The sequence below is a fragment of the Ascidiella aspersa genome, chromosome 4, assembly GCF_963924565.1.
Source record: "Ascidiella aspersa chromosome 4, kaAscAspe10.2, whole genome shotgun sequence".
Classification (NCBI taxonomy): domain Eukaryota; kingdom Metazoa; phylum Chordata; class Ascidiacea; order Phlebobranchia; family Ascidiidae; genus Ascidiella; species Ascidiella aspersa.
In genome coordinates this window covers 26617297-26689385 of record NC_139450.1, presented here as the reverse complement: position 1 = coordinate 26689385, position 72089 = coordinate 26617297, and the positions used below count along the sequence as shown (strand labels likewise).

The following is a 72089-nucleotide window of genomic DNA, read 5'->3' as shown; positions in this document are numbered from 1 at the left end:
AGGCGAATATTTTTTGACCTTTCAAAAAATGTCATTATTTACATGTTAGGTCAAAATTTTTTTTAATTATTTCAAAATTGTTGTTTAGTTCAAGTTTTATTAAAATTTATGTTTGATTTGCATCCAACAGCATTTTATCTGCATTATATGTAATTTTATGTTTGTGATACGGTCAGCCGGTATAATTTACCATGCAGGCCAGTTTACATCGCATAAGGTTCATCTCAAACTTTGTTTTTGCTTCAGTTTGTTGTGTATCTCTGATTTGATCAAATGTATTAAACAGTATTTGCTGTGTTTTATTTCTGCGGTGGTTAGCAATTATTCCAAATTTCCTATTTAGATTATATGGGAGCTCTTTGTTGTATTTGGCAAATATTTGCCTTGTATTTTAAGTTTTTACTTAACTGTAGTCAACAATTTTCTAAAATAACCTATGTTTTGGTCTTTATTAAATGCAGTACTTCTTACAACAATATGTTGTTTAAATTAATGTATTTCTAAAAGGTAAAAATTTTGTCAAAAAAAAATATTTATTTAACATTTTTTAGGTTAAAAAATAACCGCTTTACTACTGACGTATTTCACCAAAAGTTCTAACTATTTCGATTATAATTGCAGGGTGAAAGTGCCAACAGCTCACTCGATGTATCACACACGCATTCAGATTCGGATTAAACTGCTGGATTTTCGTTTTACACCGCTGGATTTGTATTGTTCTTATTTTTTCAATACGTTGTTGTTGTTAACGTTACTTTCCTATTTTAATGTGCATCTCAGTTTTCTTTTTTTACAGTTTTTTACTGTCAACATTTTTATACTGCCGTGTTTGTTTAACTTCAATACTATATTATTTCTATATTTTCCTGGATGGTAATTGTTTAGAAGATTTAGTAAGAATTTGCAAGTGTCAATAATTACAGTCAGATATGTCACAAGTATAATAGTGTAGTTGCGAACGTAATTTGTAACGTCATTGCAAGCGTAATTTGTAGGGCATGGAGTCCAAACTATTACGCAAACATAACATTGTGATTTGCTTTCAATAACCTAGTTATACAACGTAGTTTCCAACGTCGCATGAACTTTGTCCGGATCACACATTTTTACGTAAAAATAACATCTATGATAAACGTATAAATAACGTCGCTGAACATGGTAATTTGCAACGTCTAATCTACGTCGTCTGGAGTAGACACTTCTACGTTTAAATAACGTAGTTGCACGTAGTCGCATCTACGTCGTAAAATGTCGACGCTTTTACGTGAAAATAACGTTCATGATAAACGTAGAAATAACGTAGTTGCACAACGTCGCATCTACATCGTTTAGTGTCGACGCTTTTACGTGAAAATAACGTTCATGATAAACGTATAAATAACGTCGCTGAACATCGTAATTTACAACGTTTAATCTACGTCGTCTGGAATAGACACTTCTACGTAAAAATAACGTTTATGATCAACGTATAAATTACGTAGTTGCATAACGTCGCATCTAGGTCGTAAAGTGTCGACGTTTTTACGTAGAAATAACGTTAGGTGCAACGTCTTATCGACCAAACTTAAACCAAAAATCTACGTCGCTGCGACGTCAAATTGTTAGCTGGGTATAGCTCAGCCGGTAGAGCGACGGAACTGGTTTGGTCGAAGGTCGCGAGTTCGTACCTCACCACAGGTTAATTGTTTTTCTAGCCTGCTTGCACAAAAATCCTAAATTAGGCCGACTAAAGTTTTTTTTGTATAAACATTTTGCAATTAGACGGGGTAGCGGTTGTTATATATTTTGTCAGTTTTTTTTCAGGGACTTATTTTCATGGGTGATTCAATAATTATAAGTCATTATAAATAATGCTATTTACCTAGTTAATTCTTGTAACATTGTATATTACACTTTGGTTTGTTGGTTTTACGGTATATATTAACTTGTACTTTTCCTTGACTTGTTTCTGTAAGCCAAAACAGATACGGGCCGAAAATTTTCCTCCTTTACTTTGACGTATGTGATAGGGAGTAGTTTGCCAAGGATTGTATTTACAGTGTAGATCTTATTGTAAAGAAAATGTAGTTTTGGTAATTTTTTGGTATTTTTTTAAAGAAAACATTTTATTTAAACCCGTAATGTTGCTTTGAAGTGTGTATTTTGGGTAAAGTTAAAAAGTTTTTGCTTTATAATTAAATTTATACAACATTTAGTGTACATTCCAACTTTTAAGATGGCGGCAAACTCGTTTAGTTCTTTTAAAACGAATTAATTAAATTTTCTCACTTAAAATTCAAAATTTTATTTCTTCCTTATCCTTGCAAAAAATTTCGCGTTTAATGATATAGTGTAGCAATAAATAAACGTTGTTGTGTAAAGCGCGTAAAAGCTTCCGGTTCGCATTAAACATATAGCCTGTAACTCCTTTCGTTTAGTATGTTTCAGTATTCTTTACCTATTTTTGTTGTCCTGCCAGTCGTTTTGTTTACAAAAAAAATCCCGAAGCCTATTCATTGTTACGTCACTATGCCTGTTGTGTCGTATCATTAAGATCTTCAAAATAGAGGTATGTCAATTGTCAACAAAGAGCATAGTTGCTTTAAAAAGCCGTACAACTTTGTGGGACAGTTGGCGTTAATTGCAAATGATTGCTCTTGATAGATATCATCTACAGTTTAATAGCTTAATCTACTACATATAGCGTTGAATAATGCTCGTTGTAAGCTAAAAATAGTTCAAGTGGTACGAGATTCTAAAAAGGTTGGGAACCTCTGTCCTAAACTCCCATGCTGATAAGCAGTCGCACATCTTCGACTTTCCATATTACGGCGATGTTATATTTATCTTAAAAAATCCATTCTCACTTATTGCCTTAGTTAAACATTTAAACCAGAATGGGAAAGTTTGTTACAGAGGGTCGCATGAGTAATTGATTGACATAATACTTGCGTCTGGCGTTTTAAAGCAGAATGCCCCCCTTTGGCGGAATTTGTTTTGTTACTTTTACAGTGCCCGTTTGTCACTTTTAACGCAAGATAGTCTTTACTACATGAAATACCCGGCGTTGCCTAGGAATATATGCCAGTTTCCAACTGATGAAGGACTAATGTAAGTAGTTGTACCCGCTATGTAATTAAAGCGCGATAATTTGCAAAATTACACTGAAATTTGCATGGTTGAACAAAATGAAACAATCCATCATGCAATGGGCTCTTCTTCACTATTGCATATAAACCAAGTCCTTTTTCGTTTTAATCAAATTCTTTTTAAGAAATATAGCTCCGTTAGGAAGGAGTAAAGAGCTAAGATCACTTTTACGATGACGTCACATTTTGTTTGCAATTTCTACTCCCAACTAACGACCCTAGTTAAACAAACCCCTAAACTCGCAAAACGACATCTACCTATCAACCTCTTTCGTGTCGGGATATTTAAAGATTTCTACGGTTTATAATTTAATTCTACGATTTATAATTTTCCCTCAAAACCCTTATTTTAAAAAACAATAAACAGAGAAAAAAAGTTTATAAGGTTGAACTGGACAATTAAAAAGCCGACGGGTATTAAAGCAATGGTTCTCATACTCGGCCCCCCTGGGAAGGTTTTTTTAAGGGGTCCGTACAACGTCTCTAATTTCAAAAGGCCGGTAAATAATATTAGTCCGGATACTATTTTATGGGTAAATTTGATAATAATCTGTTGACAACTGGTGTAGACTAAGTATACTGAATATGAGTACCGAACTTAATGTTGGGAATTATTAGTGTAGCGTGACATTTCTATTTTCGCTTCTCTAAACATTAAAGTTGTCGGCAAACATTTTAAAATGTCGTAAGGATTCCACAAGGTGAAAGAGTTTGATAACTACTGCTTTAAAGCATTTAAACGGCGATTCCTCGTCGTCCAATTAGTATCGAAGCAATCGTGAGGACGTTTTTCGGACTTTGTCGGACAAGAAAAATAGTACTTACAAACGCTGCAAGTTGTCCCTGTGTAGCCTGTGGCGCATAGACAGCCTCCATTCTCGTCAAACATTCCGTTTTCGCACTTGCTCTCGGCCTGCTGCCAACTCACCAAAACTGGATGGCCGAACGTTCGTTTAAAGCTCGCTGTATGGATGAAAATGCGTGGAAAAATAATGTCCAACAAAAAGAAATGCAGTGGGCGTCATACATTTTATTTTTAAGTAAAATTTTTGCGAGGAACGTCGTTTGAATTACCATTAGGAGCGTCGATTAACATGTGTTTGTTACAATTAAAACGATACGAAAACCACAAAAGACATCAATGCAAAATGTCTAGAGGAATGCTAATAGGTTTCGCAAGGCCGGAATTTGAATAAGGCTATACAACAGTATTTATTAACCCAGGGTTTCCCAAACTGTGGTCCGACGACTGCACGGGTGGGCCGCGGCGATATGACAAGAAATTGAAAAGTCACACATACTAGTTGTACAGTATAGGCTACGTACCTTTTTAATAATGGCCGCAGTTATTCTTACTTGTTGCGCGAAGATTAGTGAGTAAGGTTTGAGACAGATATGAGAAACGAAGTGCGGTTATAGGATAGTTTAATTGTGTAATTTATACTGCCATTATATTAGTTATTAACTTCAGTAACTTAACTTTAATTGTATTGCGGTTTGCGAAAACACAGATTCACAAATATTGGTCCCTGGTCCAAAAACGTTTGGTAAACCCAGTATTAACCTATGCGCGGCGACCCCAAATTAAATCGCCTTGGTTGGGTCAACACGATAGTTTTATAAAGGGTAATATTTATTAAGGTTGGTTCTGAGTAATATTTATCCATTACTTGAAAAACGAAAATTGCAAAAGCAATTCAAAATATATTTGGCCGATTTTAATTCAACTCGATATTATATTCTGCTATTTTTTATTGTGTTTAAATCACTTTAAGCACACTAAACGTTCAATGGAGAATATTAGATCGCCAAAGCTTTGCTGTTATAATTCCGTTCAGTATTCGGGATTTCGGGTAGCCGCGAAAATAGTTTTACAAAACTGGGTTACAAGGAACGAAAACGGCTTTCATTTGAGCGATGTGATCCCGATTTACCAACTTTTTTATAAAAACAACAAGAAACACCAGCAAACAATCTTACGCATAGATTGAAACATAACTATTTATTACTTCATTTAAGTGAAGGAGTTGTTAATTTAACACAAAAAAAGCAAATTAACAGTATGTTTAGCCGAAAGCATGTATGGTGTATGGTGGTTAAGGAGTAGACAAAAACATTATACATGTCATCAGGTTTTTTTTAAGGTTTGGTTTGGGTGAACGCTAAGTAGTTTTAAGAGACCGCAAGTGTTTCATTTAAATACCAAAAAGTTGCAAGTCCGTTTCGGTCCCCCAAAACACCTTAAAAACACTGCATGTCAACCTTCACAAGATGCCATCGAAAGCTGACTGTTGGTGCAAAACGAAATTTTCGTATGCCCCATAAGTAAATATATTTGGCTGACTTTCACATGTCTTAATTTGGCTGGTTTTGTAAAGTAAAACACGGTGGTAAACTAATGCGAATTAGATCAAACAGCAATCCTAAAACCTGTTTCTAATCCTAATTAAATCATAAAAATTATGTTACAGCAGTAGGCCTACATACTTTTATTTGTCTACACATAACTGGTATGCTTTTTCTTAAATGGCAGACTTACCTGAACATAAAATCGTCAACAGGAACACCAACACTTCCATTCTTAAAGTGCTCTAGTAAAAGTTTATAAAAGCCGTAAAACCCTTAAAACTTCAGTCTTTAAAACTTTTCTGTATAAACTGCAATACGAACATAACACTTTTTAAAATTAATCATTCAAAACCGTACTTGAGACACCAAAAACATTACAGTGCCATTTCGCTACTACATAGATTAAATATTTCCCTTTAAATTAGGCGGTCACAATGTATGGACTGCCTCACACTTGCGTATTAAACCTAACTAGACCTAAACTAACTGGTTTAGATTGAACGGCGCGAACTCTCTCTTCTCATCTTTATCAAGGACAACGCTTTGACGCCCTTGGCACATCTTTGGGTATCCACTATCCATTTGTTGCCAATCAGCCGCGGGCAGCCAGTTACAGTGAGCCCCTCTCCCCCCTGTCAACTGTTTATCTTTGTAGGTGGCAATTAGCAAGGTGTAGCCCTACAAAACTTGCTATTGTATAGATAAATGGGCATCAATAGGGTTAGGGGGGTTAGCACTTCAGGTCTGCCTCCGTTTCAAATGTGGTTTACATCTATTTTTCTGCCTTTTTGGAATTTTACAAAGAAGCCAAGTTATGCTTAGCTACACTATGAACCGATCTGTAATGTAGCTTGATTTTTTTGGCTTCAAGGCTCATTATTATCAAGTCAGCTACGATTTAACTTTTTTGTGTTGTTTTTTACATTTTAACGGCGCTAAGAATTGGTACTTGCGTCTTTTTGATTTTGACTAGGCATTGTGGTCAGTCTTAAAGTAAGCGGGTGTCCACTTATATAGTTTCTTGCAATTTGGTGGATCGATATTACAAAGTCATTTTCGGTTGCTTATTCACACTGCTTTCACTACGTCATTTCTTTACAGGACTTCAATCTAAGAAAATTTCGCCCGACTGATATTTACGGCAATATGTGTTCGGGTTTAAGGCAGTTTTGGCTAGAAAACAGCTACAGACAAACCTATTATTAAGCGTTGCTTCTTCAACGCGATCCTCTAGGGATTCCAAGTGATAAAGTTGTACATCCAGGATCAATAGTTGACCTGGTAATCAATAAGCAGTTCCTTTTACTCGTTTAATAACGTTTTCATGACAATACCGCGCATCGACCAGTCGTGAAATGCAATAACAGCAATTAAGAAAAACCAAGTTTTATATTTTTAGAGACAGGATAACTGTACGCACAAGTTATCAGTTTGGGAAATCCTGAATCGTACTAAATGTTGACGACCTTTTGTAAAAACCAAGTAAACGAAAATACACCAGGCGTGGTTGCAGAAATGTTGTTTATAGGGCATGAAAAAAACACAGAGATGATGTCACAACGCCAAGTCAAAAAATTACATGTAAAAGTGACGTCATGAAGAAGTAGCCTAAAGGACACCACGCCATCTGTTAATTTTGTTACAGTTTTAGGTTGGTTAGGTGCTACTTTCAACACGAAAGCTACATTACAAAGATGTTCGATTCGCGCCATGAGAAAATCAGCCATTTTAGTCCATATACTGTATATTGTGACAAAGCTTGAATTTTCGGGGATTAAATAAGATGCACGGCGCTTTTGGCCTAAATGATTTTATCAAAATGGGATATGACCAGGGCCGGATTTGCCAATTGACTAGGCAGGCTGAAGCCTAGGGCCTCAACGTCCAGGGGCCTCGAAATTCGGTTTCGAAGTTTTTAATTATTTTAAAACTTGACAAATTTAAACCCTACCTTTAAACCCTACCTAAAGTATGTATATATCAAGCTTTTCAGAGTAGAAAATTCTATACACAACTGGTTTCAACCACGTTGTATAAGCAGTCATTATTACGTCTTGCATCATAATAAAGGCAATTATTACGCGGAACATACTGCGCCTAACTAGACGTTTTTTAGCGAGAAAAAAGAAAGGTTTGACTCGTTGTCAATTGTCGAATACACACTTGCTAATCAGTCAACCTAAACGTCCTAAACAAATAAAGAAAGAGAAAAACTATCCAGCGTTTACGGTGACCAAGCAAAAGATAAAAAAACGGCGTTTTGCGCTTGATTTCGGTTTCGCATTAGATTAAGACGCGTGACCCAATTACTTAGAAGCAAGCCGATTCGAACAGCTTGTTAAACCAGCATGACAAAAACGAACAAAAAACGATAATATCACTTACAAAAAGGGGGGTAAGAACTCCCGCCCCTTGGATACGCCACTGGGGGCAATGGGTAATGTATTATATTTTTAACCTTCATAAGTAATACATAATATACACTTACATATAATACTAATAATCGCATTTTGAAAATCAAGCCCACCCCCCGTGGGGGCGCCCATGGACATTGTGTTGCTTACTGTTAATGTGGTAAATTGGACGTTTTAACTGAAATTTACTAATGTTATCGACTTATCTTATTAGTAGACGTCTTGCTGTTGCTAACCTGCGTTTAGTTTAGGGGTCGGTAACCTACGGCCCGCCACTGTATATCATCCGGCCCGCTGCCGATTTGACAAACTAGACACGAGTCAATTTAAAATACATTATTAACTACGCAATTGCGAAAACTTTTCTTTATACATTTGGTTTGTTTTATTATTTCCGGCAAGATGATAAAAACTTGCAAGAAATTGAAAAGAAATGTCGGTATACCAAAAAAAAAAAAAAAAAAAAAAAAAAAATAATACTTTCGAACTAGATTAACCATGAAAGGTATGGCGTTTCTTTAAAGTAGTTTTATTACACTTTTTATTATAGTATGGATGACGAAGTGTTCGAATTTTAAACCAAACAAACGTTTTTTTTTTCGAGCTCTGCACCAACAGTTTACTGCCTAAATCCGAGGCCCGTCTGATCAAGATTTGTTCTAACATTTTAATAACACAATTCTTCATTACCCTTACGTGCGGATGCTCACCGCAGAGACCTTTCTGAGTTTGGTTTTGGCCCGCGACTAAAAAAAGGTTGCCGACCCCTGAGCTCAAAAATAGTGAGGGGCCTCACAAATGGAATAGCCTAGGGCCTCTCATGGTCTAATTTCGACCCTGGATATGACATATTACAAACACAAATGAGGTTCGCGCGTAGCAATAAAATAGGCAAAAATATAGCTGGGGCGTGACATGGCCACGTGCCCCTCTGAATATATCACTGGAAGACGCTTTTTTCACATTCTTTAAGGCTCTTTCCAGTCACAAAACTCTTTGAATAACTTCAACATACATTTTGTCTAGCTGCATAAACACATGCATAACTGATGCTTGTCCGAAAAAAAGCGCAGTATCTTTGCAAAACAAAAAACAACTTCTTCTTTTAAGCTCGAAACAAACTGAAAACCTGCGACTGAAATCCAGCGTATACGACAATCACGTTCGGCCTAAAGTTCTTGCTTTAAAAGAAACTGGCGTGCTGATTAACAAGGGGCTAACTGAATGTGCCTGCTTCGAGGTCTAGGAAACAACCGAAAAGGCAGGTTTCCTCAATAAGTCGTTCGCGCCTCGTTAGTTGTCGAAAGTAAAGGAAAAGGCCTTTCCTTTTAACACGTCGTTGCAGCGCAGCCACGGCATTCGACTCACCGAATGACGTAACAAGGAACATTTTTGGAAAAAAATTTCAAACGATAACGTTCAGCAGGGGCGTATCTAAAATTCTCTTTTGGGGCCATAAAAAATTCGACGATAACGCATGACGCCATAAAACACGTAATCTTGAAAATACTTGCCCTATTCTACTGAACTAATACGCAAACATACAACTGAATTTAAATAAAAATGCTTTTTTGGATTTTCATTTGCAAAAGTTTTAATTGAAAAGGAAGCCTATTGTAGAAATACAATAAGTGCGCGCAAAGCATGAAAAAAAAAATACAATTAAACAGTAAAAGTTCTCTGGGGATACGTGAATAAGTTTCAAGGTTTTGTGACATATTTTTTCCAAGTTGCAAGCACATCCTTTACATTTGATAGCGCGTTGATAGTAAGTAGTTTTCTTATTTTAAAAAAGCATTTTGTCCGCTATTTATACAAACAAACAAAATGGGCCAGTAAGGTGATAAAGTTTTAGACTAAAGGTTTAATGAATGGTCGACAACAAAAATGAGAACATTTCATCTGTTGAAGGTTGCCGTTCCTGGCTTAAAAAAGTAAAAAATATTCTAGAATGTGAGATAACTTCTTGTATGCCTACACAACAAAAAATATGGGTTGCTTCTTGTAGTTCATGTTTCATGGCGAGTTGACCTACAATTGACTTTCGCATTAGTTTTGCATTCTATTTCTGTTACGTCGCCACAGGTGACAACGAAGAACATACAAAAATCAGGTTTCATGCGGATTTACACCATTTACAGGACAAAAAATAAATTATCTGACCACTAGATGACTATAAAGAGCTAAGAAACAAATAGGTCAAAAACATGACATTTTTTTTCTTTTAAGTAGAATTCTTGACACTGATTTAATAAACTGTTTCTTTGCAGCAAATTATGATAAAGAAAAAGCTTCTGACGAAATTATTGTGTTGACTTGGTTAAATTGGCAAAACTATATTTAAAAGGATACGTGACGCGTTTAGGCAAAGAGATTGCCATATTGCGCGAAAGGTGTCGTATAGTTTTTGAGTTTAATTAATAGTCAAACTGCTCAACATGCCATAGTGCGCAGATGCCGTTGGGTTCAATAGATTTCCTTAAAACCTTAGTGGGAGGGATGTGGGCTGGTGCCCCCTGGCCTGACTATAACGAATAATAAATTATTTGTGAATAGAGGTATTTCTCTTTTGTTCTAACTTATAGATGTTAATCAAAGTATTCTTTCGAATAACAAAATCTGCCTGAATCCGTATGGTGAAAACAAGCGATTCTGGTTGCACATCAATGATAAAGATTAAACTAAGTACAAAACTTAGTAAACCGAAAATCAGTTTGTTTGTATGTTACAGAAAGATAAATATAGTTTCTTTCAAATTAAGATAATGATGATAAATATATTTATCTTTCTGTAACATACCACAAATTGATTTTCGGTTTACTAAGTTTTGTACTTAAGTTCAATCTTTATAGATGTTAAAGGGCTTTTTGCGGTAGTTGTTCAATAAAATCAACAGAAACAGATCAAAGTGAAACAAAAGAGTGATTTTACTATTTTCTTATGCTCTGCTGTTTTAAATATCTTACATTTTACTGTTTTAAGTCGTTTACATAAAAAGCTTAAAAGTTATACCCAAACTAAAGACAAAGCATATAGCTGAAAAGGCGTCAATCGTGTTGAATTGCCTGTTTTGGAGTCTAAACTTGCGGCCGAATTATAAAATAAAATCAGTCTAGAGTCATTAAAAGCTTTATTTTTTGACCCGACACCATGAAACAGCTCTCTTGTAAGGTTTCGTTTTTTTTATTCAAACATAAAACAAAGTATTGCAAAACGGAGCGGAAGACGGCCAACCCACTAGAACACAAACAACAGTGTGACAAGAACACACAGAGAGACGTATTAAGAAACGTATACCCGCTTTATGCAAGGGAACTATACAGGAGAGTAATAAACGCACGTTAGCACAAAAATCCACCGAAAAGAAACAGGTGTTGACTTGAAGACGATGTTTGTCACAGCGTAGTACGGCTCACAATTTGCTAACTATAACTCTAACATGACAGGCACCAGGTGTGTTGGTCTTTATTGTGATCGTTGTTTCGGTAGTTTAAAAACGTGTGATGCAAAATGGCGTCCAATTCAGGAAACCAATGAGCGCGGCCACGTAAGAGCCAGCTTTGCAAGAATGAATCGATAGGGCTTGTTTGTGAAAGTTCGTTTGCTCGTTTACAGTTTAAAACATTTAGAAAATCGAAGTGGTGACGACGTACAGAAATCAGCCTTGAAAGAAATTGCAATCAGAGAAAATATGTCAAGGCTAGCGAAATACTGGGAAAGTTTTTTCGCGCTAAAATTGAAGAACGTCTTTATGTTAAGCGATCAAATCGCATTCGGCGTCGGAAAAAAATATTTGCCGCAAAACCAGTAAGAGACAGTTCGTTTTAAACGAGCGTCAGTCGAAGCTGGATAGTACAGTACAAAGTAACCGCAAGTCACACACGTGCATATTAATACACTGTGTGTCGAGGTGGGATTGAAAAAGCGCGGTTCTTGCACTCATCGGGAGTTAATACTCGTCTCTTGCGATTTCCATTGCCCTGCGATCTCTTTAGCACGTTTTGAAGAGGTGAATGCAATTACCGCGAAGCGTAGATTATTGCCTCGTACACACCCATAACGATGGCCATGTTAGGCACCTGCGAAAACAGGAGAAATTCAAGTATATGTGTAACGAACGTAGAGCACAATTTCATTTCGATTTTTTACAATTATGGCCTTAGTTTGTCCTAATAAAAATAGTCCACCCGTGCAAATTCGTGTTACATTATGCTTTCTTAACAGGAACTTGCAAGCATAAACTCTTAAAATGGTGATACAATTAGGATGGACCTAAATTCAAACTATATGAGCATTTCAAAATTAACGATGGCTTTTAGATTGTCAAAACTCAATCTTGTGAAGGCAGTTCATTATTCATGCCGATGTCAACATATAGCAGCGCACATGTGAAACTTGGAAGTAAAAAAATACCTAAAATTACATTTTTGTCACAATTTTATTCGGCAGCTTTTACACCGCTCAGGCAAACTTCCCAGTCCTAAGCAATGAGCTCACAAATTTTTTTTGGAACCCATGTTCGATGCCCAGATGCAGTATCGATACTAGTCTGATACTAAGGTGGCACATGCCAATCCGACAACAAATTAATAGGGAATTTCAGCCTCGATTTGCGACAGGGATTCTACACTTGAAAGTTAAACTTATCGAAAAACAACAAGTTTACAACTGTTGCAACTACACATCATATCACTAAAGTAAATTTTGTCCAAACAACCCGAAAAAATACCACCAACTTAATCTGTTTTAGTTGTTTGCGCAAAGTCCGACCGGGATAATTTTCGTCCGAAGTAGTGAGTATCGGAATAAAAATGCAAAAATCGTACATTTCCTATTAGAAACTATGCACAAGAAAACTTAAAATCAAATTACCTGTCGCACTAGCTGGGCTGGTAGGCCGGCGTAGAGCGCTCTTGTGCCTTCAACGTGCCTTACGTGACGAATGGTCTGCCAGAAGCCGTTGTACTTCTTCTGGACAGCTTCCTCGCGCAAACGAGTGCGTACAACCTCTGCGAAAGGAAAGACAAAAGTTTAGCAACGTTGAAAATTTGGCATATTTTCAAGTGCGGTGTAAATTTGGGTGGGAATAAAGTTAAGCCCACAAAAATTAATATAGATTGTTATGTGCCGGTACCCGTAGAAAAAATTTAATATTTTTTTTGCGACCCATGTCGTGCTTTGTTGAGCGATCAAGTTTCACTGAACCAGGAAGAAAGTATAAATCAATCACGTTGACTATTCGAAAGCCGAGCTTCCGTGTGAAAATCAGCAGCAAAGTGTGATTTCAAAAAGAAAGCGCTTTAATTACGGGAAATGAATCTGTAACTACAAGACAGTCGACTGAAAGACATTTTTTAAAGCGTACGCGTTTATTATGACTTATATTCGTTAATTTTTTTTTTGCGCGCGAATAGCAAATAAAAATTTACTACTTTACTAAAGTGGACCGAGGCTGGGAATTTTTGCATGAAAAAAGTACTGGGCCCGTTTTAATGTGAGCCATCACAGATGACCTAGTATCGCGGTGTGTGGATGTAGTCGTCAACGCCAAAACGAGCGTTCTATTTTAGATCGCATGGTTTAAACGTGTGCACACGCAAGACGCGCGCATGTGTTTGTGTGTGTTCGCGCGCTCTATATTTGGACGGCGTAACGCACTGACCCGGAACCTGTTCGACCTACATCAGTCGATAACGGTTGACGGGACAGAGCAGTTTACTAAACTTGCTAGAGAATTTTACGTGACGTAACCGTTTAAACGTCACAACATAAATTCCAATGGTTTTAAGTGAAAAAACAAGATGATATATAAAGCTTATATATGTAGCACAGTTTATTGCAGAGGTTCTCAAACTTGTTTAGCTTGTGGCACAATGAAAAAATCTTAAATGTTTTGCGGCACATTTTTACTTTTAACAGAACAACAGGGTAACGCAAAATTCAACACACCACAAACTACGCAAATGTCTTAATATAATTTACTTGTAGTGGATAGAGCGTATTTAAGCCTAAAAAGTGTGGCAGCGGCACACAAGTTTGGGAATCGCTGGTTTATTGAAATGGGTTCACTAATTCACAAATTGTGCTCCATAGGACAAGATGTTCACAGACTAAAAAACGCCAGAGTGTCGACTAAAGAAGTAGGTCTCTATCAATCAGGTGGTCGCGTAAATTGAGAGTCGTGACGTGTTCGAAGGGGGTGGATTTGGCAACAAAGGGCGAGTGTGTTGGGGAGGGGGGGGAGGAGGAATGCCATTGTTCTGGGCGCCTGAGTGGGGATTTAAAGTGTGGCGTATGAATGGAAGCGAAAACGGTTTCGAATTTTCCTGCGGGGTAGCGCAAGGTGTTATTTCATCTAAAACAAAGCTTTCTTTAAAAAGAACGGTGGTTTGTAAAACTAGGATCCAAAATGTTCGGGCAAAGTCGTTTAATGTTTGATTTGAACCATCAGCCTACATTCTTAAGCACGCAAGGGACTAAGTAAAAAAATACGTTTGGTTTAACTTTGCTTTGCAAACAAATACGTAACATCTCAAAGGCAATCTCGCTTTAACGTTTGTTTGCTGCCTATGTTTTTCAAAATAATTACAATAAAAAAAAACAATATCAGACTTATTTTGAATTTGTATGTCTGACCAGGCCCTCCTCAACACAATATGCTTCTCATGCCTATAAAATATAGTTATCAACTGCTTTAAATTGTTAGGCTTTTTTTAGTGGCTTTCAAAAACTGTTTGTGCTAGTCAGCTGGCGCATTGCTGAACCAGTCTGAGCAATTCTCAATCAAAAACGCAACTGTTACTGGTTAGCGAAACACGTCAGTGTGTGACGCAACGGCAGCGCTTTAATCTGATTGGCCAGCGCCGGACTATGGTCAAATCGGTAGGTGTAAATAAGTGCGGAAGTGCTAAATGCTAACGCGGCGGACTGCGACGTCCTTTGAGATTAGACGAACGTTTAACGATGACGTTTTGGCAGGGGATGTAGAGTCGACAGTAATTCTGCGAGCAGAACGCAGATTGCCAACAGTCCCGGCACCTTTGAAGAGTCCATACAGTACGGAATATGTCGATTGTTGTTTATTGAAATCTTTTCAAACTGTGAATTTCAATGATGGGCACATGGTAGTTTTTTTGCGTTTAGGAAAGTTAAAAAAAAAAAAAAACTTCCAAGCATTTAATCGCGGCACAGTCTGGCGAATTCTGGCGACCAGGTTTAGGAACAGGCCAGTGATTTAAAAAGATATACTAGTGCATTTTTATTTTTTTATTTTTAAGTTCGTCTATGGTTTTGTTTTAATAAGTTTTTCTTTGGTAAACCAAAACAAATTCAAAGCTACGGCCATTTCTTTACCAAAAAAAAGAAACATCAGCATTATGGTTTTAACAGGCCATCACTTAAGATACTAAAAACAAAACGAACAGCTATTTCACGTACCGTGGGGGTAAGCGACTGCCGTTGCTGTGACTTTGGAAGCAGAAGATAGCACCATAAGTCCAGGTAGCTCCCAAAAGCTGGCCATAGTGGGTGGGCAGTGGCCATTTATTTGTTCTTCACGGAGGTAGGCCGCCTTAAGGCGCTCGTAGATGGCGAAATAAATCACAGTCTCGAACATTCCAGCGTACGAAGCGCTCAAGCCGCGGTAGAAGCCGCGCCAGCCCTCGGTGCGCCATATCCGCTTGAGGCAGTCGAGCGCGCTCAGCGAGACCTTGTTGCGTCTGCGAGAGAAAAAAAAAAGGGGATAAATTTTGTTTACTTTCGAATTTTGAGAGAATTAGATGTTTTGTTAGTCGTCCAAACATGGAATGCGTTGGTTCGCATGAAAACTAAATAGGTATAACAAATCAATAAATCTAAGACTGCGTTATCGCATATTTTTGTGATTTGCATGCTTTGTTTTTTTAAATGTTATGCGGAAAATTGCCGATCCCTTTATAACTAAACAGCGGAGGCGCCGAACCATAGAATGTGCAATAATCAAAATAATTTAATTCGGGGACACTCAATAAAAACAAGCAGAAAACATTCAAAATCACCTTCTGTGAAGCTGTTGTTGAGTTTTGATGACCCAGAGTGGGCAGGTGGCAGACGTGCACACAAAACCACCGCTGATGGCTGCCAGTACATGGGTGACAGTAGAGTCGCCCTTCATACTGAAGTCGCGCTGCAGACAATCCTTCATCCAGCTATATGCGTAGAAGTAAATCGCCCTGCGAGAAATATAAAAAAGTAACGGATTAGTATTGTATTTTGAAGTTTAATCGTGTACCGGAAGTCGTTATAAAAGAAAGCATTTTAGGGGGTCGATTTGAGTTTGGGTTAATCAAGATTCACAAGTTTTAGGATGGTTTGATAATAGCTTTAGTCTCACTAAGCCTAACAAAATATTATACTGGAACATTGTTCGTTTTTTCTAATATTGATGAAGTATTTTTAGTAGATAAAAAAGTTATTTCGATATTTTGAATGGATATACAGCAAAATTCATTTAAACGCGATATCACAGCTAATAAATTTAACAGAAAAACGAAAGCTTTTTTAAATTGGAAGCAATATCTTCTTTAAAACAGGCAATTACCTCGAAGGCACGACTCCCATAAGGCTAGGCGCCAGTCCTTTGTAGAAGGAACGTGGGCCCTCGACCTTCCAAATTGACCTGCAAAACAAAAAAAAGGTTTATTTGGGTCGGTTAGTTTACTTGAACAGCAAATAATTAGGCTGTCCCTGGCCCTACGAGTCGACTAAATATTTGACATTCCGTTACTTGACGTAATATTGAAACACTCGGACACGTAGGCGTCAATATAAAAATGCGTCACTTTCGTGTGAGTGCATTTATCGGTTTCAAAAGTTACGCGGTTCCTCGGATTCTCGCACTTTTATGACAAAAAGTTTTTTATAGGTTTTATTTATAGTTTTTAAAAAAACTAAAATTGGATAACTAGACAGGTTGTGAAAAAAAGTTTAAATGCCATGCTCAACACTAAAACTTTATGGTTTTACAATTAACGTTTTCTAAACTTAAAAGTTAAGCTAACGAAATTTTAAAAAATAATGAGATTTAAAAATATTTTTAATGTGCAAAGCAATTGTGAAACTTTTGGTTTAAAGACTTGCAAAAACCCTTTAATACACACGAACGATAAATGTTTAGTATCATGTTTAAGTAGATACTATCCACACTAAAAAAAAAATAAACAAACTTCACTGTTAACTTTTTAGGCGTTTTGATGGTTGCATGCGGATATGCGCAAGTCAGACAGAAACGCTTACAGAGCATATTTCAACAGACGCCTAATATGCTTTGCTGAAACGATGGGTAAAGCAAAAAAGGGCTACCAAGTTAGGCGCTTCTTACTATAGCTAATCGGGTCGACATAAATGCTGATTAAGCCAAAACCGAGACGGAAAACGCGTTTTTTTTCAAAAATTTTCACCACCAACTGACGCAACCCTGACGCGCACGCAGCCTACCTGCAATGATGCAGAATGCTGGAATGCGTGGTCGGTAGAGCCACGTGACTCACACCCACGTTGTGAGTGCCCCGCAGTGAGCTCCGAATCATGGCTGGCAGCAGGTTCCTGGTGCCGGTTCCGACCATTAGGTTGACTTTGGGCGCACGGGAACCGCTGCCACTGGCGCCGAAGGCCAGTGACGATTGCTGACGCGTCTTGATGACGTCGATGGGACACGTCACCAGTGTGGAAACGCACCCAGCTGCCCTGCAATTTACAAAGTTGCGGTGTTTATTGAGATTGCCTAAAGATGGAAGTTCTGGATTCTTTACATTTTATAGACGTTTTTTATCAGTGTTTTCTGTGAAAACATTTTAAACTGTGTACATTTGTTTGGGCATAGTTTATTTTAGGGCAAACTTTAAAGATTTCTCAATGAATTACAAACTGGTAAGTTAGTATAAAATTTACCATACGAAATACGAAAAGTACGCATTAAATTTCACAAGGTTTTCCTTGTGTACATTAATAGTAATCTATGTACAGTTTGTCTTGGTTAATTTCCGAATTAGTAATTGGTAACTGATTCTACAAAGACGGAAGAAAAAAGTCACCACACTTATTGCCTGTTTCGGGCTTGAGGTTCAGCAGTTACGTAAAAAGGGGATGGCTTGTTTAGCGGGTTAGGTTTTAGAACCTTTTACAGGCGGTGTCACTTCGCGGCACTGGCTTTTCGCGATAGCGGAGTTTCCTTAGTTCGGCGTGACCTGTTGACCTATTTAACTCTTAAAAGCTTTACTGCCATCTTTTGCGCCGCTTATGTATTTAGGTTTCCCATTGCCAGAATTGCTATAGTATAAATACTTATGCAATGCCAATAATGACAGACACAGACGTTAAGACAAGGCACCTTTTTCAATCACAAAACTGTTGTACATTATTAGACAATCAATCACTGGTCGAGGTTTCTTAATAGCTCTTTTTAATCATGGGTTATACGGCTGCAGCAAACTTACGGTCCTGGCACGACATTATGTAATAATGACTAAAAGTCAATACCTTCACGGCTTCTCACACTGTGCTTAATCACGTAAAATTTAGTTGGGTTATGCAAATTATGGCGTTTTGAATCATCGGCGATACGACGCAGCTTCAGCAAACTTACCCGGAACTGATACAACCTACTATGCGATAGTAATTAAGAGCCCACGGCTTGATTCTTACATTTTATTCAACCGAGCAATACCCAGAATAAAGTATCGCGCTTATCGAAGCGGTAGTCACTTTCAACGCCAGTAGTCCACGCACGTTTTGTTATTATACTAAGTTTAACGCGACACACTTTTAAACCAGTAAATATCCTATAATTGTACTGGATAACGTCAGACATTTCTTCTAGATTTTATGGTTAGAAACAATTAGCGTCTGCGTTTTCGTGACACATGCAAAACAGCACGTAGGTATAATAATCAGCTCGTTCAAATTATATAATACACGAGTCCTAAATTAGTTTACGTAGGCCCAACTGACATATCAAAATGTAAACAACTAAACAGAGTCTAACAAAAAACAGCTTTTTTCGCTACATAAAAAGAATTCGTGTGTGGGATTTAAACACTCGTGGCAACGCTCGCGGTAAACTTATTAATAATTTTTCGTGTATTTACAATACGAATAAATGAAAAACTTGCTTTATTTGAATTTAAATTAAGGAATTCCCGCAAACTGCGCGTGATATCTTAAATAAAAAGATCCTCTACATATCATACTGTACAATCTATGCATCATGTCTAAAATTGAGGTTACAGTAATTTATATTTTTTTAGTGAATTGAAACAAAACAGCAAATGCACAAAACGACAAACTTCTGGTTTGAAACTTACCGAGGTCGATTTTTGGTATAAAACATTGCAAACAAACAAAAATAATTGTCGGTCAAACAAAAAAAACGGCCCCTTACCCTCCGGCAACGAAGTGAATGAAACCGCTTTTGTCCGGGCTGGCCGAATTTTCTCGAACTCGAGTCGGCGAAGTAGATAACCGACTGTCGTTTTTCGAATTTATGCCGCGAGCGCTGATTGCCAAACCGTCAGACGACGGTGAGTTCTGAGCAAAGGTGGCCTGCCGCTCGAAAGCCCTGTGCTCCTGGGCCCAGCGTTGACCGCCTTGGGCCGGTTCCTGACTTCCTCTCGTGACGTCATTGACGGTAGAATACGTCACGCGGTGGCTGTGCTGCCACTGGCGAGTCTCTGCAGTTCTGTCGCTGTCGTAATCCATTTCAGTATAGTTGTCGGTGTGTCTTGTGGACGATTCCGATGTTTGCAAACTGCGTTTTTTATTTCTTTTGGTTTACGATCTACACATGCAGGCAAACCTGTAAAAGATAAACAAGGTTTGAGTTTCCAAAGAGGTACATCATTGGGTAATTTTGGTCTACAAGCTACACACACCAACAAAATGTATCGAAGACGTTTGAATTCCAGTTCTGCTACCTTTCTATAATGGTTCTTTAAATCCAATACTGTTCTGTTGTCATAAACTGTCGTATCTTTGTTTTTCATAAATATAAAATTGTATCTATTTTCTAAACCCCTCAAACACTACAAAATCCCTGTACACAGTAAACGTTTGTCTTTTCCAGTAACCTTAGAAGTGAAACGGTTGCTCTATGACGAAACAAGCCGTTGAGAACATAAGACTAGTCCAATGTTCAAGCACAGTTGGAGGCTGTTTACAACGTCAAGGCTTAACACTTACAGAGGCTACACAACGCCGAATTAATGCCGATAAAAGGAAAAAGTCGGTGTGTGCATGTGCTCGCCCGACAGCAGATGTTGTCTGCATGGCCGCCATTCACGTCTGATGCATATGCTCGGCGCGCTCGCCTCTACTAGTAAATTTCCACTCAGCTCTTTTTCTCGGCGCAGTATTTTTCCACTGAGATGGTCACGCACACGTACACGCCGCCGCTGCGTGATCACGGTTTCACGTGGTACTTTGTTGTTGTCGAAAACGCACAGCAACGACTGCAACGTGCTGTAGTGACTGACGTCAGGCCGATATGGATACTTCATTGGTCGAAAATCGTGGGTTTGTTTGTGTTCCTAATGTCAGGGTTGTTTAAAATTTCGCTGTTTATTTCCGTTTTTAATTCATTTGTTTTACCATGCTTTATCTATAACACCCATTTGTTGGTGTGTTTCTCTCAACCTTTAAAGTTAATCCTCCGAAAGCGGGTTAACTATTTAACATTTCGATTAATGAACGACGTTAAAAATAAAAATTAAACTCTTAGAAAAATAATTACAACACAAGAAAGCTGAATTAGAACTCTTACAATGACCATTGTTACTCACAGAGACATTCAGCCCGAAAAACTGTCCCGCTAAGGGTAAACGACTGGGCAGGCCTGATTTGCACCATTTTTTCGCCTGTAAATAAACACGCAATGGAAGCAATGGCAATAAGTCATAGCATCAAAAATTGACTTCCGTTTGAAATGTGTAACGCTTTTACGCAAGCCACCCGAGGTAAGTCGATGACAAGGCTTGATTGCCAACAAAGGCCGTAAAAAGAGTATTTCTTTTTGACAATAAATCACCGTTGAAGTTAACTGTCTTGTGATTGTGTAGCGCAACATGACGTAATGCATATAATCTGTGGTCGTAACAAGTTTCCACGCATTGGCAGAATTACTTTGGTTGTTTCTTGATGTAGGTTGCTTCTATGATTAAACAACCTAAAATTTGTTAGAATGGCGAGTTGTTGATTCAAAGTCTTTTGTAACCAGGAACGAATCTAGGGGAGAACGTGGCCATGCCCCCCACCCCTCTAAAAAATATGTTTTTTGCCTATGTATAGTGCAATGCAAACATTTTTTGCGATTAGCCATTTTTGATAAAATAGTTTTAGCCCAAGTGTTTCATGGCATTCTCCTAAATGTAAGTTTTGGCATCTTAAATGGTTATTAAGGCATTTTTCGCTTTCGATACCGCATTTGGTAATCCAGCCTAAAAAAAGTATTTCTCTAAACTAAAACAAAATAAAAATGTTACTTCTTTGTGATGTCACGTTTTGACGTAATTTTTGTAAAGTCACGTTTAACGTAACTTTGTGACGTCTTGTCTGAAATTCATGGCACCCCTCAAATAAAAATCCTAGATCCGCACCTATACAAAGGACCTAATTCAGACCTTTAGAAATTGTTATTGCGTCGAACAGATCGCTAACCATATACTTACTGCTTCAACTGGCAATGTATTGCAACTTCGTCTTTTACATTGCTGGTGTTTATTTTGATTAACAAAATATTAAAATTTTATGTGGTTTACCCACTATTTATTTCTATAAGGGCTAAAGTAATTTTTGCAAGTAAAATACTGTTAGTTTGAAAGTATTCGATATTTTTATAAAATTAATGTTTTTTTTTTACGTACTACTGTGGCGTCGGTCAACTTAGGCAGCATTGTCGAATTTCTGTTTTGTCGAACAAGCAATTACAAAAACAGCTTTATGACAGTGTCTCTCAATCTTTTGGTCGTGAACTAAAATTGGGTCGCGGTTCAATTTGGTTGTGTCGGCAACTGCAGCAGTTAACATGTTTAGATTTATTGACATTGGTTTATTCAGAGCAAGATTTCTAGAACAAAAATTGCAAAAAGAATAGGAGGACATGGCTCATATTAATTACAATCGAACTTATTTAAGCTGTTTGTCAAAAGGTACATTTAAGACAGGGGTGTCCAACTCAAACATGCCGGCGTGTCAATTTTTGTCTTATAATTCTTCGCATGCCAAAGTTTCGTAACCGAACCAATTCTTTTTAATCATAAAAGCGCTTTTTTACCAAAAATAAGAACGTTTATTTAAACTTGAAAAAAAAAACTGTCTAGCATAAATGCATATCACTGCATCAAAGTGTCTCTCGGTGAGCTTTTGTTTCTTTACACCAAGCTATATAATTATCTGAATGCTATTGCTAGCGTACACAGTTACTATATCAGAAGTAATTGTTGGTTGTCATGATTGCCCTGATTGTTTTATATTGTGAACAACAATGGCAATTGGCTGTATAACAAACTTAGTATTTTTTGACAATTGGCTGAATTACAATTCGAGATTTTTTGGCAATTGGCTAAATAACAATTTTAGTGTTTTTTGGAGGGCTTTCGTGCCATTCGCAGCAAAAAAGTATGAGAAACACCGCTTTATAAAGTTTAAGAAACTAGCAAGACGTATGTAGCCGAGAAAACAGCTGACGTCGTAACACAGACTTGCCACATTCCACGCAGCTAGTCGAGCGAAACGACGTGAAGTCGGCCCTGGGTAATTTTCCATCGCACGAAGTTCCGTCTCGATGTTCACGCGCGAATCACGCAGCGGGCGCGTGATTAGTTCGCTAAAGCACGTGTTTACTCATTTTCAAATGTGAGCGCCCTCGATCACACCAAACACAAATTGCCTACATGCAAATCACTGTGTGCTAAAAAGCTATATTTTTTTATTTATAAGCTATTTTTGTTGCCGAAGTATAGGGTTATTTCTGTAATGCGCGCTAACACACCAGTTGTAGGCCTACAACACCATTTTTATGATATTTTGCAGTTTTATTGTGCTAGCAAATATACAGTTTGTGGAAGAGGGTGCTCAACTCCAATGTACAACTTACATCTACAACAACAACCAGCTACCCTAACGTTCTGGCTAAACATTGGCGAAATAGTCCGAAACCACAAACTATTATTAATTAGTATCCCAAAACTCGCAAATCGTAATATAAGGCCAATTTTTTTTAGTTACTTATTTACACAAGTGTTTTTTGATGTAAAGGATAGCACAGCATAAAAACAGAACTGAATTATTCAGACCAAACTTGTTATGGAACCGATAAAATCACATAAAAAAATTTAACTTTGGAGTAGAGCCCGCGCCCCTCATAGGTGGATAACCGGGGGAGGGGGAGGTCCAATTTCGTTGTTTTCGGTTGATTGTTTTATCTTGCACACAAACACGCACATTTCACTGGTCGGACCCTGGTCCAGCAAGTGGATTCTCCATGTCGGTTTGACTGAATTCTCCGACGAAGGCGCGAATAACTTTCGTGATTAAAATCGTTCCGCCCTTGAACACCGTCTCCGTTAAGTCCTCAACGACGTAATTTCCGTTCTTTCTGAAGTGTTTCACGAAATGTAGCTCCACTTTCGACATAATTGTGTTACTGAAAATCTGTAAAGAACAAACTGTTAAAACATAAAAATGCGCCTGACTTACAATTCAGGCGTTGAAACGCTTGTACAAATAGTACTTCCTGCGGTGCATTGCTATTTCGAGATTATGACGGGAATCACAAGGCCAAACTTAATTGAAGGCAAACAATTTCAAAATTATCTTTAAAGTTTTAATGCAGCTTCGGCATGTGAGATTCGGTAAACACGTTTCGAAAAACGTAAACCCGGATTAAAAATATAATTACCTTGTTAGTTGGATGATTTGCGTTGGATTTCTTGAAACACCTATTTAAAACAGCAATTTTAATCTGAAAAACAAAAAATATTTTTCAACAGTTGGTCTTGTGCAAGACCAACATAGAAAAAAGTTGGCTCAATCCAACACTTAAATAGCTTCTTGTGTAAATTAAACATAAGTAACTATCTTGAATTAAACAAATAACGCCCCAAAAGATGTTGTAATAAGCCGGCAAGTGAAGGAGAGCGAAGTTTTGCTAAGAACCACACACTTCTAGAAAAAATCATCCATCTTCGATAATAAAAAGTAATAAAAGTGGACATCTAATATTACATAAACAACGCCATAAAAAAACTTTTAGGAGGTCGAAAGTCAGGTTTTCATGTAGAAAGAAAATAATGGCAACATTTAGTTTTGCCTTTTTTCGCACATGGGTAACTCTGAAAAATCAAAAAACATGGGTTGCTTCAAAAAACCTAAAAACATGAGTAACCCCGAATATCACTCAGCTTTTGCTTTACTCCACTAGATTTGTTATATATTCTGTACACAGTGTAGGGGGTAGCCTATAATTTACATTAATGCGAATCCATAACGCTGTCAAAGCTGCTAAGTTCATTGACTTGATTCTACCAAAATCATTGTGTTATGAATGATCTAAATCAGGTCCAGCAATAATCGGTAAATCTGATCGTAAGAGCCTAAACAAACCGGGTAAAGCGTCAGTCGGCCAACACTGACGTAGAAAGGCAAAACGAGACAATCAGGTGAGCGTTTTTTTTCCCTTCTTGCCCCCTTTTTTCTTTTGCCCCTCTTTTGACGCCCTTTTCCCCCCTCGGACGAGAAGATCGTTCCCCAGCTGAGAATTACCGCCGCCGCCGTTTGTCTCCAAAATTGAAACAACATTGTAAATATTGGAAATCGCGATTTTTTGCGATTTGGGGATTTTGGGAAAAACCGCCAAGCGAAGTCTGGGGCGGCATTATGAACAGTTCCTCGCTCGCTAAGTTACCGAGCTCGTTTCAGCGAGGGATGAGCGAGCGAGAAACTCGCAAACGCATTTGGTATTACGAACGGTCCTCGCCAACACCTCGCTATAACGAGACGCACGCGCGAGAGAATGCGTCAAAATCATAAGAAAAAGGGCGACTGACTCAGAAAATTGCTGCAGAAACGTCGTTTGGCGCTTTGTTTTGGAAATTGTTAGCTGCTTTTGAATGTTAAATTTGTTATGAAACAATTTTCAGGTGAACCGCATGAATTTAATTCCTAATTAGTCAATTATAGAAAACGGTTTTGGGAAACAACGTTTGGTGCGGGTCTATAATCCGACTACAACGCATAATATTTGGGTTAGGGTGCGAGTTAGCGTTTGGGTTAGGGTGGGTCAAGTATTAATATTAAATAATGACTGTTACAAACGTTAACTCGCACCCTATTTAACAATTGTGGAAGGATTCTAGCACCCAACGTTTATATATATACGTGTATGTAAAATAATTATTTTAAAACATTTTATTCATTTGTATCTATATTTAGTAAGCTAGCTTCTGTAAACATTTTGATAATAATTCCCCAGGATAAAACAATTACAGCACTAACACTGGCATTTTAAAACAGTAGTTACAACATGCTGCTGGTGTTACACCCTTCTGACTTTTACCAGTAAATTGTGCATGGAACTGAATTTACAGGCTCTGTGTAAAGTTTATATTCACTTCAAAAGAAGAAAGACATTTATATTCACTTAAAAGTGTTGAAAAACTATGTGTTACTAGTTTACCAAAAAAATAATAAAACTTGGGAGACACTGAAAAAAGCAGTCCAATTTGGACATTCCTGAACCACTCATAAGTGGTAGCAGAAGAGCAGCATGAGAACCACCTACAACTTTGTATAGATCAATACAATTTGGAAAAACACAAATAAGTCTTGAATCATCTTACTTTCAAAGAGCGAGACAATGGAATTTTTTGTGATTTATTGTAACACTTTAATTATAATTTACCTATAGTATAAGTCCTATACCGACCTTAAATATAAAACGAAAATACACTAGTATTGTAACAATACTCGACGAACATGCTAAAAGTTTAGAAAAACATAGGATTGCTTGATATAAATATTTCCACAGCACATGTTAAGCATACAAATACAAGCAGAGCGAAAGTGGTTCGATCGTCTAATACTAATAAAACACAAAAAAGTTTTCAGACTGAATGGAATTTTACAAATGTCAACGTTGTGTGCACTATTGTGTTTGCTTATGTCAAAATCTAGCAGCTGTCTGGTGCACGGTAGACAGCTTCTCCAAACAACTCCATCTTGTCCGATGTCATTGCGACTACCTTACCAGGCGGACATACACAATCCTGTAAAATTTTCATGATTTCATGTCTATTCAGCACCCGAGGCCACATCATAGCATTCTCGACCGTTCCTCTGTTAACAACAAAATAAAATTCGTAAAGCCCCGTCTGAATAAAGCCTAAACACTATATTTATTATTGAACCGAAAGCTGGCTATTCATAGGTTGGGTTGATTAGAAAATTACGACACAGCTTTTGCTGCATAAAAGGGTGTATCTTTATGGAATCAAAAACCAGTGGCAGCAGGTTTCTGCTTGTCGATCACTGCCCCGCTTACTTCGCCTTGTATACGTATTTTACTTTACTTATAGGAACTGACGATGACAGTGTAGAGTGTATTTGCCTTCGCGAAAAGTGTCGACCTGTGGTTCACTAGGGTTTTAAAACTTTGAGTGTCGTATCGTTTAGTAAAGTATTTATGTACACACAAATATTGATAATTTCTAACGTTGTCACGGAGTTCAAAACAAGACTGTTTTGAACCTTAAATCGGTCCCAAACACACATTTTGACAAGATCACGAGACGTACGTCATAGCTTGCGCCGGGTCGAAGCCGTCTCCGACTTTATCTTGGTCCTGAGCCAGAATCAAGCTACCGCCTCCGATCAGCGCATCTGCGTCGATGATCACTGGTGCATTGCTCCTCCGGCCATTTATGTACAATCCAAACGACTGGGCGTGGGCGTTAAACCATGCGCAGATGTGAACCTATAAACCAGGGGTTCTTAAACTTTTCTTACCGCGGATCCCTAAAAATGTTTTGGCTTTGCGTGGATCACACCGTTAGGCAAAAAAATTCAAAAATGACGTCATAAATTTACGTCCCAATATGAAAAGACTTCATAAATCTGCTTATTTCGATCTACAAATGTAAAAGTCAAATGGAGTCTTAATGCATTCAGTGCAAAACCGTTTTATTTTTAATTAAACTGTTTTCTTTGATAAATATATTACCTAAAATATACACTAATATTTTAATTGGGCTTTTATTGACCCCCTAAAACTAGTACACGGACCCCAGTTTAAGAACCCCTGCTATAAACGAAACAGGACGTCGGTTATTGCTTTGCGAATAGCGACCGTTTTGATTTATTGCTTTGGTTTCCGTCATTGGCCTTTAAACTGCTCCAAAATGCTGACATCTTACTTTGAGAAAACCTTAAATGAAGACTATTGCAGGAGAAGTCATGGAGCGTCACCCGATCAAAACTTGAGGTTTAGCCAAAATTAATTTAGCAGTTAAAGCAGCGGTTCTCAACCGGGGGTCCACGGTCCCCTAGGGGCCCGCAAAACGTTTTTAGGGGGTCCTCAAAAGTTTCAAAATATAGCTTTATTAAATTAATTAAAGCTGTGATACGTGCTCAATCAAATTCTTGGTAGTCTAAGTGATAAAATCTCATTGCAACTTGTTGTAAATCGTTTTGAATATGACGTAACACTTCCATTGTGATGTAACACAAATAGATTGTAAAATAAAAGGCAGCATTGCAACAGTTCACATGTGCTGGATGTTGGTTTAACTTTGTGCTATCGTTCGCAAAGATGACATGCGCCTAGCAGTGTCAAAAACGCAACCACGCATTTCAAGATTTGCTTCGTAGATGCAGCAGCAGAAATGGCAGTAAAACAAACTGTTCATAATAAAGCAATTTGGTATTTTCTGTTACTTTACTCAACGTATGGTGCCCAACGCAAAAATACTGAATTATTAAAACAAACTAAACCCAGTTATTACACCAGAAAAATCGAAGGGGTCCGCGACTATATGAAATCATCAAAAAGGGGCCACGGGTACAAAAGGGTTGAGAACCACTGAGTTAAAGGGTTAACGTGCTTCGTTTGCGAATCAAGAGGGGTCGTTTCTATGGAGCACACAATTTACGCCAATCTAACACGTAGGGCTTAAATCTTTGTAACAGCTCAAGGAACAACGGTATCACTACAGATGCATAACAGGCAAACAAAAAATGAATCACTGTGTTATCGAAATTGTATACTTTACGTTATATCGCAGAGCACCCAAGCAATTTTGGAAAATATGATGCTTCCATGATAAAATATTTTAGGAGAATACTTGTCGTAAGTTTTAGTTTGACGTGGTAGAAGTGTCAATATATAGACTATATGGAAAACAAATAAAGATGTTTCGGAGAATATTTGTAGGAGGTTGTAGTAAGACGTATAGTCGTATAGTCGGAATAATTTAGCCCGTACAGAATTAGGTATTATTTAGAACGTTTCAAATAACGATATATTCATTATCAACATCAAAGAACGATCTATAATTAAAAAGTTTAAAACGTTACCTAACTCTATGTCGTCGTTGGCATTCTTACCGCATATCTTTTACTTGGTGACATTTGGTGAAATAGCAAATTTACGCACCCCTGAGTTGACAGCCAGTTGTACGGAAGCAGTCGTTTTGTCCCCGGCAAAGTCGAATTCAATGACCTTGTTCACGTGGTCGTAGAAGAGAAGGAAGTGGTTGTCCTGTTCCTCGCTGATTGCGTAGCTGAAGAAACCGAAGTCGTGTGACACATCGCTGGCGTACAACCACATACACGCGGTGCCGCTAAGGAGCATGGGAACGACGCCGTATCGCGCGTAATCACTGGTGTTGTTACGCCTCGGGAAACTGTAGCTGCTCGGCCAACACCATGAGGTCCCTAGGAGCCATGATGAAAGATATTATGCTAAACAAAATTTTGCTCGTTTCTTCTTATATTGTACTGTACTTTAAAATCATGTTGGCGAACGACGCGAAAGTTTGGCGAAACCTTGAGCCCATATAACTAAGCTATACAATTAACAACAATGCTAGTTTACTGACTTTTTGTTGGCTTTTCGCTGATTTGGTCTTTCTTGTCTTCCGACCTTGGTGGCGAAAATATCTGTTGAGAAAGAATAATTAACGTAATACACTTTCAACAAAATGTTTTGCCTATAAAGGATTAAAACCAGGTAACATTATAAAAATATGCTTTTGCAAAACACTTAATTTGTAAATCTAATTTCCTAATAATTCTATCTGTGTAGTACAAGAAGTGATTTTCTGAAAAAAAAAACGTTGTACTACGGCTGTGATGCTATACACACAGTAAAAACTTTAATAAAATAAGAGTGTGGCTAACACAGAATGTACAAATGAAAAGTGTAAAAAGTACACTCACCTCCCTTCGAACAATCAATGCTGCCACAACTCCAATCGAACATAGCACAATGGCCACAATTATGAACACACAGCAACCTCGTATCGGACGTTTGCAGGCTGTAAAACGTTTTAAACACTTTGACAAGAAACTACTGGGTTTCTCATCCACTTTTCCTTCTGTCGAGCTCCTTGCTTCTTGTTTTTTGCGTTCACCCATGGATGAAAACTATATCTTATGCTCCCCTACCAAATATTGGTTGCTATAGCTGCTTTGCCCTTCGCTATCAGTTTGAGCTTTGCTTGCCGTATCCGCTAAACAGTGAACGTTTGCAAACCTTTTTTTTACTAGCGCTGTATTAAACCTTGTTAACATGAACTAACTGGTGCAATTCAGTTCAACATCGCATTGTGTACAACACAATCGTTTCCGTTTTTAATTTTGTCGTGGAATGACGCTATGATTTCAATCAGTCAGTAAAAAATAAAATCCGATTGATAACATTCATTTATGGTTTTTGAGCGCCTATGATTTTATATATGATTCGTCTAAAACAGTGCTCTTTAATCGGTGTGCACTAAAATATGCATGGTATGCACCAGTATGAAAAGGTATACAAGGGAACATCACAAACTTTTAATGGACCATTAATGTGACATCTTATTTGCCAGTAATTACCGATTTCTATGAGACAATGGTGGTATAATCGTTGTAAGCCAACTTTCTGAGTCATGCAGTCTTTCATTTTTGCACACTGTCGTGGTGCAAGTTGTATTCTGTTTTTTGTGTAAAGTTCGAATGCTGTTTTATGACACGCAATTTTACTAGCAAGCAGCTTGTAGCTATAATCGAACTCTCACCGACAGTGTGTAAAAAAAGCAGCTCCAGTTTAATTGACATGATGATATTAATATGCATAATGATTTTTTATATTGCTTTTTACCTCAATTTACCATGATTTCGTCCAGGGAGTCGAACCGAAACCGAACAGGAACTTTATGAACCGGTTTTGGGTCAACTTTTTTCCGAACCGTAACCGAACTGAACCGTTTTTTATAAGATTTTAAGGAGCCGAACCGGAACTGAACCGAATAATTTGAAAGTACCTGAACCTTAACCGAACCCGAACCTGTAAATAAAAGCGGTTCGCTCCTGCATGACGTCACAAATTCTATTTTACAGAGTCAAGTTACGCCATGCTCGAAATTTTATGAAACAATTTTTTATTTTTTAGATATTTCAATATTGAGTTGCTGTTTTTTAAATTAGTCACGTAACTTAGATTAAATGACTTCACAATTCAAAGATTATTCCCTACATTTATCGACCCACATTTTGAGATTTAACGCAAATTATATTGTATCTGAACCGGAACTTTATAAACCGGTTTTGAAATAGCGATGTTCGAACCGGAGCTGAACCGGAACTTTTAAATTCCTGCGAACCGAAACCGGAACTGAACCGAATTCAGAAAAAATCCTTGAACCCGAACCGAACCTGAACCGGAAAAGTCAAACGGTTCGACTCCCTGATTTCGTCACAACAACTTTAAGGGTTCACTAAACCAAAAAAGAGGAAAGAGCACTGGTCTAAATTATATGACCCTAAAATGTTACGTTAGCATTGATCTAATTTATTGTGAAAGGATGTATAACCTTTTCCATTAACAGTGCTTAACAAATTAATTTTTTTATTAAGCGTTAATTAAGCGCCTTGTTTAGCAATGAACGCTTGCGCGGCGTGGAATTCCCCCCCCCCTTCTTGTCCCCTATTTTTTGCCCTTCAAGTTATAGTTTAGGCAGTTTAAATATAACTTTTACTTCATCATAAATAGAATGCAACAATCAAGTAGGGCAATGTTGAAAAGCTTATGACGCAAAAGGTCGCCGTTCTACCTTGTTTAGCAATGAACGCTTGCGCGTCGTCTAGCGGTGTGCGTTTTTTCTCCCTTCTTGCCCCCTTTTTTCTTTTGCCCCTCTTTTTACCCCCTTTTCCCCCCTCGGACGAGAAGATCGTTCCCCAGCTTAGAATTAGAGTCAGCGGGGTACTTCTCCTTAGCGGTGTCTTTTGGTGTAACTGAAGTATTCATGCAGTGTTTTAAATAAAGTTGTTTTAGAACTTTTTTAATTTATGTTTTATATTTGTAATTTGCACACAACTTTGAATTCCAGTAATAAGGCATATCTTGATTATTAGGAGTTGTTAAATCGTTGTGCTCAGTGGCGTGCCGTCCAACCAACGCCTATAGATAAGCGTTGGCCCAACCGCGGCTTGGCAACTACTGTACTCTAGCGCCACTAGCGAGAACCTTAAACTGAATTTATATTATAAGGCGATTATTTTATAAACATAAACCTTGCTATTAAAATTGCTTGCAATAAAAGTTGTTATAAGAATACCAACTTAAAGGAGTGTGGTGGTTTTGTTACTACATGTTGAGCAACACTAACAGAGTTTAAATGCATTTCTGGAAACAGCCGAAAAGCATTGGTGCAAAAGGAAAATAGTAAGTTTAATGTCAAACAAAAAGATATTTTGTTAAGAAGAAGGGGCCACGGAGATGTCATTGGCGGGCCACGGGCATAAGTCTGTAGCAATGTCGTGGTATTGCAAAAACCGTGTCACTATATTTTTTATTTTTTTAGTTAGACTCAAACTTGTAGTGTTAAACCTTCTTTGACCTATTGTAACGCATTTTTTCTAACATGTTACTACCTGCTATTCGTATGGAGTTTTTCAACAGTCGACCTCATAAGCTTGCAATTCTTTATCTTCTCGCCTAATTGTCAAACCTTGTTACGTCACTTACAACCAACAATTGTGTTTTTCTAGTCTACTATACTCAATTTTATTATTTGGAACGTTTGCTTAACCAGCATTTTAATTAGTTTGTAAACCGCAAGTTAGAATGATAACAGAACTATTACAAGCACGTTTAACATATTTTTAACAAAACGTCAAATAACGATGTTACCATTCTGGCTCGAAGAGATAGATTTGTTGTTGTTCCAATGATTAAATTTTGTTGTAAAATTAATTGTGTGAAGTGGTCAATGCAAGCTTAACAGAACAAAGACTAGTTGAATTACACAAACTTTCAGAGGTTCACTTTAAAAATACGTTTAACACAAAGCTTAAACAAGGTTTTGTGCTATCAAATGTCGAAAATTCGCAAATTGTGCGAAAGTTACGTCTCCTCTGGCGTCGCAAAAGACAGACGAGACGGCCATAATTGTGCGCAGTGTCTGCACTGCTCGGTGGTGATGTCAATTGCGCCATTACTACCCTCAAAACTTAAAAATCATCGTGATAAAAAACATTCCCGCGGAAAGAATGATGCTGCCAAAATCTCTACCTATTTCTTTTATTATCGAGTGGGACATGAAAATTAAAATAATTCGAAGGGGGCCACGAGGCATAAAAGGTTAAAAAACACTGACCCAGCCCAAAGGGGCCAGTTTAACAACCACTGTAAAATGTCTACCGAGATACGACTGGCCACGTAAGGGAGGAAATAACCAAACGTCGTTTATTACAAGGCGCTTGATTAACGCTTAATAAAAAAATTACTTTGTTAAGCACTGTTAATGGAAAAGGTTATACATCCTTTCACAATAAATTAGATCAATGCTAACGTAACATTTTAGGGTCATATAATTTAGACCAGTGCTCTTTCCTCTTTTTTGGTTTGGTGAACCCTTAAAGTTGTTGTGACGAAATCATGGTAAATTGAGGTAAAAAGCAATATAAAAAATCATTATGCATATTAATATCATTATGTCAATTAAACTGGAGCTGCTTTTTTTACACACTGTCGGTGAGAGTTCGATTATAGCTACAAGCTGCTTGCTAGTAAAATTGCGTGTCATAAAACAGCATTCGAACTTTACACAAAAAACAGGAATACAACTTGCACCACGACAGTGTGCAAAAATGAAAGACTGCATGTCTCAGAAAGTTGGCTTACAACGATTATACCACCATTGTCTCATAGAAATCGGTAATTACTGGCAAATAAGATGTCACATTAATGGTCCATTAAAAGTTTGTGATGTTCCCTTGTATACCTTTTCATACTGGTGCATACCATGCATATTTTGGTGCACACCGGTTAAAGAGCACTGTTTTAGACGAATCATATATAAAATCATAGGCGCTCAAAAACCATAAACGAATGTTATCAATCGGATTTTATTTTTTACTGACTGATTGAAATCGTAGCGTCATTCCACGACAAAATTAAAAACGGAAACGATTGTGTTGTACACAATGCGATGTTGAACTGAATTGCACCAGTTAGTTCATGTTAACAAGGTTTAATACAGCGCTAGTAAAAAAAAGGTTTGCAAACGTTCACTGTTAGCGGATACGGCAAGTAAAATTTAAACTGGTAGCGAATGTCAAAGCAGCTATAGCAACCAATATTTGATAGGGGAGCATAAGATATAGTTTTCAGCCATGGGTGAACGCAAAAAACAAGAAGCAAGGAGCTCGACAGAAGGAAAAGTGGATGAGAAACCCAGTAGTTTCTTGTCAAAGTGTTCAAAACGTTTTACAGCCTGCAAACGTCCGATACGAGGTTGCTGTGTGTTCATTATTGTGGCCATTGTGCTCTGTTCGATTGGAGTTGTGGCAGCATTGATTGTTCGAAGGGAGGTGAGTGTACTTTTTACACTTTTCATTTGTACATTCTGTGTTAGCCACACTCTTATTTTATTAAAGTTTTTACTGTGTGTATAGCATCACAGCCGTAGTACAACGTTTTTTATCAGAAAATCACTTCTTGTACTACACAGATAGAATTATTAGGAAATTAGATTTACAAATTAAGTGTTTTGCAAAAGCATATTTTTAAAGTGTTACCTGGTTTTAATCCTTTATAGGCAAAACATTTTGTTGAAAGTGTATTACGTTAATTATTCTTTCTCAACAGATATTTTCGCCACCAAGGTCGGAAGACAAGAAAGACCAAATCAGCGAAAAGCCAACAAAAAGTCAGTAAACTAGCATTGTTGTTAATTGTATAGCTTAGTTATATGGGCTCAAGGTTTCGCCAAACTTTCGCGTAGTTCGCCAACATGATTTTAAAGTACAGTACAATATAAGAAGAAACGAGCAAAATTTAGTTTAGCATAATATCTTTCATCATGGCTCCTAGGGACCTCATGGTGTTGGCCGAGCAGCTACAGTTTCCCGAGGCGTAACAACACCAGTGATTACGCGCGATACAAAGGCGTCGTTCCCATGCTCCTTAGCGGCACCGCGTGTATGTGGTTGTACGCCAGCGATGTGTCACACGACTTCGGTTTCTTCAGCTACGCAATCAGCGAGGAACAGGACAACCACTTCCTTCTCTTCTACGACCACGTGAACAAGGTCATTGAATTCGACTTTGCCGGGGACAAAACGACTGCTTCCGTACAACTGGCTGTCAACTCAGGGGTGAGTAAATTTGCTATTTTACCGAATGTTACGAATTAAAAGATATGCGGTAAGAATGCCAACGACAACATAGAGTTAGGTTACGTTTTAAACTTTTGAAAAGATCGCTCTTTGAAGTTGAAAATGAATATAGCGTTATTTAAAACGTTCTAAATAATAACCTAATTCTGTACGGGCTAAATTATTCCGACTATACGACTACGTCTTACTACAACCTCCTACAAATATTCTCCGAAACATCTTTAATTGTTTTCCATATAGTCTATATATTGACACATCTACCACGTCAAACTAAAACTTACGACAAGTATATTCTCCTAAAATATTTTATCATGGAAGCATCATATTTTCCAAAATTGCTTGGGTGCTCTGCGATATAACGTACAGTATACAATTTCGATAACACAGTGATTCATTTTTTGTTTGCCTGTTATGCATCTGTAGTGATACCGTTGTTCCTTGCGCTGTTACAAAGATTTAAGCCCTACGTGTTAGATTGGCGTAAATTTTGTGCTCCATAGAAACGACTCCTCTTGATTCGCAAACGAAGCACGTTAACCCTTTAACTCAGTGGTTCTCAACCCTTTTGTACCCGTGGCCCCTTTTTGATGATTTCATATAGTCGCGGACCCCTTAGATTTTTCTGGTGTAATAACTGGTTTTAGTTTGTTTTAATAATTCAGTATTTCTGCGCTGGGCACCATATGTTGAGTAAAGTAACAGAAAATACCAAATTGCTTTATTATGAACAGTTTATTTTAATGTCATTTCTGCTGCTGCATCTACGAAGCAAATCTTGAAATGCGTGGTTGCGTTTTTGACACTGCTAGGCGCATGTCATCTTTGCGAACGATAGCACAAAGTTAAACCAACATCCAGTACATGTGAACTGTTGCAATGCTGCCTTTTATTTTACAATCTATTTGTGTTACATCACAATGGAAGTGTTACGTCATATTCAAAACGATTGAATTTGCAATGTGATTTTATCACTTAGACTACCAAGAATTTGATTAAGCACGTATCACAGCTTTAATTAATTTAATAAAGCTATATTTTGAAACTTTTGCGGACCCCCTAAAAACGTTTTGCGGGCCCCTAGGGGACCGTGGACCCCCGGTTGCGAACCACTGCTTTAACTGCTAAATTAATTTTGGCTAAACCTCAAGTTTTGATCGGGTGACGCTCCATGACTTCTCCTGCAATAGTCTTCATTTAAGGTTTTCTCAAAGTAAGATGTCAGCATTTTGGAGCAGTTTAAAGGCCAATGACGGAAACCAAAGCAATAAATCAAAACGGTCGCTATTCGCAAAGCAATAACCGACGTCCTGTTTCGTTTATAGCAGGGGTTCTTAAACTGGGGTCCGTGTACTAGTTTTAGGGGGTCAATAAAAGCCCAATTAAAATATTAGTGTATATTTTAGGTAATATATTTATCAAAGAAAACAGTTTAATTAAAAATAAAACGGTTTTGCACTGAATGCATTAAGACTCCATTTGACTTTCACATTTGTAGATCGAAATAAGCAGATTTATGAAGTCTTTTCATATTGGGACGTAAATTTATGACGTCATTTTTGAATTTTTTTGCCTACCGGTGTGATCCACGCAAAGCCAAAAAATTTCTAGGGATCCGCGGTAAGAAAAGTTTAAGAACCCCTGGTTTATAGGTTCACATCTGCGCTTGGTTTAACGCCCACGCCCAGTCGTTTGGATTGTACATAAATGGCCGGAGGAGCAATGCACCAGTGATCATCGACGCAGATGCGCTGATCGGAGGCGGTAGCTTGATTCTGGCTCAGGACCAAGATAACGTCGGAGGCGGCTTCGACCCGGCGCAAGCTATGACGTACGTCTCGTGATCTTGTCAAAATGTGTGTTTGGGACCGATTTAAGGTTCAAAACACTCTTGTTTTGAACTCCGTGACAACGTTAGAAATTATCAATATTTGTGTGTACATAAATACCTTACTAAACGATAACTCAAAGTTTTAAAACCCTAGTGAACCACAGGTCGACACTTTTCGCGAAGGCAAATACACTCTACACTGTCATCGTCAGTTCCTATAAGTAAAGTAAAATACGTATACAAAGCGAAGTAAGTGGGGCAGTGATCGACAAGCAGAAATCTGCTGCCACTGGTTTTTGATTCCATAAAGATACACCCTTTTATGCAACAAAAGCTGTGTCGTAATTTTCCAATCAACCCAACCTATGAATAGCCAGTTTTCGGTTTAATAACAAATATAGTGTTTAGGCTTTATTCAGATGGGGCATTACGAATTTTATTTTGTTGTTAACAGAGGAACGGTCGAGAATGCTATGATGTGGCCTCGGGTGCTGAATAGACATGAAATCATGAACATTTTACAGGATTGTGTATGTCCGCCTGGTAAGGTAGTCGCAATGACATCGGACAAGATGGAGTTGTTTGGAGAAGCTGTCTACCGTGCACCAGACAGCTGCTAGATTTTGACATAAACAAACACAATAGTGCACACAACATTGACATTTGTAAAATTCCATTCAGTCTGAAATTTTTTTGTGTTTTATTAGTATTAAACGATCGAACCACTTTCGCTCTGCTTGTATTTGTATGCTTAACATGTGCCGTGGAAATATTTATATTAAGCAATGCTATGTTTTTCTAAACTTTTAAGCATGTTCGTCGAGTATTGTATTTTCGTTTTATATTTAAGGTCGGTATAATACTTATACTATAGGTAAATTATAATTAAAGTGTTACAATAAATCACAATTTTAACCTTTTCAAATTGAAATGCTTTACTTACTATATGCCTAACTTATATAAAAAAACAAGCATAAAACTAGACGAGGCTGTGTTTGTTGTATATTTTGTTGGGGAGGTATATTTTAAGGGTTCACCATTTTTAAGGGTTCACCATACAAAGACGCAGGTTTTTTTTAAGGTTTGGTTTGGGTGACCGCTTAAAAGACCGCAAGTGTTTCATTTGAATACCAAAAAATAGCCATATTTGCTTTAACGAATTATAAATAGCCATATTAATTACAGCGACCAAACAGCCTGCCCAACACGGCCGCCAGACAAGTTTGCTGGACAATCAAAAAATAAGTGTGCTTGTTGGCTTCTGCTTGTTATGTTTCCACACGTAAAAACTGATCATTATGTGCCATAAATCAGAAATAAACATTGACGAGTATCGAAGGTGCACTTCTTTTGTGAATAACACCGTTTCGGTCCCCAAAAACACCTTAAAAAAACACTGCACAGGCGCACTCGAATAGCAATCAGAAATAGAGATAGAGACAAACAAAGAGAAGGGGAGAGAAAAAGAGAGAATGAGCAAGAGAAAAAAAATACGCAAAGAGAACAAGCCGGACCACGAGTGAGAATAATAAATAAACAGAGAGAAGAGTAGAGATGGAGAAAGAGAAAGAGCACACAATACATAAACACAAACAATCAAGCACGCACACACAAGAACAAACAAATAATAGCTCAAACACGTACTTACACACGAACACACACAAACACACACATTTTACTGGTCGGACACTGGTCCAGCAGGTGGATTCCCCATGTCGGTTTGACTGAACTCTCCGACAAAGGCGCGAATAACTTTCGTGATTAAAATCGTTCCGCCCTTGAACACGGTCTCCGTCAACTCCTCAACGACGTAATTTCCGTTCTTTCTGAAGTATTTAATGAAGAGTAGCTCCACTTTCGACATAATTGTGTCACTGGAAAATTGTAAAGAACAAACTGTTAAAACTTGAAAATACCCCTGACTTGCAATCCAGGCGTTGAAACGCTTGTACAAATACTACTTCCTGCGGTGCACAGCTATTTCGCAGATTATTACGGAAATCACAAGGTCACACGTAAATTGAAGGCAAACAATTTAAAAATTATTTTTAAAATGTAAGTAGTGCTGGACAAATATCAGTTATTTAAAGCTTGAGAAATATCGAAACCTTTAAAAAAGTTTAAAATTAATAATTAGGAGCTTTGGAGCCAACCTCAGAGCACGGTTTCAAACTTATTGAAAATCAGTGGCTTATTTTTAAAACTTACGATGACAGCATTATTTCAAATGTTTTACCCGAATAAAATGTAGGCCTGAGTGTGTTTTTTAAGATTTGTAAGATTGGCGACCCAGCGCTGCGAAATGTTCCAGAGCTGTAGTCTGGGTACGAAAAATTCCACGGTCGCAATGCGCCCATGGCCAATCGTTCGTTGACAAATAAGTACTAGCCTAGATATATAGGCTGGTTCACGCCAGTGATTAAAATAGAAACATTTTCTACCGGAAGAATTAAACCATTCTTACCGGAACGCATGGAAATGTTCAGCAATGACCTCAAAAAATAATGTTATGAAGGGACGTTTAAAACAAGATAACTATAAAGAACCTGAGGTTATCGTACAATGTAGCGCACGAATATCTAACAGAAATCTTGATTTAATACAATTAAGGATGTGGCGGGATAGCCTGGTGAAAAAGAGTCATAATGGCCTGGTAAAAACAGAAACACTTTTTCATTTGATCCTGCGTATACGTGCAAAAAAATATTTTAAAGAAGCTCCGGCAACAATTCTTTTACCGTACCCACAACCAACACCAGGCAGTACGAAGGGAGGTATTTAGACAAACCTGCAGTTGTAAAAAGGTGCGTAAGACGTTTATAATTTTGGGCTAGATTGTAACAAATCTAAACAACGTTTTACTTTATTTTATATTGGAGTCGTCCAGTTTTGATGCAAACTTAGACATAAAACTGGGATTAAAAATATAATTACCTTGTAAGTTGGAGGACGTGCGTTGAACTTCTTAAAACACCCTAAAAACAGCAAAATTATCTGAAAAAACAAGTATATTTCAACAGTTAGTCTTTTGCAATAGCAACATAAACAAAAGTAGGCTCAATCCAACACTTATATAGCTTCTTGTGTAATTTAAAGATAAGTAAAAACTTGAAATAAACAAATAACGACTTAAAAAAAACTGTAATAAACCGGCAAGTACATGAAAGCGAATTTTCGCTAAGAACCAGATAGTTTTATGCAGGAACAAAATAATGGTAACATTTAGTTTTGTCTTGTTTTTCGCCCTGTTTGTACAGTCGTTTTACGTTTTGACACAAAAACGCTTAATGTTTAGATTTTTCGTGACAAAAATGCTTGCGACAAAATCGCCAAACAAGCACATGTAATTGTAGATTCAAACTTAACACAGATCAGTTGGTAACACTACGTCAGCATTTTTTAGTAAACTACAAGAAGTTGCAAAAACAAAAAAAACATGGGTAAATCTGAAAAGCTAAAAACATGGGTTACTTAAAAAAATCTAAAAACATAGGTAACCGCGAATACCGCTACGCTTCTTCTTTACTTTACTAGATTTGTTATATATGCTGAACACAGTAGTGAGTTGCCTACATTATTGCGAATCCATAACGCTTTTAAAGCTGCTAAGTTCATTGACCTGATTCAACCAAAAACATTGTGCTGCGATCCAAATCAGGTCCGAAAATATAAACGGTAACCAAAAAATGCTTCTTTGTCCAACGGCATTTTTATTCTCTTAGTCAAAACAAAGATTTGGAATTCAAACTCTTTGGTTGGAACGCAATTTTCACAGTCTGAAAAGCAAATTATATGCTAAAAGGCATTAAAATTAGCGCACATATATTTACCATTCACTGTCTTATTAGAATAATTTGCGATTTACTGAAATTGTTTGTGATTATTCAAATGTTAAAAATACAGCCATTTTAAGAGAAATATCGGTACATCTTAAACATTTAGCTTGATGTTGTAGTTGTATATCTCCATCGTCGTTTCGTCGCCTTTACTGGCGTTCTGCTTTTCTTCAGCGCGACACCTTTCTTCTTCTTCGTGCTTCTTTGTCGTTGCGCAGTTTGTTGGATCGCAAGACGCGCAAGTCGTGTTTTCGCTTTAACCCGGACTCTACTGCTAATAGTAGAACTAATGCAACGAACCCAGGTAGAAACTCGGTCGTTAAATTCATATTTATTTCCCTTTGCGCTTGCGAAATCATCAGAAAGTTCAGGATAGGCCACAAAACGATCACACACAGTTTGAATGCGAAGCTTGTTTTTGAAATCAAGAAAGAGTCAAAGATGTTGGCACAGTAGTCTACCCGGTTTCTACACAAAAGGCTATTTGTCAAATACAACTAACTCGTGGCACGATTTCAAATATTATGCTCACCTACTATTTGAAGACCCGGAAGAATGTGGAGCAATCAGCGTCAGTTACATTTCAAACGCCTAAGTAAAACAAGCAATTTAACAAGCAAGGCCTCATTATGACGCCACACGCATAATCATAAACTTACCAAGAGATTAGGCAAATGTAGTCAAGAAAGAGCGATATTTACACTCTCTAAAGCAGAGATGTCCAACCTTTTAGCAGAATGGGCCGCATTGCCACTTTAAAAATATCGATAGGCCGCAAAACCTCTCATATTAAAGGGGTGACGTCACAATTTACGTCATATCGTGACGTCATAAAACAAGTTAACTTATAAACACCCGCTCCTCTAGAGTAAACTCGTGCGCAAATATGCAAGAAATCTCGACCTTTTTTTTAATATGGCGAAGCGCGAAAAATTAATTTTACATGTTTGGGCTGATATATTTCCTTAAAACGGTCCGCAAAAACACACATTTAGAAAAACACCCATCTTGCTTAGCAATGATAGGTGCACAAAGTGTTCGATGGATGTTGAAAATTGAAATGCAACATTAGACTCGATTATAGTCTCATAAAAAATACAAGATTAGGCCTATATCAAATACTACGCGTTTTATACGTTTTGATGATAGTCGGAACAATTGTTTTTAATAAAGGCTACTGAAAGTGAGGATAAGTGGTGGGCCGCACGTAAATATCAGACGGGCCGCAGTTTGGACATCCTGCTCTAAAGGTTCACAAGAAAAGACACTGCAAAACAAGAGCAGTGTAAATACTACATGAAAGACGTTATCATATACACAAAGCCGTAATGCTGGGCGAACCGACTAGTTGTGTGGCCCAAATGTGGGCCGCAGAGCCGTTTTTAGTGGGCCGCGAGTTACTTTAGAATAGATGAGGGTTATCATGTAGTTGTGGGCCGCGTGATAGCCGTACATTCATTGCACTGCATTTTAAAAGTTGTTGTGCTTAGGATTTTTTTTATATTGTTTCAGCGTGGTTCCTGCCCGCGTGCCAAATGTCGCTCTGAGACTCTAAGAATGCCTGTTAAACTATATTTTCTTTAACTATGTAAACGCACAATGCTTCGCGCCTATTTTCTGCGTTTTATATGTTTTACATTATGATATGGCAGTGTCGTCGGTATCAAGGTACTACCGTGCAATATTTCACCTTTTCTTTGTGTCAACAGCCTAACGCTGTGTAAACTTCAGCCTCCCTGCAAAATGCAATTTCTACCAATTTTTTTTAATATTTTTTATTCAACCTTATATAGTCTGGCTATTTTATCATGAGTAAAATTTATCCAAATTTCAAAAAAAGATTAAGGAAGTGTATTCCTTATGTGTTTCGTGCAAACTTTTTTGACTTCGGGTGCCGCTATCAGCTGTGAAGATGATACAGTGTTAATCTTAAATTAACATTAGTATAGGTACAAGGTGTAAACCAGGGTTCTCAACCTTTTTTGTACACCATGTCCCCCTTTGAAAATTTTAAGAAATCCATGGTCCCCTATTTTTTCAAACTTTTCACAATATTAATAAACGTCATTTTAAATCATAAAACTAGTTTATACAGCAACCGGTAGTTAGAATAATTAAATGATATAAATACAACATACAATAAACATGATTGAACATTAATTATAGTTATTACATATTCAGTTAATGTGATGGTTGAGCATGTTTTTGCTCTGACAATGTCTTTATTGCTGGTTTGGTGGTGGAAAGAGCCAGTCCCTAGGGGGCCATGGCCTACAGGTTGGGAACCCCTGGTGTAAACGATTCGCAAACTAAAACCAAATAGACGCAATTTTTTGGACTTGAGTTGCATGATATCACACCGCCTGGTTCGAGAACAACACGTTTTTTTCGCGACACGCGCAATTAAACTGAATTTAAGCTTAATATTTTTGCACTAGTTCGTTCGAGAACAACAAGTGTTAAGAATAATTGTTTTATAACATAATTTTGTGACGTGAATCTAATGCCTTCAACCCAAAACAAATATCCTGAATCCGCCACTGTTTTCGTGGTGGTTTTACGTAGTGGGCCTTCAATAGCTCTGAAAAGAGTACTTTGGGCCGCGACAAAATTTGCCGACCACTGACCTACTTGAACACAATAGCTATGACGAACAATGCGTATGCGTGGTAAGTATCCGGCAAGGAAGGCTTTAAACTCAATGCAGCAAAAACTGGTGCGCAAACAATAAATGACATCGCTACGGAAGGAAATCGTCGGCAATATACAGCCGGAAATTGGTGTTCGACATTTTCCTCCGATTCGAATGACACCTGAAGCAATGATTCAGAGAAATATACACAGGCGGGTGTAATATACCGTCCTCCATTTTAAACACAAAACATGACAGACTCTTCTGTGTAAGAGTCCAACATATCTAAAAATAGGCGCATATTTAATTTTTTGGTCGTTTTCAATTCTACTTAAAAACAGAGAGTTGTAGGACCCCTAAAAACATTTTAGTTCGGGTGGACCAGTGTTGGAACGAAGTTCCAAGTCTAGTCGCAGTCAAGTCATCTCCAAGTCAAATCACTGATATCGAAATAAGAAGGTAAACCTTTAAAATTTGTAAACTCGGCCCATTTGAAGTAATAAATCAACTTAACAATAAAAAAACAAATATGTAGAAATCTGAACGTTAATGTGCAACAATTGAGATAAATAACTCAATTTTTTAACAAAGTGTTGAATAAAAACACTCAATTTCAACCCAAGTCATTCGACTCAAAAATCAAAGTAATTTTATCACAACGATTCAAGTTCAATTAGTTCATCTGGAAACAGTGATTTAAGTGCAATTAACATAAGTCATTGACGTGCGTCATTACAACACTGTGCTTATCTAAGCTTCTTCTGTGTTTGCCAGCAATATATTGTGAATTCTTAGTGTACAACAAAATATTTATAAGGTAAGGGTTTTTTAAGTATCTGTACATTCTTATCATTTTGCATAATATGTACGAACAAAATTGTTGACACACAACAAAACACAATTTAAAAGTTCGGTTTTTCTGAACCACTAACACTATTAAACGTTTTTAAACCTTATCCACTGACACCACTAAGTTGGTAAAATACAATAATAATGCGGAGCCTGTTTCACATGATTACATAAGCCACTTTATCATACTGTTCCCGACTAAATGAATTACAGAGCCAAATAAGAACAAGCTTCAAAACGGTGGTTCCCAAACTCAATTATAGATTTGAGGATACATTTTTTCCCAAGAGTTTGTATTTCGAGTAAAGCCCGTTTTCAATTTTTTGTTGCTTTTCTGGACGAGCCGATTTTTATGTTTTTTAATTTTATTGCTTAGTGCTTTTATAGTCTGTCGCACATTTCAAATACAGTTCAGTGCATTTATTAACTGAAAATATTTTTGTTTTATAGAAGTCATCAATCTCCTTCATATCTAGAAACTCAAACAACATAAATCTGGTATTAATTTGGCGCAAAAAATAATTCGTCAAGGTAATTGGTAATACACTAAACTTGCAAATTAGCGTAGCGTTGCAACGCTCTTTAAAATGCATATGTGTGCTAAAACATACATTTAGGAATTTGGTAATCTTACCTACTAAGTTCTCAACCTTTAGCGAAAACATCTGTTTTTAATTTACTGTACTGTCGATGATAAACGTCGTTTTCATTAAACTAAAATGCAAGTATGATAGATGGTGGACAATAACAGGTAACTACGATTAAAAATTACCTAAAACTTCATTAAATTACACAAATTTAAATTTTATTTCTACTGTTGAGACTTTGTGCAGGGTGTTTTGCCATTTTAGTGGTCAACTACCGAATACTAAACTTTAAGAAGCGTTTAGATTTCTGTTTTACGATTCTTCGCAAAAGTATTAAAATATTTTAGGTTACACGAAATCATAGAAAGTGGTGTTCTTACAACGCCAACGCGTGGCAGTAATGCCTTATGTTGTTTCTTTTTGGTTGTTTTTTTAGGGAGTTTATTCAGGAGCGCGCATTTACAATACTTTGTCAGAACAACTCTACAATAGTCATTTGCAAGCAAATAAGTAATACATGGTTGTGTTCTATACTGCTGATAAATGTACAAATCCTGTGTTGGAAACTTAACAAATTAAAAAAATAAAATAAAAGTGTGTTTTCCTTGTTTCAGCGAACAAGCTAAACTCACCGTGCTTTTACTGTAAATTGAGCTTTCGCAACATAAAAATTAAGTTAACTTATAGAGCAATTCCCGCCAGGCCGGTGCGCGCCAATAACCCCTTATATATTAAGCTGTTCGGTTGTTTTCCATCTAAACTATATGGCAGAGCGTTCATGAGGAATATAACTGGTTTAATTTTTTTAATTTCAGTGTGTTTCTTTTTAAATGATTTTTTGCTAAATTAAAACAATGTTAAATAGCAGCACTGTTGTAGGCACACGCGTGCATAACTATTATATTCGCCGCCTGCAGGAAAAATCTTTGTTTCGTAAGGCCGGATGCAAGGAGGCGCGCGAAAAAAGGGGCAAAGACAGGCTTCTCGTCACTTCCTTTGCCGCGAAGACAAAAAAAAGCTTCATACTTGTGTCGCGAACCTATATATAGTCGCTATCCAGAACAAATAGCCATAGGTGGTATTGATTTGAACAGTCAGCTAGAGGTGGTGTGTATGGGAGACTTGGCTACTCATTTTATGTTCAGACGCATTTCAACTAAGCAGTTTTAAAATTTATTTTTCTTTACTAGGCTTTCAAATGTTTAGCTCAGTGTTTTCCAACGTGGGCGGTTTTGCCCCCTATGGACGTTAAAGATCTACAAGGGGGTTATGAACCCTTTCTTTTCTTGCGCTAAACCCATATTAAAGGCGTTTAAAAATATAACATATGACGAAATATTATCGTAAAATGTACTGTTTAAGCTCGAATCGGAGTAGCTAATAAGAAAGAGACCAAGCGCGTTATTTCCTCCTTAACGTAACTTGTTAACTGCTACGAGCTACACATATCAAGGCACTTCCACTTATATGCAAGGTGTAGGTAGGCCTACTGTGCATTTTAGTTTTATTGTGACAAAACAAAATCAGACAGATAAAACGAGCAACTGTGTATGGTTTTTAGCGAAATGGGTTGGCGTAATCTCGTTGGTCTGCGACAACAGAGTGGGGTCTAATGTTATTATTGGTAGCTTTGGCTGAAATTACCTCAAAAAGGGACAAAAAAATCATTAAAATAGGTAAAGTGCTTGCATTGACAAAAATGGTTGCAAATACTATCAGGCTATAGTTATTCAAAAAAACAAAAAATACGAGGGTGGCTTATGACATTATAATATTTCTGTTAAAGTTATCATTTTTTAATTTAAAATAACATAATATCCCAAAACATTTAGTGCAAGTTATACAACCTGAGTATACTTAAGTTGCTAAATTAGGTCTATTAGTCTTTATTTGCCTCTAGGAATTTAATCTTTATTCTTTTAAATGTAGTTAATAACCCGTAATCATTATCAACATTAAATTACAGGCCTTGCTCTCTATAAACAAATCTATTTTTGAAAATTTAGAATCAATATGACTAAAATTTCTCCTCTGTTCTAATGTTATTTGGCCTTTTGCTAGCATATGTTTCAGTTCGCTTTAGTTATTTAAATGTGTTTCATAGTGTATTTGCCTAAACGTTAAAATACTTGTCGATTTAAACTAGTTTTTTTTTTTATACGCAAATTCTTTACGCCCTATTAGAAATTCGCTGAACCTATTAAAACTTGATTTATTAAGTTACTTGTTTGATAACGTGATTTCCCAACGTCATATTTTAAAGTTGTTATGCTGCCTCCCAATCTAGCATCTTAAATCCATCCCCGGGTTTGTTGTAACATGGGGGGGGCGCTTAAAGGATCGGTCGAGCCAAAGAGGCGCTAATAAAACGAAAGGTTGGGAAACACTGGTTTATCTCATGGCGTAGAGCACTTAAACTACATTATCGCCTTTTTTGAAATGTTTGGTTTCGAAATTCAGGTACAAAACGAGAAGTTTAGGTGTCTAAAAGATTTCACTGCCTGTGCAACAAACAGTATCACCGATGCCCGATATTATCGGGTCGGGCGATATCGTATGACAAGTAATGGTTTTGTTATTCGTTCGATACCAAGTTGGTATCGGTTCCAAATCGATACATTTAATTGTGTGTTCAAGCGATGCTTTTCGATTGTTTTACAAAATATTTTGCACAAAATAGCATATTGACATTTAAAGGTAACTATACGGATCCCAGCGCCATAAAGTCGACAAGCTTCGATTTTATAGATATTTTATATTTGTTTATAGTCAGAAAGTCATCTTGTATTGAATCGTACCGGCGTATTTCTTGTTTAAAATATCGGGTAACGATATTGAAATAGCACAGTTATGTTCTTTGCGCGAGTAAGGTAAATCGTCCTTATAAATTTTTTACGATTACTGTTCGGTAAAGTTAAAACCAAGTGCTCAGTGAGTGGAATTCATGCTCTTTAATCAGCTCTTACGAAATTTGCCAGACACTGAAATCATTTAAAAAAATTAGTTTCTGATACACAAAACTTACAGGGCCTGTTAAAACTCGATTTTGAAACAACCCGTGGAAAGAAAAATAAACTAACATTTTCTGTTTTCTCGTACAGCACTAGGTTTAAAGGTGCTGTAAATTCTTGCTGAAATCCTAGACGATCAGCCATGTTTCGAATTATCGCTTTTGTCGTCTCCGTGTTGGTTTTGATGTGCGAAAGGGCACGAGCTATACCCGGAGGTAAAATTTCGCAATTGCCAAAAAGGTGTTTCGCCCGTGACGAGCTTTCTCCCGGGCCACATTCTATAGTTTTGCAGTAACGGTACTTCTTTATGCCTACCAGCGATCTTTATGCCTACCAGCGTATCGCTTTTTTCAGAACTGATTTTCGTAACTTGACAATAAACCTCAAAGCCAAATGGTTGAGCAAATCGACAGCGTCTTGATAAAGACATTTCGACATGTGGTTGTATCATTAACTGATGACTTTAAGATTCATTGTCAGCTACATTCCGTACATAGTTGGTTTTCGTAGGTTTAATGGTTCTGCATATACGTCGCCAATATAGTCTTAACCGTTTTTCTGTTTGCTTCAGATTGCGTGGATGACTTTCCATCAAGATGCCCGATATTCGTGACAGCCTGTAACCAGCAACAAGTCAAAGATTTTTGTCGCAAGACCTGCTTTCCCGACACTTGCGGTAAGAAACTTTAACGTATAGAACTTAGGCCCTTCAGGCCGATTTGTTTACGTACGACTACTATAAATAGGCAAATTTTTCTTCGTAATAAACCCGGGCTGTTAGAACGACGGCTATAGGAAAGCAGACAAGTTTTAAAATTTTCTGCCATGTTAGATTGACATCACAGTCCACGATCTGGAATCAAGGAAAAGTCAATTCATCGACTCAAAACATAAACGATAGACCATAAACATTGCTAACCCGACTAAACGTTTTTTCAGCAAAGACAGTGAAAACGCTAGTGATTCACTTGTCTATTTGTTTTTACCTTTTTGTTCTTTCCTCAGCCCTCCCGTGTACCAGTCAGCCCCCTGTTTCTACGAACGGCACATTTACGCCGCAACAGAGCACATACGCCCACAACACCGTTGTCACGTACAGCTGTGACACCGGGTTCAGTGTTTCAAGCGGTTCCATAATTAATCGGTGCTTTGATGGTGCTTGGCTTGTCGCTGCTCCTGTCTGTTCTGCAAGTAAGATCTTTGTTCGGAAGATGTATCGTCGTTTTTAGTTGCCCGGTCTGTTTGGACGAATGGGCAAACGGCAGAGTTGAAAACTTAGGTTTTTTTAAAAATTCAAGTACTACTCTGTTAAAATGATGCTATAATTGGTTTGTAATTCTTAAGAGCAGGAGCACGAAAAAGGTTAAGAACCGCGTCTCGAAAATCTTTCTGTTGCGAAATATCACCATACCATTCACAATTGCAACCGAAATCTTTGCTCACCATTTCGAGTCGTTCAAAACAAGAAAGCTTAAACAGTCCTTTTATTGCAGTTTGCGGTCCCGTTCCTTTAAACGATAGCATAGAGGTGGCGACGTTTCACATTGGGGCGTTTTTTATCGGCGACAGTGTGGCGTACAAGTGCAAGGACGATGCTGCTACATTGGTGGGCGAGTCTAACACCACCTGCCTTCCAAGTACCGAATGGAGTTTGACGAATCTGCCGACCTGCGAAATAGGTTCGTTTAAAGCAAATTTACACCACAGTATTGCCACTGGCGTCCAGTTGCATAAGATAAAAAATGAAATAAACCCAACCTGCAGAGCAGACTTGTACAACTAGATAATTCTAGTTTTCTAATTTAATAAATTAGCGCAAAATGCGACTAATTCTAATTCTAATCTTATTTTCGCACTGCTTGTATGCACTAAGTATAATATTTTTAATCTAATTTGGACTTTACAAAACCTACTTTGTCCAACGGTATATAGTCGCTTAGTCGAAACAAAGAATTTCAATTAACACGCTTAGGTTGGAATGACTTGTATGTGATTTTACAGTCTGAAAAGTATAATATGCTAAAGGGCATAAAAATTGGAGCACAAATATTAACCATTTACATTCTAATTAGAATAATTCACGATTTAAAGCAAATTGATTGTGAATAATTAAATGTACCCAATTTTAATTAATAATCTTTTTTTAAGAATTCGATAATTCGAATCAAATCTAATTTGAAAAAACTCAAAATTTTCTAATTTTAATTCTAATCTAATTTGGAAAAAATAAAATGCTCTAATTTTAAATTCTAATCTAACTAAAAAAAACCTAAATAAATTAAGCTGTCTAAGTCTGATTGCAGGTAGCCTACGCCACAAAATGGCACCGTCAGTTCTAGCAAAATTAGGTTGAATGAAAGTTTTTGATCATCCGGTCGGCTGGTCGACAGTTTTATTTGCAAACATTGCTATAAAGACGCTCACCTATCTAATTATGCAGGCAATGCGTGCGGCTTACCACCCCTCGCAATCAACGGGTTCCATCTTCCACTGCAACCTGCCTTTGCGGAAGGGACAACGGTGACCTACCGCTGCAACTTACTTAACGTTATGATCGGATCGCCCAACAATACTTGCATTGCTGGATCCTGGACAAAACCTGCCCCTGTGTGTTACACCGGTTAGTGCTTCAATTCCAAATAGGGAATCGAACCGTCCGACATTTTTCGGTTCAGTTTCCTTTCGGGTGCATTTTTTCAAAATCCGGTTCTGTTCCGGCTTTGTTTATTCTAAATCGAAGTTTAATCCAAGTTTCAGGAAGTAAAAAATAGAAAAGGCTTTCCTCATTGAAAAAGCTGAACGTTGCAAAAGCGCCTTTTTTAAAGAAATTTTGGCCGCAATATTTCTCGCTATACTGTTGTTACCTTCATCAACATTTTATTGAGTTAGATATTAGGTGTTGTTATATTTGGGCATCTTTATCAGATCACATTAACTCTTTTAATAAATAGGATGATAAAATAGATCAAAATACATTATGTTTTTTATCCGAAGCACTTCGGTAGGCCATATATTAATGGACTAGCTTTAAAAGAACATTTTGAAATTAAACGAAAACGGAAAGAAGAAACTGGACTCAATGTTTTGCTACGCTATATTAAAACATATCATGACTGTTGCGGATAGTTCTACGCAACATTAACCTAACTCAGCGTTTCTCAACCGGTGCGCCGCGGCGCACTTGTGCGCCATGACAGGCTGATAGGTACGCCGCGAGCAAAAGGAAAAAGCATGTCGAAAAAAGTCCAAGATTATTCAGAATAAGACTTTAATGGATAAATAACATTTCAGTCTTAAAGGCTGGAATTCCTTTTAAAGATAGGCAACTATAAAACCAATATAATAAAAAATACAGCCATTTTAAGAGAAATATCGGTACATTAAAAAATTTAGCGCTCGCTTCGCTCGCCAGGTACCCCACAGCGTTTTCACACTTCTCTAGGCGCGCCCCCAAGTAAAAAAGGTTAAGAAACACTGACCTAACTCATGGTCGGGTGCAGTTAAGGTTCGATTGAACCCTAAATAATCGTTCAGTTCCGGTTTGACTGCTTAATTATTTCGTAAAAGGTTTAAATTCGGTTAAGGTTTGTTATGATGGGTTGAAAAATGATAATTGGGACTTAATTAAAAAAATTAGGAAACCTTTAAACTATAGTCTGAAGGTAAAAGAGGTAAACGTTTACCATTTCTTGTTGTTAGAGCTTATTCTACGAAAGCGAATATTTACGAAGCCAATATTGCCTTTTTTGAACAGATTAATACAAGGCTTAGTCCAAGACAAATGCAAAATCAATTTACCTATGGATTTGCCTAGTTATTAAAGTACCGGTATCTGAGCCCATCAAGCTTCAAAGATGAAGGACCTGTTTTTAGCTCCGGGCGATGTTAACACACTCATAACTTCCGAACTGTTTTTCAGGATGCGAGGATTACGTCACATCCTGTAATTTTTTCTTTGTACATAAGTATTGCGAAGTAGCGAATTCCCCAGTGATACCTTACTGCAGAAAGACGTGCGGCCTTTGCAACGAAAGTAAGTTATTGCTTTGAAATTTTAAACTGTACTTCGGAACTTTGACAGGGATATGCTATAAAATGTTTTTAAAAGAAAATAATTAAACTATATGACAACACTTCTGCGAAACATAAAGTTGCTATTTTCTAATGTTTACCGCACTAGCAAGGTTACCAAACGTGAACAATGCAAACTCCTTTTTCATGTTTATGAATTCGAAATAATCCTATAGTAAAACACAGGATAAAAAATAACTTTGTGAGTATACAGCACTTTCAAGAATATTGTTATCAAGCGCAAAGTTTGGAAATAGGTAAATTGCTTCTATTATACAAAACTTAGAATACTGCGGTTGCGCCGAAAATGGCAATACCAGTTCTTGGAATCAACAGGTTTTTTCACAGCAGTAGTATTTTGTGCTTATTATAAGTGGCTTTAGATATTTTAAAATATTTAAGTTGAGTTTTTTTATTATTGAATATTACGGAGAAGGTCAATAAATGACATTGTTACCAAGATTCCAAAATAAACACTATTATTAGCATCTTGCCCACATTTTCAGTAATGTCAAGAACTTTTTTTGCATTAGCAAGAAAATTTTGCTCGCCTGTATACAGCGCCCTAACAAAGTATATCAATTAACCATACAATAGTCCAGAAGACAAAGGTTTAAAAATATCCAAAACAAATTTATTAAAAGACAGAATTCTGCAGTTACGCGACAAGCGGCCTCATCTTCTAAAAACCTTACTAGAATGAACATAATAAAGTTGTTTCCAACCCTTTAAGCCTGTTTTGTTGGTTCGTTTCAATTTCATAAAATGGATAAAAAACAAACTGTTAGTGTTGGAAACAGGCTTAGTTCCGAACAAAAATTAAAAAAATAACATCTTTATTTTTTTTTACCAACATTGTTATTTTTTACCACAAACAATACAAGTTATTCAACCATAAAATGTGTTTGTCAGCATGTGACATCGCTCCATCTAGCGGCGGAATGATTCCCCTTGAGAGCGGCCCCTACCAAGTTGGATCTGTGATCAAGTACGGTTGCCCACCCGGCCTCTACCTGAACCTAGGCCCAGCAAGCGCCGATGGCGTGTCCCTGGACGAAAACGTCTGCATCGGCCAGAACACCTGGTACAGAAACTCCACCGACTTTATGGAAGCAGAGTGCGGGCGTAAGTTTTCAGGGGCTTTTCGTTTCGACGTTTGCCAAAACACCAGTGTTTTTCAACATTTTTTTCGCGGACACCCAAATACTAACCTTGAAGTATAACAACCCGATCATCTTTCCTGAACTTTTTGCAAGCTCAAAGTGAACAACAAAGAAATAAGACAGTAGCATTGCTTAGTTTATATTGAATAAGTATTGGTCATGTCTTTGCTTTGATCCCAGCTTAACGGCGCTGACCTTGTGCACGCACAAGTTTTATTTAAAGCTCAGAAACGGTTTGCGTTGCAACTAAGTAATAATGCCTCTTTAGGGATAAAACAAAAGTGTAGAGCAATGAGTGAACAAAAGTTAAAACGTAAAGGTGTAATGGTAAGAAATGAAGCAAGGCATAAAACAAAAAATCAACAGTAAATTAACAAAACATTTGTATCGATGTTAACTTTAGGAGAAATCATGCTCAGAACTATATCCTTAATGCATCTAACCTTCCTAACCTAATCAAAAAGTACAGGGCGACCGAATTTTGGGTCGCGACCCTTAGGTTGTGAAACACGATTAATATTTTGTAAAATGATCAAAAGGCTTTTACGGCTGGGGAGGATTTACGGCAAAGCCAAATTTTAAGTTAAATGAATTAAAAGTTTTTTTACTAATCTTTAGCAAAGCCTGGTGTAGGTCTTCAAGGGTTACAAATTTCAAGTGTGTGCTTGCGTGTTATATAAAACAAATGCTTGGCTATACTAGTTTAACTGCAATAGTTTATAGAAGGCATAAAACTAAACTCGAAGCACGAAATACTTGATGGCATCATTGTCTCCGTGATAAAAAAGCTGATTTAGACTTAACAACCGTTCTATTTGTAGGATGTAATATTTGTCTAAAATATTGGACATCCGTAATACACAAGCAGGTGTAGATTTCCTCAGCAGTACTGTAGGTATTATAAAGTTATAATCCACAAAAAACGAAACGTCGAACAAACAAGCTTCAATCAAACTTCCGAAAGCTGCTCGACAGTTAACGTTTCCGCAATGTCGTGATACAATCGAGAAATTTTAACCTGAAAAGTTGATCATTTTTCAACATGTTACAATGCAAACAAATGACACACTTACAAGGTGTAAATATCGATATACCACAAATGTCCGAGATGTCGGGGACTAATCCAAGGTATAGAGCCTAGTTAGAAGAGAACTTCGCTTCGTCTTAGTTGTAACAAATCCAGACTCACGTTAAACCCATATCTAATACACTATTGCCTTTTCGCAGCTTTTCCGTGTTTCACCTTCCCCAATGTTACTTCGAACGGCGTCAGTCCTGCACTTCCGGCCAGCGGTCACTGGGAATCGCTCGATACTGTAGCCTACGTTTGCATTAGCGGCTACCTTGTCGTGGGTGTTCAAAATAACACGTGCACTAACGGCACCTGGTCCAATTCCGCGCCCGAATGCAAAAGGAGTGAGTGTTTTCAGTTTCGAGCAAATATTTTCCAAACGGAAAGCGAAAGCGGATGCAGGTACCATTGGTACCGACTCTGTGCCACAACAAAGCAATATTTCAGCCTTTCCAAGCAATCGAAAGGAGTGTATTCTAACTAATACCGCGTTTTAGTGGCAGTAGTAGGTAGCAGGTGAAATCTAATAACCATTTATGTCACATTAGGTATTATTAATATAATATTAATACAAGAAACAGTAACAGTAACTCAAAGTTATACAGGGGCAGAATACGCACAACTTTTAAATTATATAAATCTCATCTTTCTTAACTGTCAACATATTCCTCCAAATGCTTTGTAGGGAGACATCGTTTCAAACTGTTGTAAATTTATCATCTCTAGAAGTTGGCCCTCTTACCAGCAATATTGTATTGCAGAGCCTCGGGATAAAATAATGTAGGACTCTTTATTAAACTCCTTTATCAAAATTTAGTGTGCGACAATCCGCCAACCGCTGCCCATCTTACTGTTCCACCGCCATCGCTAGCAACCTACGTCGACGGAGAGTCGGTGACGTATGCTTGCGTTAACGGCACGGTGGCGAGCAACGTCACAATTACGTGCGGACCTGACGGCAACTGGACTTCAGCGCCACTGCCCGACTGCAGTAAGAAAATAATTGGACCATTCATAAAATTAGAATATTCATTAATATTTCGGTATTATAATTATCTAAATAAGGGGTCGGCAACCTTTTTACGTTCGTGGACCGGAATCAAACTCATAAAGGTCTCGGCGGACCGTGATTTTAACTTACAATTTTATAGTTAAAACGTTTGGTTTTAGGCATCTCTTGCAACAACTATTAACCAGGGATAGCCTATAGGTTTGGGTTTTGCTAGTTAACATAGGTTGATAATTATAGTTTACGAAGAAGGCTGTAAAGCGTGGTATGTACAGGAAATATAAATAAGATATACGCAAAGAGCGAAAAATTGTTGCTTCGTGCCGAGTTTGTAAAAGAGTTGGCTGGCCGGATAATTCACATTAGTGGGCCTCGGTCAATAGGTTGCCGAACTCTGATCTAAACTATCCTCAACATTAATACCATTTAACTTGTAGATCGTAGTAGTATTAATACACCTACGTTAGAGTGTCTTTCATTCATTTAAACTGTCTTTTCAGATTGTGGCTTTCCCCCGACCTCAAATGCAACCAGTTACAACACCACAGGCAACACTACCGTATTTCCACATGGCGAAATCGTAACTTATAAGTGCGATGATGCATTTAACATTATTTCTGGATCTCAGAACATCAGCTGCGTACAGGGACAGTGGAATCCGGATATGGCACCCATTTGCCTTCGTGGTAAGTACCTACTACTGTGATACGTTAAACTCATTGCACCATTTCGCACAGTGATTAAGATTTAATGTATTAAGCTAAAATGATGGGCAATATGGAAATTGGAAGCCGCATATTTTTATCATAACAGTATTAATCGCGAATGGCTAACCCCTCCTTGTTTGATAGAGCTTTCTTATTCATAATTTTCATTTTTCACTTATCATGCATTGGATGTAAGTGGTACAATGAAACACATAAAATTAAACAATAGATCTTGTTCAGTTTTGTTTAAATTGAATTGGAAATAAATTTGCCGAATTCGAGAAAACTAAAACATAAACTTCAATCTGGGCTTAATTATGCCTTCATCAAATACACTGTTAATTGACACTAACGTACAGTTTTATTCCTAAGAATGTCAATAACAATGATTCGCACGTTTAGATCGGCATATTTCAGGAAAAATATAATCCACCTAAACTTGACTGAAACTTCCACCTACTATAACTGAAAATGCCATTGAACCACCGTTTCGGTAAACAATTTAAAAAACCAATAAGCATTCTAAATTGTGTTTAAAAAAACAATAAGGCATTTTTTCAAAAACAGAGACAGTAACTCAAAGTTATACAGGGGCAGAATACGCACAACTTTTAAATTTTATCAATCTCATCTTTCTTAACATTCAACATATTCCTTCAAATGCTTTATAGGGAGACAGCGTTTCAAACTGTTGTAAATTTATCATCTCTGGAAGTTGGCCCTCTTACCAGCACTCTTGTATTGCAGAGCCTCAGGCTAAAATAATGTAGGATTCTTATTAAACTCCTTTATCAAAATTTAGTGTGCGACAATCCGCCAACCGCTGCACATCTTACTGTTCCACTGCCATCGCTAGCAACCTACGTCGACGGAGAGTCGGTGACGTATGCTTGCGTCAACGGCACGGTGGCGAGCAACGTTACAATTACGTGCGGACCTGACGGAAACTGGACTTCAGCGCCACTGCCCGACTGCAGTAAGAAAATAATTGGACCATTCATAAAATGAGACTATTCATTAATCTTTCGGTATTATAATTATCTAAATCAGGGGTCGGAAACTTTTGACGTTCGTGGACCGGAATCAAACTCATAAAGGTCTCGGCGGACCGTGATTTTAACTCACAATTTTATAGTTGAATCGATTGGTTTTAGGCATCTCTTGCAACAACTATTAACCAGGGATAGCCTGTAGGTTTTGGTTTTGCTAGTTAACATAGGTTGATAATTATAGTTTACGAAGAAGGCTGTAAAGCGTGGTATGTACAGGAAATATAATTAAGATAACCGCAAACCGCGAAAAATTGTTGCTTCGTGCCGAGTTTGTAAAAGAGTGGACTGGCCGGATAATTCACATTAGTGGGCCTCGGTCAATAGGTTGCCGAACTCTGGTTTAAACTATCCTCAAAATTAATACCATTTAACTTGTAGATCACAGTAGTATTAATACACAGACGTGTGTGTGTCTTTCATTCATTTAAACTCTCTTTTCAGATTGTGGAGTTCCCCCGACCTCAAATGCAACCAGTTACAACACCACAGGCAACACTACCGTATTTCCACATGGCGAAATCGTAACTTATGAGTGTGATGATGCATTTAATATTATTTCTGGATCTCAGAACATCAGCTGCGTACAGGGACAGTGGAATCCGGATATGGCACCCATTTGCCTTCGTAGTAAATACCTACTACTGTGATACGTTAAACTCATTGCACCATTTCGCACAGTGATTAAGATTTAATGTATTAAGCTAAAATGATGGGCAATATGGAAATTTAAAGCCGCTTGTTTTATCATAACAGTATTAATCGAGAATGGCTAATCCCTGCTTGTTTGATAGAGCTTTCTTATTCATAATTTTCATTTTTCACTCATCATCCATTAGGTGTAAGTGGTACAACGAAACACATAAAATTGAACAATAGATATTGTTCAGTTTTGTTTAAATCAGGGGTTATTAAACTTTTTTAACTAGGACCCTAAAACTTTCCTTCATCTCGCGTGGACCACTGTAGGCAAAAAAATTAAAAAAAAAATGACGTCATAAATTGACGTCACAGTACAAATAGACTTCATAAATTTGCTGATTTCGGTCCAAAATTGTGAAAGTGAGATGGAGTCTGAATTCATTCAGTGCAAAATCGTTTTATTTTTGATTAAATTACTTCTTAAATACACACTAATATTTCAATTAAACCTTCATGGACCACCTAAAACTAGTTCACGGACACCCAAGGGGTCCATGGACCCCAGTTTAAAACGCCTGGTTTAAATTGAATTGGAAATAAATTTGCCGAAGTCGAGAAAACTAAAACATAAACTTTAATCTGGGCTTAATTATGCCTTCATCAAATACGCTGTTAATTAACACTAACGTACAGTTTTATTCCTAAGAATGTCAATAACAATGATTCGCACGTTTAGATCGGCATATTACAGGAAAAATATAATCCACCTAAACATGACTAAAACTTCTACCTGCTATAGCTAAAAACGCCATTGAACCACCGCTTCGGTAAACAATTTAAAAAACCAATAAGCATTATAAATTGTGTTTAAAAAAAAACAATAAGACATTTTTTCAAAAACAGAGACAGGAACTCAAGTCATACAGGGGAAGAATACGCACAACTTTTAAATTTTATCAATCTCATCTTTCTTAACTGTCAACATATTCCTCAAAATGCTTTATAGGGAGACATCGTTTCAAACTGTTGTAAATTTATCATCTCTGGAAGTTGGCCCTCTTACCAGCAATCTTGTATTGCAGAGCCTCCAAATAAAATAATGTAGGACTCTTTATTAAACTCCCTTATCAAAATTTAGTGTGCGACAATCCGCCAACCGCTGCACATCTTGCTGTTCCACCGCCATCGCTAGCAACCTACGTCGACGGAGAGTCGGTGACGTATGCTTGCGTCAACGGCACGGTGGCGAGCAACGTCACAATTACGTGCGGACCTGACGGCAACTGGACTTCAGCGCCACTACCCGACTGCAGTAAGAAAATAATTGGACCATTCATAAAATTAGACTATTCATTAATTTTTTGGTATTATAATTATCTAAATCAGGGTTCGGCAACCTTTTTACGTTCGTGGATCGGAATCAAACTCATAAAGGTCTTGGCGGACCGTTATTTTAACTCACAATTTTATAGTTAAAACGTTTGGTTTTAGGCATCTCTTGCAACAACTATTAACCAGGGATAGCCTGTAGGTTTTGTTTTTTCTATTGAACATTGGTAGATAGTTATAGATTTACGAAGAAGGGTGTAAAGCGTGGTATGTACAGGAAATATAATTAAGATAACCACAAACCGCGAAAAATTGTTGCTTCGTGCCCTGTTTGTAAAAGAGTTGGCTGGCCGGATAATTCACATTAGTGGGCCTCGGTCAATAGGTTGCCGAACTCTGGTCTAAACTATCCTCAAAATTAATACCATTTAACTTGTAGATCACAGTAGTATTAATACTCAGACGTGTGTGTGTCTTTCATTCATTTAAACTCTCTTTTCAGATTGTGGAGTTCCCCCGACCTCAAATGCAACCAGTTACAACACCACAGGCAACACTACCGTATTTTCACATGGCGAAATCGTAACTTATGAGTGCGATGATGCATTTAACATTATTTCTGGATCTCAGAACATCAGCTGCGTACAGGGACAGTGGAATCCGGATATAGCACCCATTTGCCTTCGTAGTAAGTACCTACTACTGTGATACGTTAAACTCATTGCACCATTTCGCACAGTGATTAAGATTTAATGTATTAAGCTAAAATGATGGGCAATATGGAAATTTAAAGCCGCTTGTTTTTATCATAATAGTGTTAATCGAGAATGGCTAATCCCTGCTTGTTTTATAGAGCTTTCTTATTCATAATTTTTATTTTTCACTCATCATCCATTAGGTGTAAGTGGTACAACGAAACACATAAAATTGAACAATAGATATTGTTCAGTTTTGTTTAAATCAGGGGTTATTAAACTTTTTTAACTAGGACCCTAAAACTTTCCTTCATCTCGCGTGGACCACTGTAGGCAAAAAAATTAAAAGAAAAATGACGTCATAAATTGACGTCACAGTACAAATAGACTTCATAAATTTGCTGATTTCGGTCCAAACTTGTGAAATTGAGATTGAGTCTGAATACATTCAGTGCAAAATCGTTTTTTTTTTAATTAAATTGATTTCTTTAATAAATTGATTACTTCTGAAATAAACATTAATATTTCAATTAGACCTAAATGGACCCCCTAAAACTAGTTCACGGACACCCAAGGGGTCCATGGACCCCAGTTTAAAACCCCTGGTTTAAATTGAATTGGAAATAAATTTGCCGAATTCGAGAAAACTAAAACATAAACTTTAATCTGGGCTTAATTATGCATTCAGCAAATACACGGCCGATTGACACTAACGCACAGTTTTATTCCTAAGAATGTCATTGACAATGATTCGCACGTTTAGATCGGCATATTTCAGGAAAAATATAATTCACCTAAACATGACTGAAACTTTTATCTACTATAACTAAAAACGCCATTGAACCAACGTTTCGGTAAACAATTTAAAAAACGAATAAGGCATTCTAAATTGTGTTTAAAAAAACAATAAGGCATTTTTTTCAAAAACAGAGACAGTAACTCAAGTTATCCAGGGGCAGAATACGCACAACTTTTAAATTTTATCAATCTCATCTTTCTTAACTGTCAACATATTCCTCCAAATGCTTTGTAGGGAGACATCGTTTCAAGCTGTTGTAAATTTATCATCTCTGGAATTTGGCCCTCTTTCCAGCAATCTTGTATTGCAGAGCCTCCAAATAAAATAATGTAGGATTCTTATTGAACTCCTTTATCAAAATTTAGTGTGCGACAATCCGCCAACCGCTGCCCATCTCACTGTTCCACCGCCATCGCTAGTAACCTACGTCGACGGAGAGTCGGTGACGTATGCTTGCGTCAACGGCACGGTGGCGAGCAACGTCACAATTACGTGCGGACCTGACGGAAACTGGACTTCAGCGCCACTGCCCGACTGCAGTAAGAAAATACTTGGACCATTCATAAAATGAGACTAGTCATTAAACTTTCGGTATTATAATTATCTAAATCAGGGGTCAGTAACCTTTTGACGTTCGTGGACCGGAATCAAACTCATAAAGGTCTCGGCGGACCGTTATTTTAACTCACAATTTTATAGTTAAAACGTTTGGTTTTAGGCATCTCTTGCAACAACTATTAACCAGGGATAGCCTATAGGTTTGGTTGTTGCTATTGAACATAGGTTGATAATTATAGTTTACGAAGAAGCCTGTGAAGAGTGGTATGTACAGGAAATACAAATAAGATACACGCAAAGCGCAAAAATTGTTGCTTCGTGCCCTGTTTGTAAAAGAGTTGGCTGGCCGGATAATTTACATTAGGGGGCCTCGGTCAATAGGTTGCCGAACTCTGATCTAAACTATCCTCAAAATTAATACCATTTAACTTGTAGATCACAGTAGTATTAATACACAGACGTGTGTTTGTCTTTCATTCATTTAAACTGTCTTTTCAGATTGTGGCGTTCCCCCGACCTCAAATGCAACCAGTTACAACACCACAGGCAACACTACCGTATTTGCACATGGCGAAATGGTAACTTATGAGTGCGATGATGCATTTAACAGTATTTCTGGATCTCAGAACATCAGCTGCGTACAGGGACAGTGGAATCCGGATATGGCACCCATTTGCCTTCGTAGTAAGTACCTACTACTGTTATACGTTAAACTCATTGCACCATGTCGCACAGTGATTAAGATTTAATGTATTAAGCTAAAATGATTGGCAATATTGAAATTTGAAGCCGCATATTTTTATCATAACAGTGCTAATCGCGAATGGCTAATACCTGCTTGTTTGATAGAGCTTTCTTATTCATAATGTTTATTTTTCACTCATCATGCATTAGGTGTAAGTGGTACAACGAAACACATAAAATTGAACAATAGATATTGTTCAGATTTGTTTAAATCAGGGGTTATTAAACTTTTTTAACTAGGACCCTAAAACTTTCCTTCATCTCGCGTGGACCACTGTAGGCAAAAAAATTAATAAAAATGACGTCATAAATTGACGTCACAGTACAAATCGACTTCATAAATTTGCTGATTTCGGTCCAAACTTGTGAAATTGAGATTGAGTCTGAATACATTCAGTGCAAAATCGTTTTATTTTTAATTAAATTGATTTCTTTAATAAATGATTACTTCTGAAATAAACATTAATATTTCAATTATACCTAAATGGACCCCCTAAAACTAGTTCACGGACACCCAAGGGGTCCATGGACCCCAGTTTAAAACCCCTGGTTTAAACTGAATTGGAAATAAATTTGCCGAATTCGAGAAAACTAAAACATAAACTTTAATCTGGGCTTAATTATGCATTCAGCAAATACACGGCCGATTAACACTAACGCACAGTTTTATTCCTAAGAATGTCATTGACAATGATTCGCACGTTTAGATCGGCATATTTCAGGAAAATCATAATCCACCTAAACATGACTGAAACTTTTATCTACTATAACTAAAAACGCCATTGAACTAACGTTTCGGTAAACAATTTAAAAAACCAATAAGCATTCTAAATTGTGTTTAAAAAAAACAATAAGGCATTTTTTTGAAAAACAGAGACAGTAACTCAAAGTTATACAGGGGCAGAATACGCACAACTTTAAACTTTATGAATCTCATCTTTCTTAACTGTCAACATGATCCTCCAAATGCTTTATAGGGAGACATCGTTTCAAACTGTTGTAAATTTATCATCTCTGGAAGTTGGCCCTCTTACCAGCAATCTTGTATTGCAGAGCCTCCAAATAAAATAATGTGGGATTCTTATTAAACTCCTTTATCAAAATTTAGTGTGCGACAATCCGCCAACCGCTGCACATCTTACTGTTCCACCGCCATCGCTAGCAACCTACGTCGACGGAGAGTCGGTGACGTATGCTTGCGTCAACGGCACGGTGGCGAGCAACGTCACAATTATGTGCGGACCTGACGGCAACTGGACTTCAGCGCCACTGCCCGACTGCAGTAAGAAAATAATTGGACCATTCATAAAATTAGACTAGTCTTTAATCTTTCGAAATCAGGGGTCGGCAACCTTTTTACGTTCGTGGACCGGAATCAAACTCATAAAGGTCTAGGCGGACCGTTATTTTAACTCACAATTTTATAGTTGAAACGTTTGGTTTTAAGCATCTCTTGGAACAACTATTAACCAGGGATAGCCTATAGGTTTGGTTGTTGCTATTGAACATAGGTTGATAATTATAGTTTACGAAGAAGGCTGTAAAGCGTGGAATGTACAAAAAATATAAATAAGATACACGTGAAGCGCGAAAAATTGTTGCTTCGTGCCGAGTTTGTAAAAGAGTTGGCTGGCCGGATAATTCACATTAGTGGGCCTCGGTCAATAGGTTGCCGAACTCTGGTCTAAACTATCCTCAAAATTAATACCATTTAACTTGTAGATCACAGTTAGTATTAATACACAGACGTGTGTTTGTCTTTCATTCATTTAAACTGTTATTTCAGATTGTGGCTTTCCCCCGACCTCAAATGCAACCAGTTACAACACCACAGGCAACACTACCGTATTTCCACATGGCGAAATCGTAACTTATGAGTGCGATGATGCATTTAACAGTATTTCTGGATCTCAGAACATCAGCTGCGTACAGGGACAGTGGAACCCGGATATGGCACCCATTTGCCTTCGTAGTAAGTACCTACTACTGTGATACGTTAAACTCATTGCACCATTTCGCACAGTGATTAAGATTTAATGTATTAAGCTAAAATGATGGGCAATATTGAAATTTGAAGCCGCATATTTTTATCATAACAGTGTTAATCGAGAATGGCTAATCCCTGCTTGTTTGATAGAGCTTTCTTATTCATAATTTTTATTTTTCACTCATCATGCATTAAATTTAAGTGGTACAACGAAACACATAAAATTGAACAATAGATATTGTTCAGTTTTGTTTAAATCAGGGGTTCTTTAACTTTTTTGACTATGCCCTAAAACTTTCCTTCATCTCGCGTGGACCACTGTAGGCAAGAAAAATTAAAAAAATGACGCCACAAATTGACGTCACAGTACAAATAGACTTCATAAATTTGCTGATTTCGGTCCAAAATTGTGAAAGTGAGATGGAGTCTGAATACATTCAGTGCAAAATCGTTTTATTTTTAATTAAATTGATTACTTCTTAAATAGACACTAATATTTCAATTAGACCTTCATGGACCGCCTAAAACTAGTTCACAGAAACCCAAGGGGTCCATGGACCCCAGTTTAAAACCCCTGGTTTAAACTGAATTGGAAATAAATTTGCCGAATTCGAGAAAACTAAAACATAAACTTTAATCTGGGCCTAATTATGCCTTCATCAAATACACTGTTAATTAACACTAACGTACAGTTTTATTCCTAAGAATGTCAATCACAATGATTCGCACTTTAGATCGGCATATTTCAGGAAAAATATAATCCACCTAAACTTGACTGAAACTTCCACCTACTATAACTGAAAACGCCATTGAACCACCGTTTCGGTAAACAATTTAAAAAACCAATAAGCATTCTAAATTGTGTTTAAAAAAAACAATAAGTCATTTTTTCAAAAACAGAGACAGTAACTCAAAGTTATACAGGGGCAGAATACGCACAACTTTTAAATTTTATCAATCTCATCTTTCTTAACTGTCAACATATTCCTCCAAATGCTTTATAAGGAGACATCGTTTCAAACTGTTGTAAATTTATCATCTCTGGAAGTTGGCCCTCTTACCAGCAATCTTGTATTGCAGAGCCTCAGGCTAAAATAATGTAGGACTCTTATTAAACTCCTTTATCAAAATTTAGTGTGCGACAATCCGCCAACCGCTGCCCATCTTACTGTTCCACCGCCACCGCCATCGCTAGCAACCTACGTCGACGGAGAGTCGGTGACGTATGCTTGCGTCAACGGCACGGTGGCGAGCAACGTCACAATTACGTGCGGACCTGACGGCAACTGGACTTCAGCGCCACTGCCCGACTGCAGTAAGAAAATAATTGGACCATTCATAAAATGAGACTATTCATTAATCTTTCTGTATTATAATTATCTAAATCAGGGGTCGGAACCTTTTTACGTTCGTGGACTGGAATCAAACTCATAAAGGTCTTGGCGGACCGTGATTTTAACTTACAATTTTATAGTTAAAACGTTTGGTTTTAGGCATCTCTTGCAACAACTATTAACCAGGGATAGCCTATAGGTTTGAGTTTTGCTATTGCACATAGGTTGATAATTCTAGATTTACGAAGAAGGCTGTAAAGCGTGGAATGTACAGGAAATATAAATAAGATACACGCGAAGCGCGAAAAATTGTTGCTTCGTGCCGAGTTTGTAAAAGAGTTGCTGGCCGGATAATTCACATTAGTGGGCCTCGGTCAATAGGTTGCCGAACTCTGATCTAAATTATCCTCAAAATTAATACCATTTAACTTGTAGATCACAGTAGTATTAATACACAGACGTGTGTTTGTCTTTTATTCATTTAAACTGTCTTTTCAGATTGTGGCGTTCCCCCGACCTCAAATGCAACCAGTTACAACACCACAGGCAACACTACCGTATTTCCACATGGCGAAATCGTAACTTATGAGTGCGATGATGCATTTAACACTATTTCTGGATCTCAGAACATCAGCTGCGTACAGGGACAGTGGAATCCGGATATGGCACCCATTTGCCTTCGTAGTAAGTACCTACTACTGTGATACGTTAAACTCATTGCACCATGTCGCACAGTGATTAAGATTTAATGGATTAAGCTAAAATGATGGGCAATATTGAAATTTGAAGCCGCATATTTTTATCATAACAGTATTAATCGAGAATGGCTAATCCTTCCTTGTTTGATAGAGCTTTTTTATTCATAATTTTCATTTTTCACTCATCATGCATTGGGTGTAGGTATAGCAGATATATAGATATTGTTCAGTTACAAATGAATTAGAAATAGAATTTCCGAATTCGAGAAAACTAAATCATAAACTTTAATCTGAACTAAATTATGCCTTCAGCAAATACACGGTCAATTAACATTAACGTACAGTTTTATTCGTAAGAATGTCAATGACAATGATTTGCACGTTTAGATCGGCATATTTCAGGAAAATTATAATCCACCTAAACATGACTAAAACTTTTACTTGCTATAACTAAAAACGGCATTGAACCACTGTTTCGGCAAACAATTTAAAAAACGAATAAGGCATTTTAAATAATGTTTAAAAAAACAATAAGACATTTTAAATTGTGTTCACATTTTTGCACATTTTGGCTTGCAGATTTTTGAGAACTTTGTGCAAAAAATGTTCGCATCCCCATCTCGTAAATAAAAAATGATAGGATGGATTAGTCTAAAAAATTCGTTTGAAACCATGTTGTACATTAAAGCACATACACAAGCGATCGTCCCGTTTCACTTTTCAGTGCAACATGTGCCCAAAACTACATGATAGGTCACACGGGTAAAACTAAATTCCATTTATCTTTGCTTATTCCTCTTTCAGAATGTGTGACCCCTCCTAGCGCCGCTTATCTCACCGTTCCGCCCCCAAACAACAGTGATTACGTAGACGGCGATTCGGTGACGTATTCTTGCGTCAGCGGCTTAGTGTCAAACAACGTCACAATAATGTGCGGACCTGATGGCAACTGGACTTCAGCGACCATGCCCCATTGCGGTATGTCCTTTCAATATTTGTGCTTCCTATAAGCTAAACTCGGATGAGCTCTTAATGGATATATTTTATCTATAGGAAAAGTGGCACTTGTTTAAGTTTTAGGAAATTCTCTTTGTATGTCTACAGAGAACCAACTGTTTAGCTTTTGAGATATTTTACCTCATGAACGGCCGCAAATTAGTGATACAAGTTAATTTCGAAGAGTATAGGTCTCCAACTCATCATTAACCTACTGTTTTGCGATTGATGTATTTATTTTTATTTACGATGACGTCACATTAAAAAACGTGAATACGTGCGTAGGTGAGATATGCTGTTTCTTCTACATAAAATTGCTGTTTTTAGCTAAGAGCTGCCAAATCAATGTGTTGCAATCAATGTACCCCACTCTGTCTAATTATTCCGTTTTCAACCACTTCGCTTTGTGAAGCTAGATTCAGAGCAATGAGCATATCAAAAACGAAACACCGTAGTCGCTTGAAAGTAAAGCATGACATGTGGTTATGCTTATATGGTTATAAGTTAAGCCGCGTTTGCAAAACCTGTGGATGCTGTACAAACGCAACCATCGCACTGAATGCAATTTACTGTTGAAACAAATCGAAATTTTTGTGATCGTTATTTTATTAAATTCGAATTTATGTTTTAACTAAAACTCCCTAAATGCAATCATTTTGGCGCACATGTGTAGCCAAAGTTCTCTTGAAGTATATAATTTACGCATATTCGCTTGTGTTAATTTGATCCAGCATTAATTAAAATATTTCAATTCGTGTCTGACACAAAATGGGGTCGCAATATAAATTCTGATTTTATTCTATTGAAATTAGGGTCGCTTTAAAAAGGTTGATGACCACTGGTATAGGCGATATCAGACCCAAAGTGAAAATGTGCAATAAAGTTTGTAGCGTTTATATAGAGGCAGAGCTCACGATCCTACGCAACGTTTGCTTCAATGAAAATGTATATATTAAAAAAAAAAAACAACAGAGAATTAACCGAAATTCATAACCTTTTTAACATTAAAATCATTCAAAGCTCAACAACATGAAAACCATGCATTTTTTAGATAAACGCAATTTAATTTTGCGTTGTATTGTCACATTTGTAACGTGTTGGATCGGATTGTTGTATTTTCGCCTAATATATCTCGTATTGATGTCGGAATAAAACAAGCCGAAGTCCCTGTTAGCGCCTACATTGTCGAGGATATTCTTTGTTTCTTTTCATTACCCGGCTCCATTAAGTCGCTCGTGTCGAAAAACCGTAAATTATTCGTTTTTTTACAGATTGCGAGGCGCCAAGAAATGGAACCTTTTTGCAGTTCGAGGCCCGCCAGGACACCTATCTGCTCGGCGAAGTGGTGGTTTACAACTGCACTGTTGGATTTCTACAAGGAAACGACACATCCAGCTGCAATCAGGGTACCTGGACACTGGACAACGATCTGCCCGAATGCGGTAAGTTCGTTTGAGCCTTTCTTGGACTGGAGAAGGTCCTTTCGCTGCCCTCTCGTTATTTTTTGTGCCCTTTGTTTTCGATGTTTGCAAGACGCTCAAAAATGAACTGAATCTGAATCTGAATGTATCAGAGTATATTTGAAAGTTTTTCGTCCTTAAAAAAAGTGTTAAACAGTCCATGAAGCTTTCTGTCTGTTAAATAGTTTGCCCAAAGCTATTAATGTGTGTTTTCTAGGAAGGGCGATTGTTGTTTGGGTTGAAAATTAGTTTACCCCTTCAGCCCACTAACATGGTATTTGGTTTTCTAGCTGATATCGCCCCCTGAAAGCTAGTTAAAAAGTTCGCAGATGTACATATTTCAGAGACCACTTTAATTTTCTAAAAAAATGCTTGTTTTAAGATTTCAAGTTCATACACAGTTTTATGACATTGGAGTTTCCATAACTTCTTCCAGCCCTGTAAATATTAATTAAGCCCAAAAAATATTTCTGATTCATCCCTGTTGCGTTAATATTAAACGCCTTTACTTTAAGGCCGACCCAAGTGTCAAGCCTAAAGTAAAACTAAAGTTTCTATTCTACTTAAAAAGTAAAACTAAAGTTTTCTATTCTGAAGTCAAAATGCTGAGCGTTTATTCAGTTCTCCCCGTTTTGTTATTCGAGTTTTATTCTAGAAAACTATACATTCCAGGTTGCGACGCCATCCCGACGACAATGGACCTGGTTCAGTTTCCCGAACAAGGGTATTACCCGTTTGGGGCTGACGTGGAATACGGGTGTTCCGACCCCATACTGAATCTTGTCGGAACCAACTCTACGATGTGCGACGATAATGGCAACTGGTCACTCGACCAGGCAAGCCTCCCAACTTGTAGCTAATAACGAAACCTGTACGGCTTCAAATATATAAACAGAACGAAAAAAACACAGTATGCTTGTATAAGTTATAAGATGGAATATGTTATCACACTTGACTTTCTTTCACCTAAAACGTTTCGTGTTAGCTTCAATTCTAATTGAAACAAACGCAATAATTATATGAGTTGTAACTTGGTTCCCTTTCACCAATTAACCACTTTCAATAGTTAACGATGCTTCGCTTTATGTTTTTTCCTTATTCCATAGTCGACACAAATTTAAGGGTTAGAGTTGCGTCTTCTGTTGTTTACCGCCTTCAACTGTTGCACAAAGCGTGTTTTATTAACTCGTTGCATATTCTTCGTGTTGTTGCACGTTCTTGGCCTACCTATACATAGACTTCCATGTTAATTTTGCATTCTCACCGTTGAGCAGTGATTTTCGAATGTTTCACCTGTGTACTACTTCACGGCGTATTTTAAAATCAACGTAAACAATGTGGGCTATATTTATTATAATTCCCCAAGGTCCAGTTCGACTGCCGTATATAGCGTTTCCGTATACGAATGCCTATTTATATAAGCGTAATGCTATAATTATACACACACCTCGCATTTTTTCTTTATTCAAATTCGTCAAACAGACCTCAATCTAATGCACTACTATTCTAACTGCAAAATATACTCTGTCGTGGCATACATATATTCAAATAAATTAGCCTTCCCAAAGGCATCCGGTGTATTAATTCAGTGATTTGCTTATTTTTTGAAGGCTATATTCGTGCTCTGGTTACGTTCAGAAAAAAAAAACAGGTGGACAAAAAGTGTTAGTTGAAATTAGACAAATGTGTTAAGAAAATGAAGCATATTGCCTCACCCAGTTCATTGCAAGGATCCTTTTTAGGAATAAAATCACAATTAAAAAAAAACTCGTTATCAAGCGAATTTAATAAAATATTTTTCCCAATTTAAATGGACATGTTACAATAACGTTTACTGCAAGCAATGTACATTTCAAGGTAAATGTTTATAAAATAATCGACGAGTTATAACTTTTCGACAGTTTAAAGTCCCGCTAAGTGATGGTAGAGCACAGCCGCTGCACATCACTGTTCGACGACACATCACTGAGCTCAACGATTTAACAAATCCTCGTAATTAAGATTCTATGACAGGAATTTGAAGTTCTGTGCAAATTACAAAAATAATCACAAAGGTTTAAAAAGATCTTAAACAACTTTATTTAAAACACTGAATGAATACTGCAGTTACGCCACAAGCGACATGATCAGTTCCGCTTTAAAACTGCAATCAGAAAGAAAATACAATAAAGAATTTGTTTAGCCTACATGTATTGACAAATAAAAAATAAAAAAACAAGAATTATAACACAGTCTAGAATCTAGATCAATACCCACTTTTGTATCAAACATGAAGTCAAGAAAACTATGATGTTCGTGTGCTATGCTTGAAGCAACTATTTACACCCCTAAAAAGAAGAATTCAGTTGGTTCTTTGCAAATGCTACCAACCATGACTGATGTGAAGTCAGCTGACTGTAAATTTTCTTGGTGGCGTTACTTTTTACACATCCTTTTGATTAGGCGTCTCAGTTGTATTCCGTTTACCGGTACAATAAATCTAGCTGAGCAAAGGTGTTTGTTTGAGTCAGAAAATACGAGGGTTTTTTATATTTGCCTATGTAGATGTTGTGGCTCTTTGCGGCAAACATAATACGTATGTGTAAGAAACTAGGAACTAGCCTCTAGGCTATTCGCCTTTTACTTTCTCTAGAAATTTGAACAAAACTTTGAAAACAAAACAAAAATTGCCATACCTATTTTCTAAACAGAAATCTGTACAAGAAGTTGTTATAGGTATTCGAATAGAACAGAGTAGCACTGAAACCTACAAGGTAACTAAACGTTTATTTGCAGTGGGCAAACTGCGGCTCGCAAGCATGTTTTTTGTGGCTCTTCCAGTCGAATCGTAAAACCCCCAAGGCTTGCAAAGAATACAAGTCCAAGAGGCGAGAGTACCGTTTATGAACGCTTCTCTTTTTTTCTTTTCTATATTTAGGCCAGCATTTCGTTTATGACGTAACAGTAGACATAGTATCCGAAGAGTTAGTTAACGAAAAAAAAGACTGATATTGATAAATATTGTGCGGGTTATTTTGTTTTTACCGTTATTATTATTGTGGTAATTATTGCCGTTTTGTTATATTACAATTGTGTTATTATTGCTGAACTTGCATTATTTACCGTTTTTGTATTGAAATAATTTTGAGGCTCTCTGGGAACTGTATTTTCTGCAAACGGCTCTTTCATTGAATACATTTGCCCATCCCTGGTTTATTGTATGAATGTTTCAGCACAATTCGTTTAACTGACTTTGAAAAGCGCTATTGTTAATTTACAAACACATAGTTTTGTGCCCTTTGTTTACGACTGTTTCAAAATTTGCCAAAAAACACTGTTTTGAAGTGGCCTTGTGAACTGTGCCATTTTGTTTCAAAATGTTCAATGGCCGCGTTGTTGTCTAAATACCGATTAGCATTTCTTTATTAAATATCCAATAAGAAGAGTAGCTCCGAACCCTAGGTATAGTTGGCCGTTAGGCGGGCTAATATATACGATTGTAGCCCGGTCAAGTACCCGGGAACCGTTTTTTCAGAAAAGCTTGAAAATACTTCAAAATTATTGAAATAACTGTACTGCCTTTGACGCAGTTAAAATTTATAGCTAACATTAAAAAACATGCACTTTTTTTCTCTGGGCAACACAATTAGAGTTTGAATACGTTTTAAGGCAACAGTCGAAAAGCGTTTGTGCAGAGGGAAATTAATTTATGATTACAGTAAAAAACTGTTTTAGAAGAGAAGGGCGTGCCTCGTGCCCCTTCAACGATTTCCGGAAACATGTTTAAATTAAGGTATTATTTCAAAAGCCGGAATCGCATCAGTTAATCAGTTGCTCTGAAGTTAACCCGAGCACAGAAACAGCCTTAAAAATATGTAAATCACTCTTACAATAATTAATACACCGGATGCCTTTGGAAAGGCTAATCCGGATTATTAGTTTATTTAAATATATGTATGCAACGGCAGAGTATATTTTGATATTAGAACAGCAATGCATTTGATATTGAGGTCTGTTTGACGAATATAAATAAAACTAAAATGCGAGATGCGTGTATAATATAGCATTACGCTTGTATAACTAGGGACTAGTCATTTCCATACGGAAACGCTATATACGGCAGTCGAACTGGATTTCGTTGACCCACGGGGAATTAAAATAAACATAGAGCACATCGTTCACATTGGTTTTAAAACGGAAAAAGCTCGAAAATCAATGCTCTATAATGTTAAATTAACAAGGGAGGCTAGGTATAGGCA

At 37.3% G+C, this 72089-nt stretch overlaps 4 protein-coding genes across 4 annotated transcripts; 2 read left to right on the top strand and 2 right to left on the bottom strand.

Moving 5' to 3' along the window:
- Positions 1 to 11076: 11076 nt before the first annotated feature.
- On the bottom strand, positions 11077 to 19727 carry LOC146157212 (solute carrier family 25 member 36-A-like). Its single transcript, XM_083386670.1, has 7 exons — positions 19308 to 19727; positions 17366 to 17614; positions 16470 to 16547; positions 15928 to 16101; positions 15329 to 15609; positions 12764 to 12900; positions 11077 to 11970 (listed from the first exon to the last, which is right to left on the bottom strand). Exons 1-7 carry the CDS (start codon positions 19622 to 19624, stop codon positions 11911 to 11913), a joined length of 1296 nt encoding a protein of 431 aa, XP_083242796.1. The 5' UTR covers positions 19625 to 19727; the 3' UTR covers positions 11077 to 11910.
- Positions 19728 to 25882: 6155 nt separating this feature from the next.
- On the bottom strand, positions 25883 to 29605 carry LOC146157211 (serum amyloid P-component-like). Its single transcript, XM_083388441.1, has 5 exons — positions 29354 to 29605; positions 29014 to 29074; positions 28569 to 28849; positions 26713 to 26891; positions 25883 to 26254 (listed from the first exon to the last, which is right to left on the bottom strand). The coding sequence occupies exons 1-5, from the start codon at positions 29549 to 29551 to the stop codon at positions 26089 to 26091; spliced, it is 885 nt and encodes a 294-aa protein (XP_083244567.1). The 5' UTR covers positions 29552 to 29605; the 3' UTR covers positions 25883 to 26088.
- A 4182-nt stretch (positions 29606 to 33787) lies between these two features.
- Positions 33788 to 37243, top strand: LOC146157210 (serum amyloid P-component-like). Its single transcript, XM_083388124.1, has 5 exons — positions 33788 to 33988; positions 34266 to 34326; positions 34491 to 34774; positions 36445 to 36623; positions 37078 to 37243. The coding sequence occupies exons 1-5, from the start codon at positions 33791 to 33793 to the stop codon at positions 37241 to 37243; spliced, it is 888 nt and encodes a 295-aa protein (XP_083244250.1). The 5' UTR covers positions 33788 to 33790.
- A 10437-nt stretch (positions 37244 to 47680) lies between these two features.
- LOC146157209 (sushi, von Willebrand factor type A, EGF and pentraxin domain-containing protein 1-like) lies at positions 47681 to 68711 on the top strand. The gene is made up of 22 exons (XM_083388123.1): positions 47681 to 47753; positions 48110 to 48214; positions 48544 to 48729; positions 49032 to 49217; positions 49979 to 50158; positions 52522 to 52734; positions 54000 to 54188; positions 54662 to 54835; positions 55354 to 55539; positions 56363 to 56536; positions 57054 to 57239; positions 58390 to 58563; positions 59083 to 59268; positions 60440 to 60613; positions 61131 to 61316; positions 62485 to 62658; positions 63163 to 63348; positions 64499 to 64678; positions 65196 to 65381; positions 66200 to 66373; positions 67663 to 67833; positions 68524 to 68711. The coding sequence occupies exons 1-22, from the start codon at positions 47681 to 47683 to the stop codon at positions 68709 to 68711; spliced, it is 3831 nt and encodes a 1276-aa protein (XP_083244249.1).
- The last annotated feature ends 3378 nt before the right edge of the window (positions 68712 to 72089 follow it).

Coding starts and splice junctions, on each gene's coding strand:
- LOC146157212 (XM_083386670.1), bottom strand. CDS start 19,624: ATGGATTACGACAGCGACAGAACTGCAGAGACTCGCCAGTGGCAGCAC. Junction 16,548..17,365: donor AGCATTCTGCATCATTGCAG/GTAGGCTGCGTG, acceptor TTTGTTTTGCAG/GTCAATTTGGAAGGTCGAGG. Junction 12,901..15,328: donor GGCAGTCGCTTACCCCCACG/GTACGTGAAATA, acceptor TTCCTTTCGCAG/AGGTTGTACGCACTCGTTTG.
- LOC146157211 (XM_083388441.1), bottom strand. CDS start 29,551: ATGGGTGAACGCAAAAAACAAGAAGCAAGGAGCTCGACAGAAGGAAAA. Junction 29,075..29,353: donor CATTGATTGTTCGAAGGGAG/GTGAGTGTACTT, acceptor CTTTCTCAACAG/ATATTTTCGCCACCAAGGTC. Junction 28,850..29,013: donor CAGCGAAAAGCCAACAAAAA/GTCAGTAAACTA, acceptor CATGGCTCCTAG/GGACCTCATGGTGTTGGCCG.
- LOC146157210 (XM_083388124.1), top strand. CDS start 33,791: ATGGGTGAACGCAAAAAACAAGAAGCAAGGAGCTCGACAGAAGGAAAA. Junction 33,989..34,265: donor CATTGATTGTTCGAAGGGAG/GTGAGTGTACTT, acceptor CTTTCTCAACAG/ATATTTTCGCCACCAAGGTC. Junction 34,775..36,444: donor AACTGGCTGTCAACTCAGGG/GTGAGTAAATTT, acceptor CCTGGTTTATAG/GTTCACATCTGCGCTTGGTT.
- LOC146157209 (XM_083388123.1), top strand. CDS start 47,681: ATGTTTCGAATTATCGCTTTTGTCGTCTCCGTGTTGGTTTTGATGTGC. Junction 50,159..52,521: donor TGCCCCTGTGTGTTACACCG/GTTAGTGCTTCA, acceptor TGTGTTTGTCAG/CATGTGACATCGCTCCATCT. Junction 67,834..68,523: donor CAACGATCTGCCCGAATGCG/GTAAGTTCGTTT, acceptor TATACATTCCAG/GTTGCGACGCCATCCCGACG.